The sequence below is a fragment of the Agelaius tricolor genome, unplaced genomic scaffold (assembly GCF_023055355.1).
Source record: "Agelaius tricolor isolate 1412-34295 unplaced genomic scaffold, bAgeTri1.0.p SCAF_53, whole genome shotgun sequence".
NCBI lineage: Eukaryota > Metazoa > Chordata > Aves > Passeriformes > Icteridae > Agelaius > Agelaius tricolor.
The window spans coordinates 1,253,192-1,324,975 of NW_027269313.1; the positions used below are offsets into that span (position 1 = coordinate 1,253,192).

The 71,784-nt window shown below is 42.0% G+C and overlaps 1 protein-coding gene and 2 long non-coding RNA genes across 3 annotated transcripts; all 3 read left to right on the forward strand.

Annotated features, from left to right (window-relative positions):
• The first annotated feature begins 28,633 nt into the window (after window positions 1-28,633).
• LOC139604591 (uncharacterized) lies at window positions 28,634-31,419 on the forward strand. Its single transcript, XR_011684017.1, has 3 exons — window positions 28,634-28,758; window positions 29,914-30,006; window positions 31,298-31,419. It is a non-coding gene; the product is annotated as an uncharacterized lncRNA (long non-coding RNA).
• Window positions 31,420-32,693: 1,274 nt separating this feature from the next.
• On the forward strand, window positions 32,694-37,570 carry LOC139604590 (uncharacterized). The gene is made up of 3 exons (XR_011684016.1): window positions 32,694-32,974; window positions 35,613-35,780; window positions 37,390-37,570. It is a non-coding gene; the product is annotated as an uncharacterized lncRNA (long non-coding RNA).
• A 1,231-nt stretch (window positions 37,571-38,801) lies between these two features.
• LOC139604597 (coiled-coil domain-containing protein 171-like) lies at window positions 38,802-44,026 on the forward strand. Its single transcript, XM_071455722.1, has 6 exons — window positions 38,802-39,282; window positions 40,022-40,138; window positions 40,976-41,202; window positions 41,840-42,019; window positions 43,241-43,405; window positions 43,877-44,026. The coding sequence occupies exons 1-6, from the start codon at window positions 38,802-38,804 to the stop codon at window positions 44,024-44,026; spliced, it is 1,320 nt and encodes a 439-aa protein (XP_071311823.1).
• The last annotated feature ends 27,758 nt before the right edge of the window (window positions 44,027-71,784 follow it).

Genomic DNA, 71,784 nt, shown 5'->3' on the forward strand with positions numbered 1-71,784 from the left:
TAAAGCTAAATTTCAGCTTGGATTTCCATCATAGTGGTATTAATAGTGAAGGTTATTTTGGAGTGGGACAGAAGAGGAAGGGAGATTTGCTTGTTTGGTTGTCCCTTTAGCAATTGGGGGTGAAGAATTTCCCAAAGAATTCAATGTCTTTGCAATTGATCTAACAGAAAAATTACTCTACTCTTATATTGCACAAGATAGCCATAAGTCTGCAGGGGGCTTTGAACAGTTTAGACAGCTAAACATAACTGGCTTTGTAACACAGCCAACAAGTGTGTATTGGGCACTGCAAACACAGGATATTGAGTCTCCAGCAAAAACAACTAGTCAAAATTCTTTCAAGACTTTGAGCATCGAATTTGAAGCTTTTCAGGAAGAAATATTCATAATACCTTGAATATTTATTTGTATTTACTTTAAAATTAATAGACATAGCCTCCTCTAGAGCATCTATAGGTTCCAGAGGTCATTCTGAGTCACACTATGGAGGAGACTGCCTGTCTCCAGATATATACAGCAATTGTGAATCACACTCTTCATTCAGGCACTGAATTTACGTGTCTACAGTTAGGCAGTATTAACATTGCCCTCATCTCTTCCCCCTCCTGGCTCCCAGGATGGTGCTGAGCCATGCTGAATCCACCTTTTCTAAAGCTGGGCTGAAGTTCTCCCCCTGTGTGTTCAGAAAATGGAGCACTCCAGTCCACTGATGGTTACAGAAAATTTGCAGGGATCTCCCACTGCTGTCCAATATTGTCTCTGCAATTGGATTGTTCTCCTTCCTCAGCCCCCCAGGCTTGAGAAAAATCAATTCAGAAAACAAAAGGCATTCTTGGCTTTAGAAAGTCGTAAAGCACAAGCTGTGTGTGATGCAAAACCATTAAGCCTGCACTTAATCCTATTTACTTGCTTAAATCAGTCTCCTGTCCTGTTTAAGTGCGTGTATGGGATCAAGTACCTCCCTGAACACTCAGCTGAATCAGAAAGGATTACTCTTGCATGGTACTTCTGCACAGAACAGGGGGGATATGATGCTGAAGTTCTGCTCAATTACTGCAAATACCCCCTTGCAATCCCATATTGAGTGAGTGAGTCATGCCTGGATTTCCATACACTGTGCCACCAAGTCTCAGGAGCTGCTTACATTGCAGTGTACCGGGTTTCAACCTGGCATGGTGAATCACCTTCCTTCTGGGAAATGCGTGCAAAACCTCCTTTGTTAGGGAAACAACACTTGCAGAGCCCCTGACAAGCATCATACATTTGGAGACCTTACTTCCACACAGTCCTTAATAAACACGTCAGATAATAACTTCACATCTTTAATAAACATGTCAGATATTCAGGCATTTCACACCTTACACTTCTTTGGAAGCTCAGGGGATGGTCTCCATTTATAAGATAGACCATGTGCAGTGTATTATAAAATTAATTTATTTTCATATTATAGGGCTGTACAGATGCATCAAGAACAGTCAGAAGACAGATGCTTTGTTATTAATTTTGAGTAAATCTGCAAGGCTCACTCTGAATGCACTCACATACCCGAGAAATGAAAACAGATGAAAATTATTTGACTTGGGTGTTATTCCACAGCAGCTGAAAAGAAAGGGATGGCAGTTTGAACACAAAGCCAGGCAAGAAGGAGTGCATTTTGTGCATTTTGTACTTTTCCATCCTCTTTATTCAAACAGCTCTGTTACAGTACCCTGGCTTCAAAGGACAAATTTTAGAGATCTTCCTGCTGCTTATGCTGATGAGTCAGATATTGTTTGTTTTTTGACAGAATTAATTGCTTTCTTGGTCTCTCATGTCTCTCTTTCCTATCAGAATCCTAATCATAAAATCCAAAGCCCAGCATTTCCAGCTATTCAAGGTTCATCAGCTCTGCAGTTTGTGTTAATGAGCTTGGTTCTTTGAATTCACCCCTGTAATTTTATACTAGCTGAGAGCCTAAGCCATTATCCATTTTTGGGAGCAATCATCAACATGTACTTACCTTTAGAGATGATGAGAGTTTACCTTTCTCAGAAAAGCTAATGGCAATTTCCTCAGCTGAGCTTGCTGCACTGCTCAAAAACACTACAGACACCTATCAGAAGCATGGCCACCACACACCATGCCTGCTGATGGAAGGGTCTGTCCTTACAGAAACTATTAAAAGAAGCAGAGGGAAGGAGGGCAACTTTCCTTATCTTTCAATGGAATCTGAGAAGCTAAACCCCTTCAGATATATTTTAAAACCCAGCATATATTGCACATCCCTGGCACAAAATATCTATGCATGGATTTCTGACTGTGATTATGCACTGAACTAGTTGAATGTTCTGTTAGCTTAAAGTCAAGGCTCAGCTTCCAAATGTCTTGTGTTTGCATCTGCACTGTGTGGAGTCATACAATTAGTTTCCCTTTGTGTGGGAGTAAGAGTGGAAGAGGAAGAGATTTGATTTACTGCAGTGCACATAGCATTGCACCTGATGTCTATATCACCCTGCCCCATCATCTCCTCTTTTCCTGAGTCACAAGTGGAGTTCATCAGCTCAGGCACTTTGTTTTCATCAGCAGTACTGCTGTCCCTCAGTAATAACCAAATTATGAAAAAGATTAACAGCCTCCTGGGATTTAGACATTGAAAAACAGCAAGGATTTTGCTTCATAGAGGCTGCCCTCAACCCTCCTAGCCTTCACCCTCAGTGGAGGATGGAGTGAAATTAATGACAAATTTGATGGAGTGGAATTAATCACAATTAATTCAGTATCTCATGCATTTAATTCTCATCACCATCACTTGGATCTACACATTGTTTGCAAGATTTGCAGACCCCATAACATGTGGGCATATGATGGTTCTCTTGTTGGTTCCAAAGCAGAATTCAGACAGTAAGTAATCTGGAAAAAAAAAAAAATCCTCAGGACCAGAAAGCTGTAAAACAACCAAAGCTGTTGGATTTGAAACAGAACTACCCAACCTGAAGGTAGTGTTGGGTAGTCCTCTAGAATTGCCAATAATATACACAAACACACATGGATATATCTCTACATAATTCAGGGGAAAATGTATAAAGGTAAGCATCACTAACTGCTCTCTTGAGTAGCATTAATTTTCCTTTGGTGACAATGCTTCACACTTTTTTTAGACAGCAAATGGAGACAAGAGTGTCAGAGCCCTCCTGTTCCAGCAGCTGTCATGGTTTTTAACTTTTTCCAGCCCACAGGTGGCCAGGAGAAAGACCACAGAATCATAGAATCATGCTGAGTTGGAAGGGGCCCATCAGGATCATGGAGTCCAAGCCCTGATCCCATGCAGGGCATCCCAAGAGTCACATCATGTTCCTGAGAGCATTGTCCAAATGCTTCCTGAATTCTGTCAGTCTTGGTGCCCTGCCACCTGTTCCAGGGCCCAGCCACAGCCTGGGGGAAAACCTTTCCTGGTATCCAACCTTGTTGGGAAGGATGAAAGTTTGACAAGAAAGTCTCACAAATATGTATGCTTAGCAGAAAGATTTTTGAATGTAGAGTCTGATAAAGGAATAGAGATGGAAGCAAGTTTTGATATAGAAGAAAAGAATTGCTGAGCCAGTCTTACTGGGTAAGCAAGAAGGCAAAGGGTGTGTTAGTTAGAAGGGGTTTTTATGACTTAGAGCAAAGGATAAACCCACCTCAAACAAGAAGATGTTTTTACCAAGCAGAAAGAGAGCACAGGCAAACAAGTCAGCAAAGCTGCAAGTAGAAAAAAGGTCTCAGAATTTTCCACTGCAAGAAAACAGAAAAACAACTTCTAGCTTAAACTGTAATGTACTGACTTTTAGTGATTGGAGAACAGTAACATGAATATGGCAATTATAGTAGTTATGATAGGCTATAGATAATAGTTAAGGTATAGATTGGTTTTACTGTATTAAGATGCTAAGCTAAAGAAAAGTCTATAATGCATTGTAACCAAAGCCAAAGGGTCTCCAGGCCTGCCTGCAGCTGGAGCTGACAGCTGTGAGCACAGGCTCTGTCACCCATGACCCTGGACTGCTGTAACATCTTGGATGGAATAAACTGCATTTTGGAGAGCCCCATGGAGTCCCACATCCCTCATTTAGGCTCTTACACAACCTAAACCTCCCCCAACTCAACTTCAGGCCATTTCTTGGAGGCCTGTCACTGGTGTCAGAGATTGAGCAGATTGGTACCTGCCCCTTGCAAGGATGTTGGAGCCCTAGCGGGGGTCTCCCCTCAGTCTCCTCCAGCTGAATACACTAATGTCCTCAGAAACTCCTCAGGCCCTTCACCATCCTCATGGCATCCTTTGGTCTCTGACAGTTTAATGCCTTTTTTTATGTTGCAATGCCAGAACTGCACCCAATATTCCAGGTGAGGCCTCCCTGGCCCAGCGCAGAGCAGGACAATCCTTGCCTGGCCCAGCCGGCCATGCTGGGCCTGGTGTCCCCAGGACAGGGATGTGCCTGCTGGCTCCAGGACACTGCTGGCTCGTGTCCTGCTGGCCACCAAACAGGATTTCCAGGACCATCCCAGGTGCAGAATCCAGCACTTTCCCTCATGGAATTTCACGCAGGTGGAGATTGTCCAGCCCTTTAATTTGTCAAGGTGGCCTCTGCGGGGCCTCTCTTCTTTTGAGGCAGTCAACAGCTCCTCCCAGCTTAATGCTGTTGTCGGACTTTGTGCTCCTTCCAGGTCTGCATTCAGGTCATTTGTGAAGATGTTGAGGAGAACCAGCCCTAAGATGGAGCCCTGAAAAACCCCGCTGATGACAGGTGACCATTCTGATGTTACCTGATTCTCTACAACTCTTTCCTCCTAACCCATGAGCCAGCTGCTCACTCACCACATGATGGGTTTATCCAGCTGTGGGATGGACATTTTGTCCAGAAGGATTCTGGGAAAGACAGTATGAAAAGCTTTGCTGAAATCCAAAAAGATTACATTAGCTGGTTTCCCTTGATCCACAAGGGGAGTTATCTTATTGTAAAAGGAAATCAGGTTTGGCAAGCAGGACTTTCCCCTCATAAGGTTATGCTGAAATTGTTCTTCAAGTGATTTTCAATACCTCCCAGATAGTCTTGTTCATGATTTTACCAGACAGTGAAATGAGACTGACAGGCCTGTTGTTTCTGAGGTTTTCTCTCTTGCCCTTCTTGAAAATCACAACAATGTTCACCCACTTCCAGACAGCTGGAACCTCTCCAGCTCCTGACTGCTCAAAAATCATTGAGGGAGGCTTTGGGATGATATCAGCAGCTGAGGATTCTCAGACAAACCCCATCAGGCTCCACAGACCTGTAGTGATCCTGTTGGAGCAGCAGATCCCACATAAAGGTCAGCTGAGAGTTAATTGTTCTTGCAGCTGTGGTCTTTCAGCTCAGGGCACTGAGACTCCTGTGGTCCAACATCCATGCTGAAGACAGAGGTAAAGAATGTGTTAAACACCTCTGCCTTGTCTGTGTCCCTGCTTGTGAGGTGACCATCCTCATCCTGGAATGGGGTAATGTTATTTTCTACATTGGCTTTTGTCATTAATGTATTGGAAAAAACTCTTGTTAGATGAGCACTAGCACTTCAGCTAATCAGAAAAAAAACACAGGTTGGGGCAGGATCACCTTTTGTTTGCCCTGAAGAGGGGAAGGCTGAGTCATCTTCCTATACATATCATGTTTAATAGCTTATTGTGTCATCTGTGTGACTGATGATCAAAAAGCTTCTGATCTGGGGTAGTGCTTGGCATATCCTCAGTAGTGCTGCTGACAAATAGGGTTGCTCAGAAGTCCCTCAGCCAGATTAAAATGTTATTTATAATTTTTTTTGGCTTTGGGTAATACATGAATTCCCAGCACTGCTTTCCTCTGCTAGAAAAAACTTTGGCTTTATCCTGATAAACACTCCTGGAACAAGATGAAGCTGGCTGCAGGAGACAGCTGGCAGACAGGATTTGTGTGGCAGTGCCTGCACTGAGCAGACCGGAGTTGGAGCAGAATGAAGCAAGAAGAAGAGTGAAAAGGGTTCAAGAGACCTGCATGGATGAACAAGGAACTCCTGCCACTATGCAGCAGAAGCAGGAAATACACAGGAGATGGAAGCAGGGTCAGGCCACTTGGAATGAACACAAAGAGGTTGTCAGAGTAAGTGGAAATGAGACAAGGAAAGCCAAGGCCCATCTGGAATTAAATCTAGCCAAGGATGTCAGGAACATGCCAAAATTCAACAAAGGAAATGCAGGGTCCTGCAGCTGGGCAGGAATAACCCCCAGCACCAGCACAACCAGCTCTGCAGGTCCTGGGGGACAAAGAGCTGTCCCTGAGCCAGCAGAGTGTCCTGGGGACAAGGAGGTCAAGGGGATCCTGGAGTGCCCTTGGGAGGGCATTGCCAGCAGGTCAGGGAGGGATCCTGCCCCTCTGCCCCTCTGGAGGCACCTCTGGAGGGCCTCCAGAGCTCTGGATCCTCAGGACAGGAGGGACACAGAGCTCCTGGAGAGGGGCCAGCCAAGGCTGTGGGGGTGAGGAAGGGCCTGGGGCATCTCCCTCACCAGGAAAGGCTGGGGGAGCTGGGGCTGCTCAGCCTGGAGAGGAGCCCCAGCTGAGAGGGGCCTCAGCCCTGGGTGTCCCTGTCTGCAGGGAGGGACAGAGCAGGGCCCAGGCTCTGCTCTGTAGGGACAATGGGACAAGAGGAGTGGGCAGGGACAGATCCCAGGAAGGTCCACCTGGACATGAGGCAGAACTCCTTCCCTGGGCAGTGACCCAGCCCTGAACAGACTGCAAGAGAGGCTGTGGAGTTTCTCTTCACTGGAAATATTCCAGAACCTGGACACAGCCCTGTGCCACGTGCTCTGGGGTCACCCTGCTGGAGCAGGGACATTAGGGGAGATGACCCACTGTGGTCCCTTCCAACCTGACCCATCCTGTAATTCTGGGATTCTGTGAATGACCTGCTTTCTTCTGCTCTTAACAGAAAGGCTCCAAGCTGGGAGCTGCCAGCTTCCAGAGCTCTTTCTCCCTGGATGCTGTTCAGCAGCTTCCTTGACATGTCTGCTTTCTGCTCAGGACAGGCAGAGAAACCCACATCCCACTGCTGCCCAGACACAGAGTAATCCTCACTGCCTTTGCTGCTCCTCTGCAACAACAATCTGCAGTTTTGAACAGACAGTTCCGTCCACTGAGAGGATTTCACAGGTTTTCTCTGTCATTACAATTTACTCAGATTGCTCTTATATCCTGAAATGTTGGAATTTTCATGTACACCATGGCCCAAATACTTTGGAAAGGGTCCCATCTTCCTTGCTCAGCAGACAAAGCTGTGGTTTTAGTGTTCTTCGTTGCCTTTTGCTTTCCTTTGCCTCTTTCCTATGCTTCCCCACCATCTTTTCAAGGCTGTGCCTTTCCCAATCTGTTCTACTGCAGTGAAGCTGCAGCACTTCCAGGCTTTTCCTGGAGACTGAGCTACCCAGCTCCTTTCCCACTACTCTCATCTGAATTCCAGCTGCAGCAGGGATGTGAAGGGCAGGGCAGCTGAGTATGATGGTGGGAATTAATTCCCATTATGGTGCCAGGAGCCAGAGGTGTTGGAGCTCCTCACTGGGCAGTGCAGATGTCACTGAAGCATCTTCACAGCACAGCCTGGTGTGCGATAACTTGTCAGCTCTCCTGCAGAAATAACTTCCCATGTTACCCTTTCCTAGGTTTCCTCTTGCTGGATTGATGTTTACTTTGCCTGCAATTCCCCCAGGTTTCTCTTTATTAAATTTTGCTTTCCACTCCTGTGCTTTGTGCCTTTTGCTTTTCTGTGCTTGTGATTCTGGTGTCTGTTGCTTTGCATTAATTTGCAGCTCTCACCAATTCTAACTAATCCTCCCAAGTATCAAATCTCATTACTCTCTGCTTGTTTCTTCTTCTGAATCATTGATGAGGGTGTTAAAATAGAGCAACTCCTGACACCTATCCCTGTGCCATTGTATTATACAATCACTCTCCAGTTTGCTATATTGTCACCTATCATTTTATTCTGGTCCTTCAGCCAACTTTGAAATGAGAATGTTCCTTCCAAGCCTGATTTACATTAATTTATCAGAGAGGAATTTCGTCAGTGTGTCAAGTGTTTCACTGCAGTCCAAATCTGGTTGGTTTTGCTCTCCTGCAACTGTGCCCTCTAGTGCTTTCTTCGGCTTGGATTCTTTCAGAATAAAAACATCAGTGATACTGCCAGGCAACACTTGTTGCTCACTGCTCAGGGGGTTTTGGCCTTCTGAATTCCTGGTGGTAAAAAACACTGTGTGAAATCTCTGTTTCACTTCTCTGCTAAGACCCAGACAGTCTTTTCATAGTGACAAAGTTCATCTGCTACAATTATCAGGTACAGGGTATTGTTTCTTAAGCATAACCTACCACAGGAGTAATATTTTCAAGGAAGCATGGGAGCAGAGGAAAACACAGATTTCAGACAGCTGTTTGGTTTTCATCTTGTTCAGCTGCAAACCCTTAGATGTGTTCCTTGCTGTTTCAGGTAACAGTGTGAGAAAAGCTGGGGTGGAAATGGAGAAAGGCAGGCTAGAAAGCAGCTTCTAAGTAAATTAAACTGGTAGATAGAGTTAAATTAAGAAAGGTTTCCTCTTTGCAGCTCACAGTTCAGTTTTGGTTGAAGGGTTTCCTGGTGCTGCTGGTGTTACTTGTCACTTTGTGCATTGCAGCTGGCTGTAGCAAGCCAGTCCCTTTCTCATTCTACTGCTGCTGAACTTGACAGCAGCTGATCTGCTGGGAGTGCCCATGCTGTCAGCACATTCTTCCTCCTGCCCTGGGGCAGCACCAGCCTCCCCAGGGGTTGCATCTTTATCAGGAGAGTCTTTATTTCTGGATAGACATGCAGTGCATCAGCGGTACAAGATTTAACACTGCGCCCAGAATCATCACATTTTTGGTGGCAGCTGTCCCCACTGAGTGACACAGAACTCTTTTAACTGGGCATCATTTTGTCCCCTGGTAGGGACTAATAAATAACATCATTTTTGAAGTGGAAGGGGAATTGGGTAATGTTTGTTTTGTGTTCTGGTGTGAGAAAATGTGATGTATTTTTCACAGTCAGCAATAAAAAACACCCTCAGGTCTTATTTTCCTAGTTAGCAAGAAGACTGTATATAATAAAAACACTGACAGGTGCCTTCATATTCAGCATGCTGACACACAATGCAGAGCACTCAAGCTGCCTTGAAACTCATGGAACATGTTAAAACATAAAAAAAATTATACCAAATAATTGGACAATTACGAATTACTGAGAACATCCTTCATTTTACCAGCAGAAAATTACACCCTTAACTGCGAAGGTAATTTTGATAAAATCAACACTCTGGGCTATGAATTTATCAAGCACATAAAGGTTGATTACCATTACTTGAAAAAAGCATCAAATTGTCAATAATAATGTATTATCAGCATGAAAACCTCTTGCTCTCTCTACTTAACAAATCATCTTATCTATTCATGCAACAATTGCAGCATACAAGTTAAAATAGTAGTCTTGATTTCACCATCAGTTAAATGGAGGGAAAAAAAAATATTACTGTGAAAAGCTGAAAAGCTGTTTTGTAATTTTTGTATTGCCGTGGGACCTTTGGAAGGAACTGCTCCCTTGCAGGAAAAGCACAGCACCTTTTTCTTCAGCTGGTCTAGGCCATATGTTTCATTTCTAATTAAAGCACGACCTTGAAATGAGGATGGCTGCCACCTCATGATTAGCTGCATGAAGTGTTCCCCCTGACTTCCCTAGGTTCATCAATGCCATGATTTATGCTATCCTTTCATACTTCTCTATGGCCAACAAGTCTCCCTCCAGCTGAAAACATTTATCCTTGGCCTCTGATTCCCCATTCCTAAAAGGAACTCCCTCCACAGTAAAATGGATATAATCCAGAGTGTTTTACTGGGCAATGCATAACCACAGACTCATAGGATCACTGAGGTTGGAAAAGCCCCCTAAAATCCTCAGTTCAAGCTGTTAAACCAGCAGTGCCAGGCCCACCAGTAAACCATGCCCCTGATCACCATGTTTACACCGTTTTTAAATCCCTGCAGGAAAGGTGACCCTGCCACTTGGCAGCCTGTCACAAGGTGAAAGGCAGGTAGTGAATGAAAAAAACACTTGTAGTAGAGCACAGGCCTGGTGATCAGAGACAATGTACCATTTTTATTTATGGTATGTTTTATGTGTTTTACTTCCCCCAGTTTTAGCTTTGTTTGAGATCAAGTACTTGCTTTGCATCACTCAAACACAAACAAAACAGATAAGAATCTTCCTCATCATTAGGGAATGTGAACTCAGTGAGAGAGGGCAGATGCTACTAAAGTACTGGTATTTAGAGTAGAGACCGCTGGAGCTGCTGCTTTCTGATCCCAAACCCAGCAGGGCCCAGATTCACTGTGCCAGCCAGAGGCACATCACCTCTCCAAACTCCCAGCCAAAGGGCTGAAGGGGTCAAAGCCCCTGGCTCCACCGGGGAATCCCTCAGAGCAAATCTGCTCGGAGCTGCCAGGACTGAGCCTTGCAGCTGAAACAGGGACTCAGAGCAGCTGGAGCACAGCCCAGGGAAACGCTGCAACTGCAATCTTCCTCTGCAGCCAGAAGGACGACTTCTGCCTCTCCTCGGCTGCCATCCCTCTGACATCAGCACTGCTGCCCTCTACCTGAGCAGAAAAATAATGAAAAACTTTCCTCAACAAACCATCCCCTGTAAAAGTGGGCAAGATCATTCTGATGACTCATTTGGTCTCCAGGCCACAAAATGTACTGGGAGCTGTCTGTGCCAGGGCTGCAGGAGGGACATTGACCTCCTGCCACAGTTACAGAAGCTGCTGAATGGTTACAGAACTACCCCAACATCTTCAGCAAACTCCCAGAAATTCTTGACCATGGCTCTGCCTGGGTCAATCCCCATTCAGTGTCACTACCAACCATCTGAGTCCACCAATATTACCTGCCTCCTGTGACTGTGGTCACAAGGGTTTTCAGGATGGAGACGAGAAAGTTGACTTCATGATCAGAAGGCTTGATTTATTATTTTATGATATATGTTACATTAAGACTATACTAAAAAGAAATAGAAAGGAAAAGGTTTCTTCAGAAGCTAGCTAAGCTAAGAATAGAAAAGAATGAATAACAAAGATCTCTGTCTCAGACAGAGAGCAAGAGCCAGCTCTGCCATGAGTGGTCAGCAAATCCAAACACCCACAGGAGACCAATCACGGGTCTACCTGTTGCATTCCACAGCAGCAGATAACCACTGTTTACTTTTGGTTGTTGAAACTGCAGCTTCTCACAAGGAAAACTCCTAAGAAAGGATTTTTCATGAAAGATGTCTGTGACAGCCTCCCACAGCTTTCAGCAGGAACATTGAGTGAAGCTGGCCTGATCTGTGCTCACAACTGGGCCCCACTCTCTGGTCACACTCCTGGCTTGAGTCCTCACCCAGCAGGGCCTATGCTGAACAAGAGAGCAAAGCAGAGAAGTCAGAGATGCAGATGGGGAAGAAAAGCCTCAAACTGACATTTGAAATAAGCACTCACTCAATAAGAAAATGGATTACATGCTCACAGCTCCACATTTCTGCAGGAGGGAAGAAGGGGAAAAACGAGTGCAAAGAGCAGGAGGGATTGTGCTCACCCAGCTCATCATCAGGCTCGGAGCTCCATCTCGTGGGTGCTAGCCACCAGCAGCACTGGCCACTGGCCAGGGGGCCTGGAGGCCACCAAATCTCTTGGGGATATGGGCTCTCAGAGCCATGGACACGCTTTCTGGTGGCCTTTGAGTTAGTACTTTTTAATGACGTCCACCTTGCATTTCTCAGCATTGAATCTCTCTTATATCCACATCAGAGTCACTGATGGACAAAGCTGCATGTCTGGCAGGGCTGTCTGTGAGCTCCTCCTGCTCTGCCATGGCTCAGGGCTGCTTTGTGTCAGCACAGTGGTGAATGGGAAAGTGGTGATCAGGCCAGCTTCACTCAATTTTCCGGCTGAAAGCTGTGGGAGGCAGGTAATATTGGTGGACTCAGATGGTTGGTAGTGACACTGAATGGGGATTGACCCAGGCAGAGCCATGGTCAAGAATTTCTGGGAGTTTGCTGAAGATGTTGGGGTAGTTCTGTAACCATTCAGCAGCTTCTGTAACTGTGGCAGGAGGTCAATGTCCCTCCTGCAGCCCTGGCACAGACAGCTCCCAGTACATTTTGTGGCCTGGAGACCAAATGAGTCATCAGAATGATCTTGCCCACTTTTACAGGGGATGGTTTGTTGAGGAAAGTTTTTCATTATTTTTCTGCTCAGGTAGAGGGCAGCAGTGCTGATGTCAGAGGGATGGCAGCCGAGGAGAGGCAGAAGTTGTCCTTCTGGCTGCAGAGGAAGATTGCAGTTGCAGCGTTTCCCTGGGCTGTGCTCCAGGTGCTCTGAGTCCCTGTGTCAGCTGCAAGGCTCAGTCCTGGCAGCTCCGAGCAGATTTGCTCTGAAGGATTCTCCAGTGGCCCCAGGGTGGTTGTCGTGGTTTAGGGCAAATTTGGAGGAGAATTTCCAAATTAGGGCTCCTCCAGTAAGCAAACCCACACAGCCCCTCCCCCCAACTGGTTCAGGAAGGATTCCTCAGAGAGAAGTGGAAAGAACCTGTTTATTTAACAAGCACAGCACCCCTCAGCACACAAAATGAACAATACTGGATGACACCACTCTGAAAAAGATGACAAATTCAGAAAGTCTCTCTTGGGGGGTGGTCACTCTGTTCTCAGTCCCTCTGGTGCTGGGGCTGCTGCTGCAGGCCAGAAGGTGCAGGATCTTGGTGTTTCACAGGTCCCAGTCCGGAGCAGGTTCGAAATGATCAGAAAAAGGAAAGGAGGAACTGTCCAGGAAGAAATTGGACAGTTTAGCTAAACTAGCTAATGAGCAAAAGCAAGCAGAAGTGAAGCAAGCAAGAGCGAGAGAGCAAAAGCAAAAAACAAAAGCAGCAAAAGCAAAAGCTGCAGTCTCTGTGTCCCGCCAGGCTGATAAGAAAACCAAAACAAAACTTTCCCTCTTCAGAGCTGGTCGTAAAGGCACAGGACATAATATCCAACATTAACAGAACACATGAATGGGGATACAAGCATCATAACGTCACCCTAGGACAGTGGTCTTTGAGGCCCTCATGCCAGCCCTTTGGAATCACTATAGCTGATCCTCAGGGACCTCATTCAGGCTCTGCTGGAGACTGGCTTTTGATGCACCAAGCATGGACCTGGATAGTTTTGGAGAGTTCTGGCATCACCCCAAAGCAGGCTCACTTTAGATGTGCAGCACCAAGTGGAACATTTTGGGGAACAAAGTGGAGCCTCTTATTCCCCAGAGATGTTCAACGCATAACTACAAGATTAAGGAGAGGGATGAGCATCTGGTTACACCCAAAATAAAATCAGCTGTGTCAGACTCTGGACAAGGAAAACAGGAAAGCAGAAGGTTATGTATTGGAAACACTCATGTTTTTTAAAGCTATCCTTTTATCCTACAGGAGACAGATATCTCAAGTCAGAGAGACATTCATTATTTTCTAACAAAAACTTATACCATTTTCTTACACTTTAAAATAACTGCATCTTGAATTTCAGCAGTGTTCAGTGATGTTTAAGCTGCTTTTTTGCAGCTGAAAATCTGGCTGATGAGATCAAACCTGAAGGCATCTTCTACCAGCACCTGTGACAGTGATGACAGCACCCAGGGCATGATTTATAGCAAGGAAAACAGCTCCTTTCCCCACATGCACCAGGGAAATTTAAGTCAGGGTTAAATGTCTCTAAAATCCTTGGCTGCAACAGAGGTTTAATTCCCAAAAGCAACAGAGAATAACAGGGTTATTAAGTAAGAGGTTTTGCTCTCAGCAGCAGGATTTAAGGCTAAAACCTCTCCAGCATTTTCTGCTTGGTGTAACAACACTGAAATCTCCAAACTGTCTGTTCCAATTCTCCCCCTGTGTCTCATTTTGCACTGTCTGTGCCTCAAGAGCTGATGGATGGAGAGTAAACTGCTGAATGCTTCAAAACTCAGCTTCCTAGGATCAGTCCTAATTTGTCCAATTTATAAATACCAGGCTTGCATGAGGATTTCTCTTCCCACCAGCTAATTGGCTCAGAACAAAACAAATCATCATTATTCCTGCAGAATTCAGAGTGGCCTCTGGAAGAGAATTCTTTTTTCTGGCATGTTTTCCTTCTAAAGGATATCCATGATAGTCAGGGCATGTGATTGCTGGGCTCCAGAGAAATGGTGAGCTGCCACAAACAGATCTGCTGCCTTCCAAATCCTCAGTAGCTGGGTCTTGCTGTGGAAACAAATTCTCATACATTTTGTATGCAACAGTGGCTGGGCAGTTGCTTTTTATTTTAGTTTTCCTTATTTGCACCTTTGCCTAATGGTGGCATTTTTTATTTCTCTCCATGCATAGAAAACTTCCCTAAGCTTCTAATTCTTCTTACTTATGAACTTCAGGCAACCTCCAGGACATTTGCAGGCAATTATAGAAAGGATTTAGAGACTGCAACAAGTAGGAGTGGGCAAAAAGGAGCATGGTATGGCTGTTCCCCCTCTACTGTGTGCTAATGTCTTCCCAAAGAGACTCCCTCCATGACCAGGTTAACATCCAGAAATCAGTGGAACAGAAAATCAGGAGCCTAATGAATGCTCTCCCTGCTGATGAGGAAAAGAAGACAAAACAAGGATGAGGAAAAGGGGAACCAAAGGCCTGGTTTATGTGTTCCTAGGAGCTGTGATTGCCATTTTGGCAGCTAAAAGGCTTAAAGTTTTAGCCCAGTTTTTTTGCTCCCTTTCCACCTGGACAAAAGGGCTTAAAATGAGGCTCTGGATTTCAAGTGTGTGTAGGAGTATCCAAACATAGGCATAATCTGCCAGTTTGTGAAAATGAAGAAATTGAGAGCTTTGAAGCACTCGGCTGGTTTCCTAGTTAATTTCCATGCTGCAATAATCACTTCCATGACTGGACAGCAGAATGTTGTTAACAAACCTAAGTCCTGGCTTTGTGGACATTTAAAACTAGGTGCAGCCAGAAACTCCTTTTCAGAAATTATGGACAAGCTGAATGTAGAAATGTTCCACTAGTTCAGTTCCACTAGCCCACAACAAGTGCACCACTGATCTGGAGAAAGAGTCCTTGTCTGGAGTGTGGGTTGTGTGACAGACTGTCCAGTATGAAAATCATACTTGCAGAAGGCAATATTTGAATTTGCAGGAAGACTTCATGCAGCACAGATGGAACACCACTCACTGCACCTACAACTTGCAGAATTCAAATGGAATTTCAGTAAGATGAAAAAAAGAAGCTGACCAAGCCCAGGGCCTGTGAGAGCAATTAAATATGCTTCAGCAAAGATTCATCACATTGTGAGAGGTTTGACAGTGTAGGAGAATTAAATAATGCATTCCATTGGAAGCGTCAGGTACAATCACTTTGGAATGGACAGGAGGAACGGCTACAGGAGTCAAACAAAAAACTAAAATTGCACCCCAGTGAAGAAGTAGATAAAAGCCAAGCCTTGTACGAAATTCTAAAGGAAAACACAGAGAGCATGGCCATGGACTGGACCTGACAGCTTCTCTTCACAAAAGGAAATAGAAGATAACTGTGATAAAGTCTGCATTTTATAACTCAATCTTTATTTCAGATCTCCAAACTTAAACCTTACTTTTGTGTGATTTCTCCATGGAGTTAGTTTGTTGTCTTACTCTCTACTTTTATTATTTGTTTGTTTTAAAATCACAACCTCGTGCACTAAAATCTCTTGGAAATAATTATGAAAAAATGAAACAACACAGAGGACACCCTCCATCCCCTCCTTATTTCGTTTGACACAATATCTTTAAAATAACTACATGACATAGAATGAAGAAAATCACAGCTGAAAGCCATTTACAAAGATCAGGTCACATATGAGAAATGAAGTTTTGAGACCTGTCCCAGAGAGTGTGTGGAATGTTGTGGAGTTTTTATCTCTTGCAATTGAAATCTTTAGTCTTAAAGGATATATCTTTAGTCTTAAAGGGTATCCTGATAGATGTGTGCCATAAGACAAAACCTGAAAAAAGCTCAGGATAGCATCGCTGGTGCCAGCAAATTGTTAAATCATCTGCACTCTGAGTGTGCAGACAGAGACAATTTAACAGGAACTTTAAAAACGGAGCTGCAGAAAGTACAGCAGTGCTTGGAGAGGGGGAAAGTGCTTTCCCAGGATACTGTGGAGTGAGCTTAATTCAGTTGTTGTTTGACACAGCTGGGGCTCGAAATCTCTCTGCTTGGGAGGTTTCACAAGAACCTTTCCCTACCCCTAAGTCCCTCCTCATGGAGGGAGATGTGCTCCTGTGGTCCAGAGAGGCCCTGCTTTGAATTGTGCCCACAGACATTCAAAACTTTCTGCCTGTTTGCTCTCCATAACCTGGGCGCTGGCCTGAGGACACGCACATCTCTGCCTGGCTGTGGTGTCAGTCGGTCCTTTTGATTGCCTGCATTATATTTTACCTTGGGGAACCCTTTCTAAGCCTTTAGACGTTTCTGGGCGGCGGCAGAGAGCGGCGGGAGCCCGGCGGAGCCCCGCGCTGGGTTCGGGGCACTGTGACATCAGCCCCCGTATCCAGGCAGCCGCGGAATTCCCGTCCAGGGCTCCGCCTTGGTCCCTGGACTTCCTGCGGCAGTTCCAGCTCGTCATGCTGGAGGGCGAGCAGCGTCGGGACAGCTCCAGAAATGCGCTGCAGACACTCCGGTGAGTTTCTGTAGGTTCGCTGCGGATTTGTTACTAGTCGGGGCTTTTGCCTGCTCTAAGTTAGTGCCCCTTAAGATCACGGTTGGGTTTATCCGTGAGTGGTCTCCATCACCTTCAAACGTCGTGGGACCTTCAAATGTCGTCCTGTTCCACCCTCTGCCGTGGGCAGGGATACATTCCACTATCCTAGGTTGCTGCTCCAAGCCCTGTCCAGCCTGATCTTGGAGACCCCCAGGGATGGGGCAGCCGCAGCTGCTCTGGGCACCCTGTGCCAGGGTCTCACCACCCTCACTGAGGAGAATTTATTCCTCACATCTAAATCAGTGGCCTATTGTGAAGTATTCAGCATATATTCAGAAGTTTGCAAGAAGAAGCTGACACAAGTTTTTAGTGACACATCAAATGTAATTCCCCAAGCAAAAACTTCCTCTGCTGTTTTGGTTAATTATGGAGCTCCCACAAGCTGCTCCATGGCACTGGATTTTTTTTTTTTCCCTAGGTGAAATAGCCCATTTTATGAATTTATCTCTTGGTGTGCTAGTAAGCTATTCATACGGATATTAACAGAGGAATATTGCAAATTCAAAATCTTTAGCATTCTCAGGGGACACTCTTCAGATGTAGTTTCTTCTTTTCCTCTATGTGACTTCAGACTAATTTAAAGAAGTTTTAAAACTTCAGAATGATGTGGATGTGACAGAAAACATTTTGAGTCTGTTATGAAACTACAATTTTTTTTCCCCTGTTCATTATGAGTTTTTGGTGTAAGTTGCAATACCAAAAAGAATGATGTTATGAAAAACTAATTTGTTAGTTTTCACGGCTACATCTTAAAGCAAAAATTCTGTGCAATTTGTGAAAGACTTAGCAGCCTTTAACATAGCAAGTGTTCTATTAGGCAGGCAACCTTGGATATCTGATCTACTTAAAAAATCACAGTACCTTTTATAGTACCATTTATCTCCCTAAGAACTGTGTAGAATTTTTTGAAGAGAAGCAGAGTTTGTAATCTGCTTAGGAGGAATGTAGCTCAATCTATGCAAACATAACATTTTTTTATTGGTGTTCTGAAAACTCTTGACAGTGGATATCCTGCTACATATATATATTTATTTCTCTACAATGTTCAGGCTTAGAAGACTAGCAGTACAATTCTATTTTCTAAAGCTGATGTCAAATTGCAGTTGTGGTAATTGTTCACGTGACATGGTAGTATGAGTGTTTAAAAAAACCAATATTTTAGTAGGCTGACAAATAAAGCAAAGCATGTGTCTGCTAGAGGCCTTGATAGTTTAATGATGCAGAAGAGACTAATCTTTGAAGCTCATCAAGTAGAAGTATGTATGGTTAACTGTGTTCTTCATCCTCCACAGTTTATAGACTTAAGAAAACCACAGTTTGGAAACCATGAGTTCAGCCCCTTCAGACAACATCGCTTCCAGGGAACCTATCCGGTGAGGTCCAGTTCTGGATTTTTAAGTGTAGCAGTTTAATTCCTGCTTTTGTGGCTTATTTATTTTCTAGATGCCTGAAATGATACAATTCAGGCTGAGGAAGAACCAGATATGGTGTGACACATGCAAACTGTCATAGAGTCATCAGGAGGTAGAGGTGGTTTCTGCCAGCAAGCAGGAGCACAGCCCAGGAGGCACAGAAGGGTTTTCCAAATTAATTGGGCTGGTAGATGTTGGCTTGAAGTTTTACCATGACCCCCGTGTTTTATAACTTGATAAGAGTTTGATCTTTGGCACAAACAATTTGTCTCTCTTTAGTCTGTACAAAACTGCCAGTTCTATGGGAACTGCAAAATTCCACAAATATGGAGTTTGGTTAGAAAATCAGACTGCAGGCTGCTCTCTTAGCTGCAGAAGTTTAGCAAAATTACACTCCTAGGTAGTAAGTGCAAGAACATTTCTCTCAATTGCAAAACTACTCTGCATTTTCTGCCAGCTGTGGAATTGAAGCTAGTGAAAAGTTGCTTTTCTGCAATGGCCAATGCTGACTGTAACCAGCGGACTTGTGAAGTGAAAACTGAGAATTTAGGTTTTGAGCTACAAAATACCTTCTACGATGTAGAAATCAGGAGCTATTTCACCTGCTCCTATGCTTTATTGAAACCTCTTAAATTCCTGTTAAAAATGGTGTCTTAATAAAAATGGTATCTTATTAAAAGCTGTAGTTGGTAAAAAACCATATTTTAGCTCAAAACCAAGGGTTGATGAACTCCTAATATGTGAAAATGGAAGTAGAAAACATTCTCTGAATTTTGATAGGTTGCAAACTGTGCATATTTTGAAACCTTCTAGGGACTTGGTGTGGTTTTGTCTTTGACTGAATCTTCTGACAGCTTTGTGGTTGTAACACTTCTAGCTGTTATACGAAGATGGGAGGAAAAATCTCCTAGAAGTGGTAGTAGGAAGCTTTCAGAAAGTATTGCATTTGCTGGCCATGCTGTGACAATTAAAGAAAGTATTACAGAAACAAAAATTCTTAAGGCTAGTTTCCATTTTATTTGAAAATGTATAAGTAGACAACCAAAATGAAGTGGGCAACATAAGTAATAGTTCAACAGTTCTGACACTGGGACTGGGGGATTTTTTGTTGGCTGGGGGATTTTTTTCTTCATTTGTTTGTTTTTGTTGGTTTGGGTTTTTTTTTGTTCTATACTAAGAAAAAAATTAGGGTTTTCTGATCTATATTTGTAAGTTTCCACCAATTGCATCGTGACTTCAGAAGCTGTGCGTAAAATGCTATTTCAAAAGGTGTCTAATGCTTTTTTTTGGCCAATACTTAATATTATGTTCTCTGTTTTAATGCTCTGATACATAGTTTTCATTTCCATGGCATCCTTAATTTGCTAATGCTTGTGGTATCACATAATTTGTGCATGGTATGGTTTTGTTTTTTTGATTCTCCCCCACAGATTCAGTTAAGCAGAATAGTTAATTGCAGTTAGTTTCTCCTCCGAGTAAGTTTTAATGTCTTTCCATTATGATTTTTTGTTGGTGGAGATTTCATAGGAGAGCTGAAAGAAACAGATTTCTTTAGCTCTGACTGCCACACAAACCAATGTAATTTAATGAAAGCCTTAAAGGTTTTTACCAAAAGTCATTATTCTCTTGCTTCCATTCTGTGTGGTCTCCATGAGAATAATAGTACATCTTACCAAGTTTAAATAAGGTCAATGACTCCCCTGCTGCCTACAGACCAAATAAATGGTTCCCCTTTCCATAACCTTTGTTTCTTGGACCAAGTCTTCCCCAGTTTTCAGTTTGGGTTTCATTTTTCCCCCTTGGTGCTGTCTGGCTTTTAGCTATTTTCAGCTGAGACTGGTACTTCATTCATCATCTCTGAATAACATTACTTGCCTTTATTTCTTCTGTGCTTGCCCCAGAAAGAGAGAAAAAAGGGTCACTCAAACCCATTACATAATGTCCACAAACAAGGTTTTATTCAGATTTTATTACAGATGCTCCAGCTGCTCAGGTTCTATTATTTCCCAATCTTTTTACTGCAGGAGCAGAGTTACATTAAAAATAGTGATTTTAATTGTTGCTGATCTCTTGCTCTTTGGTTCATGTTGCTTGCTTTGGGTATGGCTTTGGTAGTAAGTTCTGAAAACTAATCATGACCTTGTGGTTTTCTTGCAGGTTTTAATGATTATTATCTCCTACATTTATTAAATACATAAAATGGGTTAAGAACACAGCACCTTGTGGAACAATTTCTGATGACATCGAGCTGTTCTGATCTGACAGACGATGTCTGTCTTCTTTTTAAATGGGAATATACTTACTGTTTGTTCAATTATAAGATATTTATGGTCTGCAGCTAAAATACTGAAATGTCATCCTTTAAGAGAGATAATGTCTTCAAAGGCAAGATTTAATCTAAGTTACAGATCCCCTTCTTGATAGTATTTGTATCTTTTGGCCAGTCAAAAAAAAAAAAAAAGAGAAAAATATGTCATCAGGTAAATTTTTGGTCATGAAAAATGTTAACTGTACCTATACACAAATCTAGGGGTAAAGTGGTGACTTAAAGATCTATTAATTAAATGCCAGGACAGTGTTACTTCTGTAAAAAAAACTTCACGTAGCCAAAGATATGGTATTTTAGTATTTACATTTCTGCATTATATGATACCAGTTTAGTGCTTAATTTAATCATGTTTCTTTTATCAGTGTATTTCACATTTATTGCCCATAAACTCTTGCACTTTTGCAAGTCTGGATAAAATAATTGTTGCAGTCTTACGTACTTAAAATAATGTGAAAATGAACATATCAAATAATGTGAACACTGATATTCAAGAACTGAAATAACTGAAAAGTTTTCCAGTTTGAAGTTATAATAATTTCACTTTAAATTATTTACCTGGTTAATAAATATTTTTTAATGTAACTATTTATATGTATATGCATACATATATATATATATATGTAGCATATACATATATGTATCTATACATGTTTGTGTGTGTGTATATATAGAAATTTATATATTGTATGTATAAATTTTTCACTTTATTTATAGAAACTTGGTGTTGACTCTTTTGTAATTGTTTGAGGTGCTTGAGAGCTGATTCTGCTAATTGCCAAGTAGATTTTGCTTTAACTAAAATAGTAGTGGAAATTATGATAAAACAGGGTGGTTTGGAGGACTAAACCTTCAATTTCTGTTGTGTCTGTGATCAGTTGCATGTCTGTGGTTTGAATGTATGTATCTCAGAAGACAAAGTGTAAAAAGAGAGGTTTTTTTCCCACATCTGTGGATTTGTTTCATGACAGAGATGGTTTTGAGATGGTAACTAATGTTAAAAAATGAGACTTTTTGTGGAGACAAAAAGCTTGCAGTTGTTTTAACTCACATAATTGGAATTACGTTTCTAAGCCTCCTGGAAGTTAATTATCAAAAATTATGGAAGTTCATTATGGGAAACAAAGATACTAAAAAATAATAATAAATATGTTATGCTTAAATCAACTTTATTAATGGAAAGTGAATTTCTCTTTTACGTTCCTGGTGCCACATCTCTCATATCTTGCACAATAAGCAATTCTATATAATCCTTTCTTCAAAGAGCAATAGTAAGATGAAAACTGCACAAAATCATTTTACTTATGTGAAGGTTTAAAACTCTGGACCCATGATTGGGTAATTGAGGTAAAGAAGCATTAAAACTTCAAAGGAATGCTCATGTTTTTTCAAAACACACTTTTCAGCTCAGATAATCAGTTACAAGAGTTACCATTGCCTCAGAATTCAAATCGAATGGAAATGGACACTATTGAATATCTGAGAAGGAAACTCCATAGTCTGGAGAAAATAAATTTGGAATTAAACAATCAACACAATCAAGAGGTAAGGAGTTTTTTTCTTTGTTTGCTTTATTTTACCCTTAGAATAAATGTAATTTCTTTCCTTAAATGCAATTTGTTTCCTTGAAATAATCCTCTCATCAGGTGAGTCAAAATGACATTCAGTAGTTGGAAAATAACAAAGTAGCACTGTACAGACATCTCATGCCCGTCCCTAGAAACTGATATCACTTTTAGCATCATTGCTAATAGCTGAAGGTGTGTGTAAGAAACTTGAGCACTACACAACAGTAAAATCATGCAGAAGAATATTTTGCACCCTCAGCTTTGAAATTCTCAAGGTAAGATGTGGTTTGTTTGTCTGTTTGAGTCTTTTAATCCCAGGAATTCCAGGGGTCCATTTTACAGGATCACCCCACCATTGACAGAGCAACGGGATCATGACAAGGGCAAGTCACTCTGTAAGAAGCAGGAATCCTTAAATAAGTGGATAGGGAACAACAAACTGGGTTTATTGGCTGTGTTTAGCAGGAAACAGATGAACGAGCACCCACACCAGATGCCCCTAACAAACTGCTAAGAGCAGAATCGTTACTTTTAGCAGTAATAAAATTCAAAGTAAAGAAAATTTTAATAAAGTCTTTTCTCACTGCTACTTCATTTAGGTACTAGTTTGCCACAAGAGCATCAGGGAAAACCTTTGTAATGGGGTTAAATTATTTCCTATGAATGGAGCTTCTGTTAAATTATTTCCTATGAATGGGGCATCCATGAAGGATGCTGCTGCTTTGTAGATGTTCTGAAGAAATTCATGGTTTACTTTGACCTTCTTGAGTTCTAATGGCTTGAATGTGGTTTCCTGGCTCCAGTTTTTGGCAGCGGTGACTAGACTATCTTTCTTACACCAGATAAGAATCCTTTTTGAAGCCTTTTCTTTGTTTTGTTTGTTGTGTTTAATAGCATTCTGCTTGACTGCTGAACATCATTGGACTGAAGTTTGTGTTTACATAGTGAGTTCCTAGGTGTCTGATAATCTAGTATCCCAACACAACTGCTTTTCTAGCTGTAAATACAGTTACCATAAAATTGCCTGTGGAATAAATATAATTGTAGCTTTTATTTTCTTAAGGCAGAGCATGTTTGGAAAAACAGAGAGGTACACTTAAGGTACATGAAAATGATCTAGGAACAGTTTGCATAAAAAAAATAAAAGGATCTAAAATGTGTGGTTTCAAGACTGTATTTCAAAATCAGATGGGATAAGATGCCAGCTATGAATGCAATTTCTGAAATATTTATTTTCTAGATGTCTCGCTATGAAAAAGAAATAAAGAAATTAAGGTTGGAACTTGAGAAAGGAGAAGCTCTTCGTCAACATCTGGAGAGTGAAATGACATTTGCTAGTAAAGAAGCTGATTTACTGCTCTATGCTGCAGAGGAGGAACTGTGTGATGCAAGAGCCAAAGTTATGGAACTTCAAGGTAATTTTCAAAAAAACAAAAAAAATCATAGGCCAGAGGCTACATCAGTCCCAAGTCATTAAAAAAGCAGAGATTGCACAAGGTTTTACAGTTACAGTGTTTTTTGGAAAGTCTCTTATTTTCTTATTTTCTCATGTCTTACTCATCTGCTTCTATAAACTCATAAGAGTTTGCAAAACCCTTGCTGTCTCATACCAATTAAATATAACCTGCTAAACCTATCAATACCTTTTTTTTTCTCTTGCTCCTTATCTTCTGTTTTTCCTTCCTTCAGTGTGTACAGAATTGTAATTAAGGAGTCCCTCTCCACTTCCTGCTTATCACTATATCCAGCCGTTCTTCCTTTTTATTTTCAGGGGGGGAAAAAAAATAAAATCAAATCCTGTTTATTTGTTTACACTCTTTCCAAAAACTTTTTTTTTTTCCCCCAGGAGTTCTCATCGTGCTGCTTTTCTCTTCCACCTTTTCAGATATTTCTGGCTTTTTGTTGCTCATATCTGGCCTCTTCATGTCATCTTTGGTTTTGTTTTTATACAAATAACATGGGTTATGACAGTAGTATGTGGAAAGGAAGGGTTTTACCTACACATTTTCCCCCTACTAGTTTTGCATTCAGAAACTCAAATTTTCTTAATCCTTCTCAAACAGAGAGGGATTTCTCACTCTTAAAAGCTGGGGAGATTTTTTTTTTATTGTTACATAAGTAAATATAATACTGTTTAAATTCAGTACAGGAGATGTATTTGTGAATCTTTGGTGTTCACTGAAAAGATTGGAGGACTCCTGGAGTTTGTAACCTTACAAGGATGGAAGGAGACTCTGAAACTTGAAAGTGCATTTATACTGCCAGATTTTTTAAAAAGATAATAAGAATTCTGCACTTTCATTCATTTGGAGAACACACAGATTACAGAAATCTTGGTTTAAATTTCGCAAACAGTTTTTTTTTTGGTTGGGGTTCTTTGTTTTGTTTTGTTTTGTTCTTTGTTGGTTTTTTTTCCCCCCTGGTTTTGTTTTTATTGTGACAAATGTCAAAGAAGCCAAAGACTTGTAGTGTTCTTCTCATTTCTTTTTCAGTTTTTAACTTACTACTTCTTCTTCCTTATCCCTTGGAGCCTTGCTCACCTTGTGTGGTGTTTTGGATACAATCTCAACTTAACTTCTTGGACAGAGCACCTCACTTGTGCCCTTTCATTAGTATTTTCTCCAAGATGTTTTTCTGCTGTTCTTCTTGAGGTTTGACTTCCTGACATCTGACAGGTCTTTTCCATCATTGTGTCCACAAATTCTCTGTGTTTTCCCAACATGTCTCTTCTGGTTTTCTCACCCTTCTCCATCTAGGAAGAAATTTCAGAAGAATAGGATGAATTTGAAGTAAAAATCTCTTAGAAAGTGGTGATCACATAAATGCCAACATAGCTAGTTGTACTCAGTAACATAAACAAATACTACAAAATATTTTGACTGAGTTTGTGAAATGAAGCAAAGTTCCTAGTAAAACTGCTTTTAGAAAAGAACTCTTCCTTGGCATTTAAGCTTTCACAGAGAAGTAGATCCAGTATTTCCCTATCTTGGGGCAGCCATTGGGCTGAAGATTTAAATCTCTTGAGCAGCAGTAAATTTCCCCAGAAAAGCTAAGCCTTTGCTCATTAGCCCAACCTGCCTAAGGTTTTCCTCGAATCATTTTCATGTGGCAGGTGTCTGTCCTTATTGTTACTTAAACTGAGCTTGAAATTAATTGATACAGACTGAAGTGTGTCATAACTATTTGGCAATAAGCTAGCCAAGTGTTGCAGAAAAATGTAATTAAGTTATTAAGTTCCCTATGCTATAGAGGCCTCACTTGAAAGAGTTGAATTTTTATTCCTTTCCAAAGGGAGAAGAGCTTAAATTTGAAATCTAATTTTTTGAAATCTAATTTTCTCAATGCTTTTGAGAAATCTCCAAAGCATTTCTATGTCCTTGTGTGAAAGATGTGATTGTTTCTCTGTAGTGAAACTGGAAGTGTTACTGTTCCAGTGTTTCACAGGATACCACAATACACAGAGGAACTTATGTTCATTATACTCTTTTTTTTTTTTCTGAACATGCTTATTTTTTTTTCTTTTTCTTTTCCACTTCCTCTTTTTTTTGTTTGCTTTTTTTTTGTTGTTTTTTTTTTTTTGTAAACAACAGTGATGAATGACAAACACCAGCAGAAAGCAGCAGAGACTGAGAAAATAGTTCAAAGCTTTGCAGTGGAGATGGATAACATCCACAGAGTACACCTTGCTGAGCTAGAATTCCTTTTTAAAGAAAAAGCTGAAGCCAAAATGGCTTTTCAGGTATGATGTAGTAATAGATGGAAAGTTCCATGAGATGCTGGCTGAAAGCTTTTGATGCCAAGTGTGTGGTGGGTTGGAGTTTTTTGGGTTTAAGGGAGAAAAAAAATCCCCCAAATAGCTAAATACTGCAGAATAGTTCTGAAGATTACAGAAGTAATGAAGTTACCGAGTTATGAAGTTACACTTAATGTGTAATGCTGGTAGTGAAAAACAGAGGAGCTTGTGGACAGGACAGGAGCTGCGGACAGGACCTAATGTTCTTCTCAAAAGAAGCCAGTTTTTATTCAAAGCTGATTCTTGTAAAGGTAGGGCAGGACATAGGCTGTGAAGAAGCCTACTTTTAGATAGAGTTTTCTTTTTTAAGTTGCCAGGGCCAGCAGGGTAAGCTCTGAGTTCTGCCTAACAGTGAGTGGCTGAGTTAGTTTGAGGAGGCTCTGGGAGGGTATTGCCTTCTGTTGTGCACAGTGTTTTGTAGAAGCTACCTTCAGAGAGTTTAATGCTGCATCAAAAATCAGTGTTGAAAAAGTATTCCATACTCTGTCGAGTGATGTTTGTCCTTGAAAAAGGACAAAAGGAGCAGTGTATGGCTCAGGACATTGTCTTCTCTGTCAGTTCCCTGGCAGTGTTCTCTGACAGTGGTTGTAGAGGAAGGGGTTTTGTTGGTAAATGTATTAAAGCTACAAACTTGTAGGAAATGGAATTCACATGAGTAGACTAAGATTGCCATGAATACATGTAGCTCGTTAAACAGGCCAGAGTGAGCTGTAGGGTTTCAGAATGTTGATGTCACTGGACTCAGAAGTCTTTCAGGACTTTCAAAGCTCACTGAAAGGAAAATGTGATTCACTGCTAGGTGCCAAACCCTAACCTGCCTTCAGTAGTAAAAATGTTACATTTTTCCACTTTGCTTTTGTAGCTGCTCCCCTGCCCATCACCCTAGAGTTATGTTACGTATAATTATAAAATTCTGGGAAATAAAAAAATCTTACATCTTGATTGTCCTTGACTCAACCGCATGGAAAGCTTAATTCATTTAAGCTTGTCAGATGAACATCAGAAATATCTGGGTTTATAAATGATGACTTTGAATGCATTGCAGTCTTTTGTGTTGTGTATTTATAGGCCCAAATTTAAATCTCCTTGAGTTATTCTGAGTTATAAAATGAAATGAGTTCTAAAATGAAAGGAGATTTAATTGTGGTCTTAATATGTGCAGAGAAGTGGGATTCTGAGCATGTAGGCAAATCCTGACTGGAAAAACTACACTGCACAAACCGTAATTCTGAACTTGGTTGTGAAAATGCTGAGGTAGGCGTGGGAGTGGAGTCATGGAGTATTGAAATGTGCCTCTGGAACGAGCACGCAGGAAAAAAATCACCCTCCCTGCTGTGTGACAGGATCTATTGGGCGGATCCTGGCCCGGGATAGGAGGGGTCGGATTCGATAGGAAGGGCAATAGCATCACCTCGTGGATAGGCAGGAGTTCATATCCCTGCACGGTTTTTTCCTTCAAATACTTGGGAAAGTGTGTTGTTCACAAACGGTTTAAAAAAAAGAAAAAAAAAAGACCAGATGTGTTTTTCATGAGCAAATATTTGCAGGTGGCTACGGGGATAGTATTCAACAGTCATATCACCTCCAAAAAGTTTAGAAATTCTTCAAAATTCTGAAATCCTGCAGCTCATGCCGACCTTTTTAACGAGCTTGATATACTCACAACAGTTTTAGTTTTCTAATGTTAATTATATTTCCAGTAGAAAATGTTTTTAAATTTTTTGTTGTATTTCACAGCAAACTATCTGTTATTTATTTCACATTTCCCAGTTCATATTTGTTAATATTTGGAAGATAAACCTGAAGAAATAAATATTTCTGTATCTTTCCAGATATAGAGAAGAAATGTTAGAAAATGTAGAAAACAGTTTATTTTGGCTTCTTTATTTATTTATTTTGCATTCTGAAGGGTAGAAACCTGTCTTGCTGGCCATGCAAAGCTAGAGGATTAGCTTAAATTTAATCCAAATTCATATGGACAATGGGGATTCTGTAGCAGTGACTTCATGGAGCTGCAGTGTCCAGTAATGTCAATAACGCTTCCAGCCTGTAGCTGAGTTCAATTTCTGTATGCAGAAATTGAAGTGGGGACCAGATCATTTTATTCTACTGAGGACTTCTTATTTCATCAGTTTTTAAATTCCATTTCTAGAAAGGAGAAAATGCTTTTCAGAAAAGCAGAAATCAAAATTATTTAGTCTGTGGGACTAACTGTTTCTAAAAACATCTGAAGTTTCAGCAATCAAAATCATAATAAAAATGAACTTTTGTCCCCATGCATAATTTCCCCATATGCACTCTGTTTCTCTCATTGCCACTGAGCTGGGAGACAGAAGAGATTGGAAGGGCTGTACTCTTTTAGGGAAAGGTTTCCAGTGGAGATCTGGCTCTGATTTTAGTGTTACCACAGAAGATCATGTTCACAGTGATTTTTGGGCCAACACAGATTTCTTGGTGGTGAATCAAAAGCATGTCTGCTGTTGGGTAAACACTTCTGTTGACGTGTGCTGGCGTCATAGATTTTAAAATTCTAACATCATCTTCTGATGCAGTCTCCATTCCTCTCAAACTGCAGCTGAACTCTCAACCGCAATACTTTATCTTAGAAAAAGTGCCTCTTGATGTATTGATTTATTCCTTTACCTGTTTATCTTTAGAAAACTAATGCTGCCCTGCAAAGCACTGCCAAGCAGTTGAAGGATATGGAGGCAGAGCACAGTGTCTGCAGCAAAATGCTGAAGCTCCAGGCATCCTGTCTGGAAATCAAGAATAAACGGCAGGAGAGGCTCCTCCAAGAACTGGAGGTAAAGCTTTCTGCCTGCTGCTGGGAGCCTCAGCAAGCACTGGCACAACTGAGCAGTTTCATTTCTGAGGGGTGAAACCTCTGAGTTAGGCTATGAGTGCCCCGTGTTTGATTAACAAAATGCAGAGCATCACTTGGCAGGAAAGGTGGATTCACAGGTGAATGCTGCGAGCCTGACCTGAGAGTGGTGTTTGAACTGCAGATGGAAAGGGCTTTATGTCACTGGGAAAGTACTCTTAGCAATATGGGTACAGAGGGAGTATTTGCGCAGGATTTGTGACTTTTTTATTTTTTCTTGAAGCATCTTAAGCAGATAGATCTTGTGGGAGGAGGCAAAGCTTAAGCCTTTTGGCTGATGCTTTTGTGGAGTGGGTTTGGTAAGCTCTGTGCTGTGACTTTCTCTTTAATAGGCCTTCCACAGATCTCTGTTTCTCAATTATTTCCTTTTGTGAATGTGTGAGCTTATACAGATTTTAAATTTATTGTCAACAGCTCATATGTTCATTTTATGTATTAATTTATTTTTCAGTTAACGTTTCCCTAACTGAAGTGCTTAGAGTTAGGATTCAGTCTCACATGCTTGCTCCTTTGCTTTAGCTGTCCAAAATCAATGACTTGACTTGTATCTGTGTAACCTTGAGTGTCTTAAATTACTTTTAATATGAATGTCCTTTTCTTCATCTTTCTGGCATCACTTGAAGGCAGAAGTCATTTTGGGGTGTATTGTTCTTTTCAAATCAATCATCAGTCAAAGTGAGATGATGTTTTTGATAGGAAACAATGTAGTTAAAATTTCATGTGAATTTCTATTATAGCGGCTCTGTAGTTACTGCTTCTGCTAAAAACATTTTTTCAATTGAAATACCATGTCCAGGCTTTTAGATAGAGACAGGTATCTGTGACTATGAAAACTGTAGCAAGAACATAATCCTACATCAATTTCTTTAACTAAATAGAAAATATTACTTTAATATTCTGGATATGTAATTGTTTCCTTTCATTTATTTATTGACATGAGTTTTCACAGTTCCAAAGTGCAAGTAGTTCAGATACCACAGGTTGGTGTATGGAGACCTAATAAACTGAAGAAATTAAGTTGTCTTTGCATGATGTCATCATCTTTCCGGACTTAGATATTTTTAAAATGTACTTTTAGGCAGCTGCAGTGAAAATAAAGGAACTGGAGGATGATGCTGCAGCAGCAAGACGAGCACATGTAGAATGTAAATACACTACAGAAGTCATGCAGGTAAACTTTTGATTAAATATTTGGTAGAAGTTTGCAGTAAAATGGAAGATGAACTTGTAAAGGTGCAATCTTCCAAAAATGTTCAGACTTCCTTGCTCCAGTGAAAACACTGAGTAGATTTTTTGCAATGATTGATGATTGTCAAGACTGTAAAAGGTAATAGAAAAATATCTCCTTGATTTCCAGGAGATACGGAAACACATTCTTGTGTTTTAGAATTCAAAGTAGCATTGAAAGAGTGAGGGGAAAGGAAATGTTTCACAATAGTTAAACTGCTGAGATATTCTGTCCTATATCTTTGGAATGGGCACTTAGGTAATTTCAGAGATAGAGTGCATTCACCCAGCTTCTCTAGGTGTGAGATATTAATGCATCCTGAGACTGCAGTTCCAAATGTAATATTCAGAGTACATTTCAGCTATTACACCTGCTGTTACCAGAAAAGTTTGAATATATGAAAAAATGCAATATGTATACTTGAATATTAAGTTTTTGTATCACTAAACTGTGTCACAGAGGGTTTGATCCATTAAAGCAATTAGGGTTTATTAAAAAAAAAAAAGTGAAAATCCTGTAAGATGATTGTTGAGTGATCTTGTAGTGACTAAGGAAGCCTTCCTAGTGGATTTTTGAAGAACTAAATGAGAAAACAAAAGAGAATTTCATTATTTTTTTCTGGTTTTCTGAGGAACACAAACAAGCATTGCCAATTCTTCAGTCAGTTATTTTCTTATGACCTTCTCTAAGTACAGGCACGTGGATTTCTGAAGTGATGATTAAATAAATTGTGATGATTCAGGTTTTTTTATTCCCTCTCTACTTTTATAACATACAAAGGAGCTGGAAAAGTAACATTCCGTGAAGTTAGAGATTTATCTTTTATGGGTGAAGACCTCAGAAGGTTTTCTTCCTTGTTTCTGTACGTGAACAAGCTCCACATGAGCTTTGCTCTGAGTGCAAGTGTAGCTTTTACTGTTAATCCTACCCTTTTATGAGTCTACTTAATGAATAGAATTCCCCTGGAAAACTTCAGTAATATAAATAATTGAAAACAGGAAAATCCAAACACCATGCAAGGAGAACAAAAGGTGCTTTGGGTCAGCATATCTATTTCTTTCTGTTTTGAACTCTATGTATAAATCCATTTTTATGTGTGTTAAATGCTTTCTAATTCCATATAGAATTAATAGAAGATATTCACCTATAAAAAGCAGAACAGAACAGTGAAGAGCATTAAAGACCATGGCAGTCTTTCCTAACTTCCTTTAACTGCTTTCTTATCACTTGGTAGTTGAGAATTCAAGAACTGGAAGACATTTTGAATGAAGGGCATCGCGGCAGGAGAGAAGATTTTCCAGAAGGGATAGCAAGGGAAGAGTTCAGAGAGCCAGTAAATGCACTTGAGACAGGAAAAAAAGAGTAAGTTTCCTTTTAAAGCCATTGCAAAATGGCACTAGACAGCCTCAGTACAACTCGCAGTTTACATTCCCTGCATTTTTCAGTCAGCAGAAAATCTGGTGCATAGTGCCAAACCAAACTAAAGGTTCAGAACCTGGCAGTCCATTAATAATAGGCCCATATCAGTAACCAAAGGTATTGTGAATGGTACAGATAATAACTGGCCTGCTACAGATTTTTTGCCAAACCAACAATGTTGCAAATCATAGTTATGGTTAGGTCCAGGGTCCAGTAGTGGTTCGGCTGAGTGTAGGAAAAGATATCCAGCAGGTCTAGAAAAGATGGCTTTTCTATATACACTTAGATTATTATGAGGACATTGTTTTCCACTTCAGTGAGTCAGTTGGATCTCTAAAACTCCTGTCAAGAAGTTGTGTATCATTTATAGTGGATAATCTTTGTTTTCAACTTTTGAATGGCTGTAGAAAGCTTTAAATGGTTAAAAAATATTGAAAAGCGTGAGAGCAGAGGAAATCTCTTGGGATGTTTCCTGGCCAGCACAGTCTGCTGTGCCTGTGGTAGCAGAACTTGGGTGAGCTCTCTTTCAGCCTAGAGCTATATGACTCTGTATACACAGGTGTTTATGTTGACTTACTCACACAAGGAGCAGTGGAGAAGGAAAAAATTGTTTTCCCACAAGAAAGGAAGTTTGTGGCCTGAGCAACTCATTCAAGATTCATGATTATGGACATGTTTTTAGTAAAATATTTAAAACTTGAGCTGGAAAAGCCTTTGTCATCCTGTGCAAACATCAATTTGAAGCAAGCTTTTGGCTTTCCTGACACCATCTTTTAAAATTCTTTTAAAATTCTTCCTTGGATTCCCTCTCTGTGCTTCTGTGTCCTTTATGCTATTGCTTGGCCTTGGAGTTTCCTCATCAGCTGCCTGTTTAGTCATGCCAGGCTCTTGATAGATCTGTTTTCCTGAGTGACACAGTACAAGAACAGATTAAAATTCTGGATAGTTTGCTTTAAAAGCCAGACAGAGTAGAGTCAGGCATGTGGAAACCTGGAGAGCAAGAACTGTACTTGAAATCAGGGTTGATGATGCAAGATGTGACACGGTCACTCTGAAGACAGCTGTTGTGTTAATTAAAATACGAAAAATTCTGTTTGTTACATGTAACTTTGAGGCCACATCCAAATAATCTTATGAATTGCATGCCACAAGGCTTGGTAACTGAAAATATTACCTCTTGAAAAATCTTCCTTAGAAGGAATATAAATTTCTTCATTCAATTAGGAAAGGCAAGCAGCTTCAGAATCCATGTGTGGTGCTAAAGTAGTATCTGTAATATCCATTGATTATCCTTTAAAAGAACACAGTGCATTTGACAAAAGTCATTTTGGTTAAAGTATCTTTTTTGTGGAAACTTTCCAGTTCACAAGGACAGCGTTTATCCTCCGGTGTGCAACGGAAAGACCAGGCTGAGGAAGGGAAGAGAGCTCAAGATGCCAATGCAACATTAGTGGTTCCTCCAGACAGCTTCAGCCTGCAGGAAGGCTCAATAGTAAGGAAAAAAGCCTCAATAGTAAATAGTAAATAGAAAAAAAAGCTCAGTAGTAAGGAAAAAAATGTGGCACACATTGCTTAGGTTTTTTAAAGCATACTGTCAAAATATTTACTGTGGGGAGAATTTGCTGCATTTGCTGCGCTGAGCTGTGGCAGAATTCTGCCATTCTCTCACCCTTTTTGTTATTATCTTACCTTTAAAAAAATTTACTACATGAATAAATGTAAGCAATGCCTTGGAGACACTAATTTGAAAATTTTTTTTAAGTATGGGTAGGATGTACTGGCATTCCTAATTAAGGCATTTTGTAGATATTGATGATCATTTCATGTGAAGAATGTTCTTTCTACCTAACTTTTTTGTCAAGTTTCCTGAGCTATCATTGTAGAAATGTTTTGTTTTTTTTTTATTTCATACACCCTTTTAGTTTTAGTGCAAGTATTTGACTGTAAAAATTGCTTGAAAATTATTTCAAGCTTTCAGGTGGAAAAGCAGAGGGGATTTTTTGTTGTTGTTTTGTTTTTTACTTGTTTTGCTGTGGATTTGGCACATTGGATGTATTTTGCTGGATTATTTTCTGAACTTTGTCCTCTTATATGACCACTTTGGGCTTTTCTACTGTCTTTACCCAGCTACTCCTTGAATGACAATTTTGCCATCTCTTTGCACAGCAGCAGGGACAAAGGAAAGTTGTCAGCATGTTTAGAAAATCTCTCCTTTCATTGTGTGGTTACATTTGCTCTGTTTCTACTCTTAGCAATATTCAATTTTTTTGCTGGTGGCTTGGAAACTTCTCCTCTTTCTCTGTCAGAGCTCTGAGCATGGAGGGTACATGAGGTCTGTTCCCTGTGGAGAGGAGCAGAGATCTGCATCAGAGAGTCTTCAGATCTGTGGGTGTCTTTTGTTCAGCTGGTGGAGTTATTCCACACCTTGTCTTAGTGCTGTCCACTGCCCAGGCAGATCTGTCATTCATAAACTGGAGACAAATAAAATCAGGATCTTCTTTTTTCTTTCTGGGAGAATAACAGCTTCTTCCATGCAAGCATTAATGTATTAAAAGACATCTGCTGGCCTAGTTAGCCTGAAAAAGTCATTTCATCAGGCACAAAAGGAATACATACAGAGAAAAGCAACTGTCTGCCCTAACTACAGGCATTAATGATTGCTATTTCTAACTACAAAACACAATTGCAAGCTGAAAATATTCTACTGAAGTGCTTGCTTCCAAACCTGAAGTGCTTGCTAGCTGTTGCTGTGGTAGGAGTTTTCCTTTTTATTTGTATTCCTTAGTAAAATATATGACATGACAAGAACTATGGACAAGATTCCATTCATGATCAAGATTTCTGGTAATGGAAACAGTATTTAATGCTAGACTCAAAATTAATGTTATGGTATTGAAAGGTTAAAAAATAATAATAATTAGCTCACTGTCATATTCATAGAGCTGGTTGTTTTAATTATTTTACTCAAAGGCGTTCAAACCACAAGACTGTCCTGAGCGGGTGATAAAAATATTCATTTTTGGAAGAGTTGTATTAGTGGTTGCCTTATGAGATCAGGTATTTATGGCCTTGGATGGCTTTGCATTTTTCCCAAAGCTGTTTGTATTTGTTTGGGAAGCAGAAGTGCCTGTGTGTGATCCTGTTTACTCCACTGAGATAGCTCTGATTTTGCTGCACAAAATGAAAAAGCAGAAGACTGTAGCAGAAACTAAGTATAGATAACATTTAATATATTGCTGTTGGTCTTTGCTATACCCATAGTTAAATTGGGTAAAAATGTCAGTGTGTTCTCTTCCCCTCATTTTCCCTTCCTGCTTTCCTGACCTGTACAGTATTTTTTCATATTTTATACCATTTTTATGCTTCCTGAATACGTTTTTCCACTCTAGTCTGATAATCTTATCTTGATCTCTGACTGTACTAATACAGCATTTGAGAAACAGCTTTCTATTATCTTAACTTAAAAAAGTTTCTAAGGCACTTGTATGTACTAAAAGTATGAAGAATTGAATTTCTACTGCATGCTGCTGTTGCTAAAATGTATTTATAATCTGAATCAAGTTAATATACCACTGATTAAAATCACTGTAAATAAATGGGGCACAGCTTGTGGAGTTTGACTGATGGAGCTGTCAGCCCATTTTGGCCAGCTGTTTAATCATATATAATCCGTGCAAAACAAATTTTTAAAGGAATTTAGAGTGTGTTGTGCTGCCAGGCCAACTGGACAGTTTTCTGTGTGCTGTGCAAGTGTTGGGGCACAATTTGGAGGCACCTCAAGGTATTAACATGGGTGAATGAATTGCATCCACTAGAGCATGGAAATTTTTATCTGTGCCAGGTCATGGTTGTGGCCCCCACAGGACTGGGATTTACTCACATACTTTATTTACATACTGTGTCTAATTAGATAAATTTTGTGAAATCTGTTTTCTTACTCTGCTGTAATATCAGGCAATATTATGGCTGCAATTATTAGAAATGAACTGAGGAATTTTGTGAAGCCGTGAGAAGGAGCCTTGAGGGCTCCTTTTCAGCTGCAGGCAGCTCTGCTACCACACATAGGATGCATCTCTTTTGATTTGAACATTGCCCAGCTACAGCAATTAATTTTTTTCTTTGTGTTCCAGAGGGAGATGTCCATCCTCCTGAACACATACCAGACCCTGGCAAATGCCCAGGTGCTTTCCAGACAGACAAACGTCCCCCTGGAAGAGTTACCTTGGGCAGAGCTTTGTGCCCTCTTGCATGAGAATGTTGAAGCCCTGGTCTCGAACTTCAGCAAGGCTAACCAGAGGGTGAGTGTCCCCAGGCATCAGCTGCCTCTGCTGAGCTCAGTGACATTTGCTCACACTGCAGTCTCGTTAAAAAGGACTGATATTCATCCCCCCAAAAGGATCTGGACACTAACAAATGAGCACCATTAATTCTGGCTTGTCCACTGCTCACTTTGTTGCCGGGGCATTTAGATGTGACTGGAGTGTGCATCAAGTCTCTCAGCTCCACCTTCTGTGCAGGATATTCTGAAAGGACAATCTGATAGTAGCCACAGGAACCTAATTAAAAGATAATAAATTCATCTTACTGATGAAGAAATTCACTGAACCTAGTCATTTACAGTCATAAATCAAGTCTTTCTTTTACTATAATCCAGAGGCCAAATACACTTTCTCCAGGAATATCACCTTTTAATTATGTCTTTATGATTCAGCTGTACTACTTGAAAGAATGCCAGTGTGGGTTTTTTTTGTTGAATTGTAACTTTGGATTATGACATTTTTATTCAGAAACACAACAGAAATACCTATTATAAAACATGTCAGGATCTGTAGGGAGGAGGAGCTGTACTTTTCTGAATGGTTTTAAAGCAAGTGAGCTTACATGGCCTTTCTCCCCAGAAAGCCTTCTGGTTTTATGAAGGAAAAACCCCTTTTAAAATAACTCAGCTGGCTCCAGAGACTAAGCTGTGCCTAAAGAGCTCTTTAGGGTATCACTTTGTGTTCTGGTTTATTTCTCTTTTGAAGTAGATGAGGAAAGGGAAGGGAAGGTGGACACTGCTGGCAGCGTTTGTAGGGCTTGTGTCTTATTGTTGCTTGCTTTTTAAGTAAGCATTGTTATTGAGACTGATTATGAGGTCTCTAGGGCTCTTCTCATGTACTTAGCAGCTTTTCTGGGATTTTAGACTGGGCTGAAAAAACTTTTTTCCCTCACAGTTCAGTGTGGTCTATCTGGAAGTATCTTGATATTTTCTAGGAGCAGAAAGTTCAGGTGTGTGCATTTGAGGATCATTGTTGGCTTGGTTCATTCCTCCATTTAGCTTGCATGAGGTGCAGTGTTCAAGCACAAGAGTGAATCCCTTCATGTTTGTTGAAAATACATCCTAAACTTATGAGCTACTTGTAAGGAAAAAATTCTCTGTGCTAGAATTCCCTGAAATTGTTGTAAAACTTAGTAATAATCTGGAATGTCTTGGCTTTTCAACAAAAGAAAGAAACCAAAACCACAAACATACAAACAAAAAATAAAGGCTGTGTTTTAATTATTGTTTGCAATCATCACAAACTTCTAAAGGATATACTTGGATTACTAATTTACTAAAATTTAATACAATCATTAAAAAAAAAACGTATCAAGTGTCTGGCTCAGGTTTCCTGCAAAGAGGGTGACAAATATCTCTGCAAGCTGGTAGAAGGATAGCAAAACCAAAACCAAATAAAATACTTTGTTTCAAAATATTTTTCAGTTTTGTTTTGAGAACCAAGTAATTCATCTGCTGTGAAAGGGTTTTACTTAGTTTTAATAAAAATATTGAAAAAACTGCAGTTTAGATTTGATGCTGGAATAGTCTGTGCTTAACTTAAAGTGAAAAGGTAAATAATAATTTCTTCTTAAATGCTTGTCACACAGATAGCTCACCTAGAATATATTTGCAAGCACAAGACTGACACTATGAACGACCTTCAGCAGAACCAGGAGGAGGCTTTGGAGAAAATGTCTGAACAGTTAAAAGCACAGGAACACTGGTGGCAGAAAGAAAAGCAATATCTTCAACAGCAGTACTCAAACGTCCTTGCAGAATTTCATGCAAGATCACAGGTATGGTGCTGTGAACTTCTACTTGTTTTTTCTTTAAAAATTGAATGGATTATTTCAATGGTTGAAGCCTCTTAGCAGTTAAAGGTCATTTGGGAATTTTAGTGTACGTTTAAAGTTTGAAAAAATCCAAAACCAAACAACAAGCCAACCCATCCCTGTGCTAATATTAACATCACTTAAAATAAGAAATAAATTACTTTGATCAAGCATTTGTTGAAGAGAATTTAGTCTTCAGGCCCAGCTGAGAAGCCTGATTTCATCTACAGATGGCAGTATTCTTTTTCTGAGAATGTTAAAGCTGTAAGATCAAATTTGCTTGTTTTGAGAATTACTCAGCAGCAGCTACTTTTCAGCATCATCATTTGCAGGGATTGTATAGAATAACAATAATGTGGTATCACCTGGGGATAAATTTAGTTACATATGTACTGACCCTAAGAGCAGTGGTAGATTTCAACAGTGTTAAGCAACTCTGTTTTTCTGATACTACAGTGAGGAGTGGCCTAAAAGTGTGAAACTGTCACTCCTTGTTAGATGAGTTATTTGCAATCCAGAATGTTCCCTGTTATTCCACAACCACCATTTACTGTCTTTACCAGCACATTCCTTCGCACCTGTTTCAATTAAAAGTGTTGTGAATAAAGGAAATAGATGTCCCTTGTTATTTGTGAGTTACTGCAACTTACTTCACAGAATAATGCTGTATTTGATGCAGATTTCAGGGCTGGAAGTCTTTGCATGCTGAAAAATTTAATCTGTCTACTTTCATGTTCCAGACTTCCTTATGTTTTTCCTCTCACTTAGACTGGTTTTCTGCTTAGTACAGCAGTGTTCTCTCTGAAATTGGAGGATGTTATTACTATTGTTAAGTCAATTCATAAAACTGTCTTGTGGGCAGACAGGTGGTGTTGGACCTTCTGTGAGCTGTCACGGTGTTGGTGGATTGTTTTCAGAAATCAGGAGTCCATTTGCAGTTGATGATCGTGTAAATTTCCCTCCTACCACTTTTTTTGTTTCATACATCTAATTCTGTAATTCCTTACTAGAAGAGACACTTTCATCATGATTATTACTAACAACTTTTGCTCCTTTAATGCATCATTTGAATGGCAAAGGTAAATTTTCTTTTCATTCTTGTCTAGGTAAAAACCATGTAGTTAATGTTTCTTCCGTTGTTGTTTGGTTTGTTTCTGTCGCAGGAATATAAAGAAACGGCGCAGAAAATGAGGCAAAAACTCTATGGCCTCGAACAACTCTCTGACAAACTGGCCCAGGAAAACAATTCATTGAAAAATTCATTATTAGATGCTTTCAAGGCACGCTCATCCCTGCTGGCAGCCTGTGCGCTGCTGTCAGGGGCCCTGTGCTCTCTCTACGGCCGACTGTGCGCCACGTCTTGCCAAAGAGACATTCTCCAGGAACGGGTGAACCAGCACCAACTCCTGAACCACAAGATCGTCAGCCTCCTTTATGCTCTCCCTGCTGTGGTGGAAAGAAACCAGGATGAAGGCAGGCTGAGGCAGAGAAGAGCCAAGAACCTGGTTTATGTGTTCCGAAGAGCTGTGATCGCAGTTCTGGCTGCTAACAGGCTGAGGGCTCTGGCCCGATATTCTTGTACATTTTTCATCTGGACAGATGGATGCAGAGGAAGCTCTGGAATTCAAGTTTGTCTGGGAGAATCCAGAGGCAGGCATCCTGTGACACGTAAGTGAAATGTTCTTAAAGAGTTAAATCAAATTACATGCTTAGGGAATAACAAAGAGGAATATTATTATTGCTAGGGCATAAAGACATATTTAATGACATTTTGACAAATGCTATTTACAGATTTATGATTTTTATATTGCTTGACGAATTTATTTCACTCTAAGAGGAAATGCCTAGTCTTATGTTAAGCACTGCAGGTAAAATTGCAATTATGCACATGAACTCAACACTATCTCATATTTTTGATATTTGCATTCTGGATTTCAGAACTAGGTGCTACAGCATCTTCTCTGTGGTAAATATCTTGCAATGTTCCCATTTTTTTTTTTTTTTTGGAAAAGGTATTTCCTCTTTTTTTTAAAATAATTTTTAATATTTATTTCCTAAAAATCCACAAAAATTGCTTTCTGATTCAGATAAAATATTAGCATAGGATTTCAAAATTTTCTTTAGGGATTATGTCTAGATTGCCCCTTTCTGTTGCCAGACCAGTTTATATTTCCCTCTACAATGATAAATGGTATTAAAAATGTTTTCCAAATGAGAAGATTCATCTACTTTTTTTGTTGTTGTTGTTGTTTAGTCATTCTGGAAGCATGCTTAAAACAGTCTAAATTGTCCTGACTAATTTCTTGTTTAATGCTAATTTTTGATTAATTTCTGAAAGAGCCGGAGGCAGCAGTGTGCCATATTTTAGTGATTTACTTATCCTGCTAGCTGCAATTCTGTTTCACAGGTTTTGGAGAGGAAGGAGTTGACTGTATTGAAGCAGTGAACTGGTTGTCTAGCTCTAACCTCTATACCGCAATAATCAGTTCCATCTCAGAACTGGAGGGTGTTCTCAGCAACCAAGGTAATTTTAACCGTATATTGTTGTAGCAGAAATATATTTTAAAAATAAATAAGTCAGGGTGGTCATATCATTTCCATTTTTATGATTTTATCTAAACTCTTCTGGATCATAGCTCTGAAGAGATATTTCTGATATTTATGATCGACACCTTTGACTAGAGGTTATGTCCTGAGCTAGTCAATACAAATTGTAGTGGAGCTGTTTCCCTGAAAGAGTAATTTGATTACAGGGTAAAATAATAACTCTTTTCTACATCCTCTGAATGATCACATTTCTGTACTGTTGGAACAGATTAATTTTCTTAAGCAGCTGATAGGATATTTTATGCTTTCAGTATATAGAGTCATGGAAGCAGAAGGCTGGAGAGTGTTTCTGGAGTTTATTTACAGTGAGAACTGATACAGGTTCCCTTGGTTCATCTGCATTTCTGCCATCCCTGGTTCTTTATTAACCTCTAGTTTTAGAGTCCCCACATTTTTGTCACAGAAGAAAGGATATTAGAAGAGGGATAATTTATGTGAATAAAGGGAAATAGCAGGAGAAAGACAAGATGATGCATTTTCCAGAAGCCTAAACACTAAATTGGTATCAAAGTTGCCATTGAATCAAATGTCTTTAGATTCAGTTTCAGGCACTTTCTTCTTTGATCATGCTGTTTTCAAGAAATTAAATTCATATCCTTTAAAAGCAAAGTTGGAACAGTGGTTCAGATTCAGCATTCTGTGTTTCAGAATATTTACAGGTTCCATCCTGTAGAAGTGAAAAAGAACGTGATATTACAAGGAATGGGAACTAATAACCCGCTCGATGTTTCCTTTTTGTTGTTTTTTCTTCAAGATTCAGAGCTCTGGCTTTCTAGTAACTCGCTGATCGGCACAGCCAGGAACTGCTTTGCAAAACTGATGGACAACCTGAGCGTTCTGATGGAGACAGTTCAAGGGAACGCTCGTGGGTGCAGAGCCTACCTGGAGAGGGACTCGCTGATAGAGAGGCTGGCTCGTGGCCTCCAGAGAGTAAATGCCCAGGCCCTGGAAGCTGGATTCCATGACAGACTGCCCAGCACAGTAAGCAGATTGACAGTCCTCCTCCATGGAAACAGAAGGTTTACAGCAACAGTGAAGCTCCCTTGATAGCAGCATTTCTTTGGTTTCAGGCTGGTGATGAGTCCAGGACAGTCAAGTGCTACTATGTGGACACTCCACAAGTTGATTTGTCACACATTAGGGTGTGAATAGGTCTTCTCTTTTCTTGAAAGAATTTTTGGAGGAGGTTTAGTGTATCCAAGTAAAAGATTTTTTTTCAAGTTCTATCAGATCTGTATTAGCTTATAATAAGAAATTTGCTTTTGGCTTGATGTAAATGTTAAGGTTGCTTTTTATTATTGTTTTCTACTTTCTCATGTTTACCATCCTTTCTTTCAGTAAAGATAACCTTCTTCCCTTTAACCAAAATGAAAGGATAAACTCTTTCTCTAATAATCTTCATAGTAAACCTTAGGTGAAAATAGTACTTCCTTGTAAACAGAATTTGCAGTAACTCTTGGTAGGTGATAGGTTCAAACTTTTGTCCTTGTGTATGTCTTTTAGAGATGGAGGGAAAAATTATGTTTTGTCTTCTTTTTTTTCAGTCTTAAATATTATTCATTTTATTGCTAAAATAGCAGATTTTATAGCCCATCAACTTGTTTCTGTTTGCTGACAGAGAAACACAGCAACTTTGCAGCAAGAAATATTTGAATTTTCACGAAGGCTTCATGCAGCAGAGGTAGAGTCCCGCTCACTGCACCTGCAGCTTGCAGAATGCAGAGGGGCTTTCAATGAGATGCAAAAAGATGCTGAAAAAGCCCGCAGACTGCAGACCCAATTAAGTGAAGCTCAGCAAGTAAGTGCATTTGACTTGGAGGCTCTCTTGCTTAAAAGAGATTCTCCTTTCTACACATTTTTTGATTTGTGTTTTTTTGGAAAACAAGCATAAAATTGATTTACTTTCAACAGAATTTTCCAGAAATCTTGCCTTGTAAATGTCACGTAACCAGAAGACAGATTTATTTAGAAATATCCCTTTTCCACTGGAGTTATCTTTTGATTTGTAGAAGGGGGTATTCTGTATAAATTAGAGTTTGGTCTTCAGCAATCCAGGTTCTCCCATTTGTTGAAAATGTTGATCTGATTTATGTATCCTAAAAGAAGATTTCATTTCAACAGAATAAAGTCAGTGGGAATGAGGGTATTCAATAAGAATGTTAATGAAATATAAAGATAGCAGTTGAAACTCTGTATGGATGTTGATGAATGTTATAATAAAACAATACAAATTTTAGTGGGTCTGTTTCCCTGAAGAAGTAACTTTATGGCAGGGGGAGAAAAAGCTTTTGTCTATATTCTCAGTAGCACAACATTCCCCTGAGTCTTTTGCTGTTGCTGATTGACTTACCGAGACACTGTGGGTTCCCTAACCTGAAGCCTAGTTGGTAGAACCTGTCAGGGTGTCCCAATCCAAACACTTCTAAGCAAAGAATATCTGCTAGATGATGTCTCACCCATTGTCCTTCCTGTTCTTAGCTAGCAAAATGGATTTTTTTTGAAACTCCAAAATATCTAATCATCTTCAGTTTTGTTCTTAACAGGTTTTATGCCCTTAGTGGTTTTGGACTGTTAGATGAAAATTATCACATATTAGATTGTAGTTGAAATGCAGATGACAACTTTCTTTGAAGAATTATTTCTTTCTGGAACAGTTTTTGGACAAGAAGAACAGTCCACAAAGGTGTTTACAAGGGTTTAGAAGCTCTCCACTAAAATTCTGAACATTGATCTGCATATTTTTCCTTCTAAATACTGAAGTTTTGCATCCCACGATGCTAATTAGAATAGAATAATGAATGCCAAGACTTTACATGAATGTTCTTTATAAAAAACACAGCAATTAACTGGTCTGCCATCTTATTGTTCAGTGATGTCTTCATGGTAAAGAAACCTCAATACTAATCACAAGCATGAGTTTATTTTAGAATTTGATATGTTTGCAAGTGGAACTCACTCAGTGGTAGGGAAACCACTGAATATAGTTACAGAATCAGGCACAACTTGTTTCCCTTTCCAGAAAATCAACCAAGACAATGTACAGGAGGAGTTACAAAATGCTTTGCAGCGTGAGCATGAGGCACAATTGCTTTTACAAGAACAGCAGCAACGGATTCAGGAGCTGAGCAATAGACTGGAATCACACTCATTTACTGAGCTAAGTAAAAGCCACATATCTCCGACGGTAAGATTATTCTTCTGGAACAGTCACCAGAGTATTACCTTTCATGAAAGAAGCCAAATAGCGCAGTCCTTGTGTAAATAAAATAACAGGAGTAAATACACACGCACTACTCAGTCTGCTGGAACTTTAGGCTACTGAGAAAACACTTCAAAGACTCCTCTTTAAAAATTTTTTTAAGCTATCTGGTTTTTTTTAAGTTTAAGAAAAAGTCTTCAATGGGGGTTTGTTTTGGGTTTTTTTTTGCCTACAATCATTTTGCATTCTAAAGCACATTTATATATAGCAAATATACTAAAAGCTAGGGGGGTTCTGAGTCAGTAATGCTTTTGCTAGGAAATTCATAAAACCTTAGGATGCAGTGGTCCAAATGTACTTTACAATCAGTTTGTCTTACACGTTGGTCAGTAGCCAGTGGCATAAAGTAAAGTTTCTTTGGGCTACAGAGTAACTCTGCTCTCTGTCTGCTGGCAGGGCCTCCCTGACACAGCGGAGGAGCTGAGGAAAAGAGACCAAGTTCTGGATCAACAGGAGAAACTCCTGAAAGACATGGAGCAGGACCAGAAGCAGCTGTGTGAGACTCTCGGGGAGGCAGAACGTGCCCTTGAACAGGGAGTAAAGTGAGCCCTGGGGCCTGGGGGATGTCACTTTAAATGAACAAAAATTGAAATTCCTACTTCTATGGGCAGGGTTTTAGCCCTGGACAGTGTAAGGTTAGAAGAGAAAAGTACATCTGTCTCTTTTATTTTTAAATTCAGGGATAGTCTTCTAAAAACAAAAGTGTTAGTTCAAAATATTAGGTCATGCATTTTATGCAGTTATCCCATAATAGTGCTTCAAATTCTGGGTGCTGAAAGAACTGGCAAACAAAATACCTGTGCTATCTAACTGATCTGACAACAATTCTTTGGCACATCCTTAAAGTTCTGTTTATTTAAGAAATGATTGTTTGTTCTCTGTGTTTCCACGCCATCTTGTTATAGGCAGATATAATTTATTTATAGTAAATACAGAAGCATCAGCTAGGGGACAGGTCTTCACTGCCAAAGGCACTGAAACCCATTTTGGATCTCGCCTTTCCTGTGGTACAAGACAGATCTTCCTGCTGATTTCAGGGAGTTTTGGATTTAGACCTAATCCCCACACCACTTACACCACAACCTGGAGTGGCAGAAAAGGCTCAGGCACTGGTCTTGAAAAGATTGGTAGTCAAAAGGAGCCCCCTTGACTTGAAGGAGCTTATTACTAACCAATTCTTACGCCATATGAAAAGAATAAGTCTTTGCAGACTTTGTTGTCTGTTGTCTTTTCGTGGTATGAAGTATGTGTTATGAATATTGTTGTTCCACAGCTAGCATCTAAAAAAATTTTAGTTAATTAAATTTTCTCATCATACCTGGGATCATTCAACCTCTGAAGAGCAATATCTGAGAAGCTTTAAGGGTTTTATGCACCAGGGAAATAATGCAATTTGTATGGTCATCAATTAAATGTTTAACAAGCTAATTAAAATGACAAATGTTATTTGGTATGAGTTGATCAAAGCAGGTGTCACCTGCAGAAAGATTTGTTCCAGAAAGCTTGCCCTTTTCATCCTGCCCCAATCTATTTCGGGCATTTCAGTAAAGATCATTCCTTGTGGCCATATATATATATATATATATATATCCAGAAAAGGTGATTCTAATGTGAAGTAACTTTAAAACTGGCTTTATTTTTTTTCCTGTATATAGCAGCTGAATATCAACTAAGAAAGCTACTCTTCCCTCCATTATCACAGCAAATCTTCACAACTTATAGGTTTTATTTCTCCCTTTGGAATATAAACAAAAGAGATTAAATAAACAGAATCTGTCTGTGGTTTCCATACAAGAATATAATTCCACCCTGCTAGAGACTTTTTATGACTTCTATATTCAAGCCATGATGGTTGTTCATTGATAGGCCTATAATTATCTCAATTTTAATTGCTTATCCTCAACAGAAGCATCTTTCATATGGAAATGCACCAAATAGCGGTACATGAACTATGCTTAGGGTTTGCATTGGAAATATGAAAAAGAGAGAAAATCCTAATAGTTTGGGTTATCAACAATTATTTTACAAGACATGACAGCCATCAAGTAGCAGAAGATTAATTTCTACATTGGTAGAGTTTCAGTTCCATAAGCTTTCTTCATTGTTCTTGTTTTGTTTTGTTTTCTTTTATTTTCTTTTATAATAGAGACAAAGAGTTGATCATTAGTCAAACAACAGCTGTGGAAGCTGCCCTGAATGAGGTAAGAATTTGACGTGTTGCCTCTGATTTGTGTTTCTAAATCAGCTAAAGCCTTAGAACTGCTTATTCTCAGGGGACGAGAGAAGTTGTTGCAAAGCAACTTCCTTTCCTTAGTGTTGAAGTTTCCCCTCTCAACTTGTTCCATCTTAAAAAACCACAGTGAAATAAAATGCAAGTTTGTAGCACATACACAACTTTTTCTGAATGTAGAAGTGATGACAAAATTCATTTGCCTTCCCTCACTGAGCACTGTTTCTGGTTGACAAGTGAAGACTAATGGAACACACCAAAAACTGGCAAATGTTGTGGAGTTACCCCTCTACTGAATAATAAAATGTCACATACTTGGTGGCCGTAAAACATTTGGCCTTGGGTCTGCTACTTTAACCTATGAAACATCATCAATAGGAAAAGAAAAGGCAGGAAGTAGTAATCTATGGTGGGAAACTTCCATAGTATTTTTTAAAATCATATTTTAAACTTAATAGTAGTCTCAAGTTTTCCCTCTGACTTGTGCAATTGTGCCCTGATATAGGACTATTTGAAGGTCCAACAAAGCTATACATATGAATTATTTAGGAGAAAGGACTATTTTCAACTATAGCTCTCATGGCAGATGGTTTCATAACTGTTTTTAATCTAGAGCAGCACAGAGCAAAAGTGATTTTGTTACCTGGGAGTGTCAATTTCCCTTACTATATCTTTAATTCCCAGCAATGTGGGAATCTCTATTTTAGTTTCAGAGGTCACCAAAACTGTTGCTATTTATTTAATTTATTTATTTTCAGATATCTTTTTCTAGTCTCTTTCCTTTAATGTTCACGGAAAGTGACAGAATCTGAACTGCATCTTTCTCCTACAGCAAACTGTGCCGATAGAAAATTTCCTTTGTGCCACCACCATCTCCATACTGGCTTCTTTCAAACTTTGGAGGTGAATGTCATGCAGCAAGTGCTGTGTTTTTACAGTAATACATATGTGCCATATCCTTGGCCTTTCTCTTTTCAGGGCAGGGCAAGGTGCTTTGTTTTGGTAGCATTCTCTCCCAGCCCTTTGAATTAGAGATTTATTTGCAACGAAAATTCAATCAGCCGTACTTTATTCATGGATGTTAGGTCCAATGATCAAAGCAAGTCCACTCAATGGGCTCAAGGGGCCACCGTTCATCCCCGCTGGTGTGTCTGAAGGAGAATTACCACTGATGCTGGGGTATTTTCCTTCAGGCCAAAGAGCAGGCAGCGGCATCAGGTGCTGAAGCAGCCGCGCCACTCCCCAGCCTGCAGCTGCAGACCCTTCCAGAGGAAGCAACGGCGGGCAGGCCAGAGGCTGCATCCTTCCAGGTTAGAGTCTAAAACCAATCCTGTTTAATTCTTTTTTTAAATTTTCTTTCATTTCTTGCATCTGAGATACAGCTGCTCTGAGCATGTGGAGAGCAAAAAGCTTCAAAACTATTGCAGTCAACAGCTGAAAGACAATTTCCAATTCTACTCTTGCACATGGTATTTCAGAGATGATGGTAACTTTTAATTTTGCAGTTACAGCGTTAAATAACTGACAGCAATACAAACATGGACAGAAGTATATAAACCTGAAAATTAATATCCCTCTATCCCCCTCCCCTTCTTCCCATTAATATACAAAAGACTAATTAAAAGAAACCAAAGAAACACAAACAAAACCAAAACCAAGATCCCCACAAACAAACAAAACCAACCAAAACAAAAAAAGACAAAATTTTCATATTCCTTCTTGGTCACTATCAGATTTTTTCAACCCACAGTTTTAGCATCCACTGTGGGGTTTTGAGCATTCCTTATTTAAAAGAAACTGCTATTTAGAATGTTTAAACATAGAAGCTATGTTGCCCATGTAGGTTTAAAAACTTGCACATTTCAAACTACTAATTTTGTTAGGATAAAACAATGAGTGGGAAAAAAAAGAGAAATTAACAGAAGATGTGCCATATTTTCAGCTCTGAACATAGATTCAGTGCAATGCCTCCTCATTGTTTGTAAGTTTGATGTCTACAACAGAAACAATATTAGTCTTTAGAGCTGTGCAGAATACATTAGTGCCAAGACAGAATCTTTTTTCCCAATGAGAGAACAAAAGGCAAAGTGAGTACATATTTCTTTCATTGTGCTTCTCTGTCTGAATTAGAGAGAGGGCAGGTAATCAAGTATAGTGCAAGGAACTTAGGCAAAGTAAGTCTTGCATACAGTGTGTAAGCTTCTGCAGTAATTCCTTCCAATTGATTGTAGATTTTCTTTTCTAATGCAGTATATAATTACAGGATCAGGGTCACAAAATCAAACATTCAAGAAAGGCAGATTCTAAACTGGAAATTTTTCACTGTTGCCCTCTTGCATGCAAAGATACATTTCAATGTGATAAAGATATAAATTATGTGTGCATTATCGTGTTTCCACTCTAAAATATGGAAATATGGAATATGGAATGCCTTCAGATTCCCATGAAGCTTAATTAGCACAGGTGAACTTTTCTGTCAAAAGGCAGAATTTCAAATTTTTCCTCAGTACAGTGAGGATCCATTTTAGAGCTGCACAAAAGGTCCCATGGGTGGCATCTTTCCACAGGAGGCATTGTGGCAATCACCAGCTTTAAAATCCTGCTTTTCTAATTTGGTAGTGGATGCTGCTTTTTTTTTTTTTTTATTTTTAAGTCCCATCTCAACTCCCATTCTTTTTTGACCTCACAGTGATTGCAGAAGCACCTGCAGCCTGTTCCCTCTTTCTCTCCAGAAGAGAATCATAAACAGAAAAGTTGCATTTCATATTTGCACAAAGTGCTTGTGGTATAAATAACATAGTACAGTATGTGCTGGGGAGCTCGCTGGTGGGGCAGAACTGTGAAGTTCTTGTTCACCTGGCAGCCTCAGGTGCACTTGGTAACTCAATACATATACAAACAGCAGCAATGGCTCACAGTCTGTGTCACTGTGAACTTCCTTTTCTCCACACCTTTTCCTCTTTCTCCCTTTTCCCTCTCTCTCTCATCTGCCCTCATCTCTAGTTCCTGTTTGATTTCTTTCCAAGCACATTATTGAGGTTTTATTACAAAATTTGCCTTTTATGGACAGAGGTCACCTAATGGATTTTAGTTTTACTCTATGCCAAACTGTATTAAGGGCAGTCCTGCAATCTTGAGTGAGGTAAGCAGTAGGAATCGTTTTAGGGACACTTGTCATTGAAAGCAATGGAGTTGTTTGCAGGAACATCCTCTAGAACTGCCTTAGTTAGTCTGTGATGAGCATATTTCAATTAAAGGCCTTATAATCTTCAAGAATCCTCTTTTAGGACTAGAACCACAGAACCAAGACATTTTGGAGATTTTTTCTGATGAGAAAAGATGTGATATGGGTTAATTTGCCACTGCTGTTTCCTAGACACCACAATGAAACAACCCGATTGATTTTAGCTGGGTTAACATCTATTCTGAAAATCATCAATGTGAAACCAAGGAAAGGAAAACTGCAATAATCTTTGCAAATCCCTGTTTGTGATACTAAGCTGATTTTTGTCTGTATCACAGGTTTACATTCAAAAGACCAATGTAATACTGTCTGAAGGGGAAAATCATAACGAAAAAAATGTGATTAACCATTGTAAAGAAGACCAATAATTTCAACAGTTAGTTGAGACTACTTGGGGTAGATATAAAGTGACCAGTACTGCCAAATCATCTGTGCTCTCTTGTCCTGCTGACTTTATCATCAATCTAAACCAATATAACAAAATTGGGACATTCTTCCGCTACATACATGGAAACAGTTACATTTTTCCAGTTCTAGTGCAATCAGATTATTTGTTTTCAGAGGTCTGTAGCTTTACAATGTTTCTTTTGTTACTGCAAGTTAATTGTTTTGCTGTGGAGTGGAAGGATTAGTAAATTGACTCATCCTGGAAATGTGAACATTAGCTTGAAACTATGTGGTAATTTTTTGTGAACAAAAATTGAACCTGCAGTGAGTCTTGTATTGAAATAAAATGAAAAATTTGTATCAAGAGCTCAGCGCTGTACTGCATGCTTGAAAACATCCCAGCATCTTCTAACTAGGGTGTGGACTCATTCCCTGCTCCTCAATTACATTAGTATTCAACATTCTAGAAGAAATACAAAATCCAGTGTTAGACCTTTTTGATGTTCAAGTCCTGGGACTAAGAATCTGCCTGGCTTACAAACTGTATTTGATTTCTCTGCTAAGAAAAAAATCTGTCTTTTGTAACAAATGTGGATGTGTGCTATTTGGCATTTAAGTGTAGCTTGCCTGGCACTAATGATTCCTTTTACTTTTATTTAAAGAACGTGCTTAGACGTCTTAGGGAACTCCACTCACTGGCAGCTGCCAGAATTGAAGCATTAAGTGCAGGAAGACAATCTTCACAGGCTCACTTTGAATCCGAAGCAGGTTTGGTGCCTCTTACTCCTGCTACTGATGGTAAGTGTGCTTTGCAAGCAATTACAGTCACTTGGATGTGGGTTCCCAGCCAGCATCTCCCTTCATGCTACACAGCTTCTGTAGGCAAATACAACAACAATTAATTGTAAACATATTGAAGCAATAAAATTAGTGCAAACAGAAATGTTCAGAGACATTTTTCAGAAGAGAAAGAAGGTGATGAAAGTTAACACAGGACTTAAAATTAGTACTGTATTTTTTTTCTATTGGTCATTATTTGATTTGGGGTTTTTTTCTTGCAGTTCGAATGTTGCTTGGTTGGTTGGATTTGTTTTGGTTTTGGGGACTGGTGGTGGTGGGTGGGTACGTGTTTGGTTTTTGAGTTGTTTTGGTTTTAATATTACTATCCTTCCTCCTTTCCTGGAACTTTCCTTTCCTGGAACTTTGCTTCCCTTCCTTTTCCTTTCCTTGCCTTGAAATTTCCTTTCCTTGCCTTGAAATTTCCTTTCCTTGAAACTTCCTTGAAATATCTTTCCCTTTCCCTGAAATTTTCTGTCCTTTCTTTGAAATTTCCTTTCATTTCCTTGAAATTTCGTTGCCTTGCCTTGAAATTTCCTTGCAATTTCCTTTCCTTACCTTGAAATTTCTCTGCCTTGACATTTCCTTGCAATTTCCTTGAAATGTCCTTTCCTTGAAATTTATTTTCCTTGAAATTCCCTTTCCCTTCCTTGAAATTTTCCTTTCCTTTCCTTTCCTTTCCTTTCCTTTCCTTTCCTTTCCTTTCCTTTCCCTTCCCTTCCCTTGAAATTTCCTTGAAATTTTCTTTCCTTGAAATTCCCTTTCCTTGAAACTCCCTTACCCTTTCCTTTCCTTTCCTTGAAATTTCCTGTCCTGGAACTTCCCTTTTCTTGAAATTTTCTTTCCTTGCAATTTCCTTTCCTTTCTTTGAAATTTCCTTGAAATTTCCTTTCCTTTCCTTCATAGACTTTTCCCTGTCTTTTTGTTAGAAGCCATTAACATTTTGTAACAGCCTTTCCTTTCAAACACAACCATTCCAGTATTGTGCATTTCACTGCTTATTACAATTTACTTTCTCCAAACAGAATCTTCACACTCCCACATTGACTCTGAAGCAGAGGGGTCACCACCTCCTCCTCCTCCTCCACCACCACCACCTCCACCTCAACCTCCTGCTCCTGCTCCTGCTCCTGCTTCTGCTTCTGCTTCTGCTTCTGCTTCTGCTTCTGCTTCTGCTTCTGCTCCTCCTCCTCCTCCTCCTCCTCCACCTCCACCACCTCCACCTCCTGCTCCTGCTCCTGCTCCTCCTCCTCCTCCTCCACCTCCTCCTCCTGTTGCTGTTCCTGCTGCTGCTCCTGTTCCTGTGGGTAAGTGTGCTTTGTGCTTTTCAAGCAATTAAAGTCACTTGAATGTGGGTTCCCAGACAGCATCTCCCTTCATGCTGCACAGCTTCTCTGGGCAAGCAATACTTAAATATAAACGCAAGGGAGTAGTAAAACTAGTGCTAAGAGAAATGTTCTGAGACTTTTTTCAGAAGAGATAGGGGATGGTGGAAGCTAACACATGGATTAAAATTATTACTCTAATGTTTTCTATTATTGGCTCCTATTTCCTTGTGGGGTTTTTTGGTTTCAGTTTGGGTTTGGATGCTTGGTTGATTAGAATTTTTTGGTTTTGGGGAGTGGTTGAGGTGTGTGGGTGGGTGTTTGATTTTTGATTTTTTTCTTTTTTTACTTCTTTTAATTGCTTGCTTGCTTTCTTTTTAACCAAAGGCTTTTCCCTGTCTTTCTGTTTAAAACCACTGACATTTTGTAATCACCTTTCCTTGTAACCATAACTATTTCCATTCTGTGCATTTCCTTGCTTATTAAAACTTACTTTTACTAAACAGATCTTCTTCAGCCTCACATTTCACCCCAAGCAGCTGGTAGAGCTCCTGCTCCTATTCCTGCTCCTGCTGATAAGTGTGCTTTTCAAGCAATTACAGGATGTGGGTTCCCAGCCAGCATCTCCCTTCATGCTGCACAGCTTCTGTAGGCAAACGCAACAACACTTAATTGTAAATGCACAAAACACTGAATTGTAAATGTAGCATTCCATAATGTAGCATTAAAACTAGCTCAAACAGAAATGTTCAGAGACGTTTTTCAGAAGAGGAAGGGGATGGTGAAAGCTAAGACAGGGATTAAAATTTTTGTAATTTTTAGTAGGTTTTTTTTTTCCTAGTGGTCCCCATTTGCTTGGTTATTTTTATTTTTGTTTGTGTTTGGTTGCTTGGTTGTTTGGATTTTTTTGGTTTGGGGGAGTGTTGGTGGCAGGTGGATGGGTATTTGGTTTTTGATTTTTTTTCTTTCATTACTATTTTTAATTTTTTAAAAGGCTTTTTCCTTTCTTTCTGTTTTAAACCATTACTGTTTTTGCAATAGCCTTTCCTTGCAACCACAACCATTGCAGTTCTTTGCATTTCCTTGCCTTTTAAACTTTGCTTTCTCTAAGTTGTAGAAATTTGTCAGACTGGGCTTTTTTCTTTTCACCCTCTGTCTTGCATTTTTTTTCTTGGAAAAAGTGTAGAACAGAATTCAGTAAATGTGGACCTCAAATAATTGTAACTTTTTCTTAGTACTGTTAATAGTGAATAGTTTATTTACTTTGAAACATGTGAATGTTCTTACATTCACATAGTAGTGATAGTAAGTAAAGTAAAATCTGATAGTGTCGTGGGTTTGACATTGGCTAAAAGCCAATGCACCTACAAAAAATCCTTTTCCTTTTCTCCTCTGCCACAGTTGAGCAGAGGAGGGGGAAAGAACAATTAAAAAGCTCATCGGCTGAGATAAGGATTAGAAGTAAAAGACTTTAAAGGCAAAACAGGCTCAAAACTTTAAAATATATAAAGAAAAATCTATTAATGAAATTTAAAAAGAATCATGAGATTTAAAACCCTTCCATAGCCCTTCTTTCCTTCTGACCAACAACAGAGGGAGACAAAACATGGGGCTTTTAGTCAGTTTGTCACTTCTAAAAGTCTTTCTTCAGTCTGCTTAGGGAGAGGTGGTTTTTTGCTATGCCATGGAGTCTCTTCCACAGGAGACAGTTTTCTATGAATTTTTCCAATGTGATTCTAATTTTCATGAGCAGCAGCCCCGCCCAAATTTGCTGCAACATGAGTCACTCCCAAGGGCAAAGAAGTCTTCCCACAACTGTTTTTTCATGGGCCATTTGGTTCATGGGGTTTTGTTTTAAGGATAAGCTGTTCTAGTATAAAAGCAAAGGTATTTTTCTTCTATCTCTGGAAGCAAGGCGTCTCTCTCTCTTTCAAGTCTTTCATTTGATCACAGCTTCTCAGCATCCACACATTGCAGGATGAGCACCTTTTTCTCACAGGCTGCAGGTGATTTCTGTATTCTCCCACACACTTAATGAATTACAAGGAAATAGATTGTTGTGTTATAGTCCTCACCACAGCTTGCAGGAGAATTTCAGCTCTGAGGCCCAGAGCACCTCCTCCTCCCCCTCCTTCTTCTGCACCAACCTTAGTGTCGCCATGTTGTTCTCCTCGCATGTCTTCCCCTTTTCCTTTTCTCTGACTCAGGAGAGAATTAGTGTTCGTAAGTTCATTTGTTCTCAAGTTCTATCAATTGAAAAGTTTTATAGACCTCTGCAGCGTTGAAAGGTTGATCCCATGCAGGCTTCACCCTGGGCAATTGCTCGCCATGCCCCTCACACTGATCACACGGCTCCCGCCGGCGCCATGCGGGACGCGCCAGCTGCCAGCTCCACTCAGTGCCTCTCCTCATGTGGCGCACCAAAAAGGGGAAAAAAAATCCACTGCCACTACTTCTGGTCCTTCTGTTGGCAGCATGGCTGGCTAAAAGCGGCTAAGCAAATAAAGTTCATTGTGAGCCACACTGAGACAGCCGCACCACATGGCGCCAGCCTGGCTGTGCCCATCTTGGCTGCGCTGTCCTGGCCACATGGCCAGCCCTGGACCAGGAAGACCCTGGCACCCACCTCTCCGAGGAAGAAAAAGAGAGTTCCCAAGGTTTTGTCTTTCATAAATAAATTATCATAGAGGCATTACAAGCTTTTGTAATTGACTTAGCAGTGTGCCTATTCCCAAAGGGAGACAGCGATTGGTTTTGCCTGGCATGGAGGAAGCTTTTAGCCCCTCCTCACAGAAATATCACTTTCATGGCTGGCTTCTTTCCTCCTGAACAAAAATAAACCCATGCAAAACCAACATATGCCACAAAAGAGAATTTTCCAGCTACTGAGATGATGGCAGACATGAAAGAATGGAGATATCAGTACAGGCAAAACAGAAAATTATACTGACAGTGTTTACTTATCTGGAAGTGTCTATAATACACCAAGCAGTGATGTCTCCCAGAAACTAATTTTTTACAGGAGTATTAGCAATTCTTACCTGATTTTAATCAACTGAGCATCACTTGCCAACATTACTACATAGCCAAGGAATGCACATATCCCAGCACAAATGCTCTCCTTGTCATGTGTCTTTGCTTACACAAGTAATACTTGTAACCAAATATTATAAATCATGCAGTTTAAAATAATAACAATATGAAACTTATATTATAAATCACATTATGTAACTTAGGACAAAGTTTTCAAAAACACATTAGTTCAACCCCACACGTGCTATTTGGTAAAGAAAATGCCTTTTCTATGCAAAAATTGTTTGATACTCAGTATTCTAGTTATGTGAACTTTTAACTTGTCATGCTGTTGTAACATACTTGACTATTACAGTAATTTAATTAAAATGTTGCCTGCAACAATATGCCTGACTAATATTTGAAGAACATTAAGTGTTGATTTCAATTAATAGTGAAATATATCCAAAAACAAATAAATCCCTTCTGTGGCCAACAGGGCAAGTGTTCCCCAATAACAGTGACAGGGAGACTGTAGAAGAAGTGTGTTTACTTGATTAAAAAACACAGCCTTGGAATTATAATGATGAGGGATAAAAGATCTCTGTAAGTATTGTGTAGCACATCAAATAAAGTGCCATTGTTTTACAGCCCTTCTGAGGGCAGGATACTTGTGCTAATGTCCTTTGTCTGTTAAAGATTAGTATCTATAATCAGGTGCCGTGTGTTTCAAATAAGCACTTAAGAAGCGAATAGTTATAAGTACTTCACATACATACCCTTGTGAGAGGTATTTAACAGGAAACGTAGATTTGCTCTTGATTTGTTTTTCTATTTTTATTATTCCAGCACACAGGGGAGAGCTTAGACTCAGAACCTATACTGTTTCTGGAACTGACACAACATCCACTGTGGCACCAGACAGAGCTGTGCCTGTACCCAGCGTGTCCTCCAGTGTGGTACCATGCAGAACGCGCACTCTGTCTACAACTGACAGACTCTCCAGTGTGGCACCAGACAGAGCTGTGCCTGTACCCAGCATGTCCTCCAGTGTGGTACCACGCAGAACGCGCACTCTGTCTACAACTGACAGACTCTCCAGTGTGGCACGAGACAGAGCTGTGCCTGTACCCAGCGTGTCCTCCAGTGTGGTACCACGCAGAACGCGCACTCTGTATACAACTGACAGACTCTCCAGTGTGGCACGAGACAGAGCTGTGCCTGTACCCAGCGTGTCCTCCAGTGTGGTACCACGCAGAACGCGCACTCTGTATACAACCAACACATCATCCAGTGTGACACCAGACAGAACAGGTTTTGGATCATCAATGGACATATCCTCCCACAAGCTATCCGACAGAAGTTACTGTTTGTCTGCAAGCAGCATACCCTCCAGTGTGACACCAGACTGTCCAATATGTCCACCGATGACCCAAAACCTAAGTACGAGTTTTGGATCATCAATGGACATATCCTCCCATGCGATATCCAACAGAAGTTACCGTTTGTCTCCAAGCAACATATCCTCCAGCGGGACACCAAGCAGAGCAAACATTGGGTCATCAAGGGACACATTCACCAACCTGACACCAACCAGAAACAGTACTGGGTCATCAATGGGTGCACCCTCCCATATGACAGGGAGCAGAACTGGTACTGGGTCTTCAGTCAACAAAACCACACAGAACTAGTTCTTTGCCTTCAATCAAGTCTTTCAGCCTGAAGGTCTTACCCAGCACCAGAAGAAATCAGGGAATTTAATTATTGGATGTGACAGTTTTCTTGAGCAATATCCTAGCTTCTCTTCAGAAGAAAAAAAAATCCAGCAGTGTAAAAAGACCTAATTAAAGCATAATTTAAAAAGGAGTAATTAAAGTACCAACCTTTGTGTAGTAGTTCAATGTATGTAGTTTTTGGTTGTGACAGCTGTAGGTGGCCCAAAGCTGCACAGATAATGTGGCATAACAAGACAGCAACTCAACCAGCCTAATCCATTGGATAGTAGAAGCAAACAAGTCCCCGGGTGTGTTACTGATAGGCTGGATTCAAGTTCAAACAGGGGACTTTAGCCAATCCATTTGAACCATGAATGCACCCATATCATTGGCCAGTGAGCTGGCAGAGCTAAGACCCTTGTCCAATCAGCTATGTAAGAGTGGGAAATTTGAAGCCCCTATAAAAGAGGGTGCCTTTTGTTGTTTTCCCAGCTTTTACAGAGACGGCGCAACTGAGAGGCATTTAAAAAGATTTGATTCCATTATCAGTCTAGATGAATAGTGAGACACAAGAGATGTAAAACTCAACGCCATTCCATCAGAAGCCAACCTATTTCCTGGTTACAATACCTTATAAATGTTTTTCAACCTATTAGCTTTTGCCACAAAATGCTGCTATTACCTCTAACACCAATCACCTCTATTTTTCCCCACATGGTCCTGCTACAATGCATCTTTCACAGTTCTAATTCTCTAAAATATCTAGTCTTTTTGCAGGGCCATATTTTGAAACTTGTTGAAACTTTTTTCTAGTACAGTCTCTCTCTCTCTCTCAGCAACGTCATTTCTATTCCATGGCCTTCCTAAGTCAGCACACCTTATCTCAGTGTTTGCATACAGGTGTACAAGACTGTGAGCTTTCTGTCAGGTTTTGAGAATTCTTCACAAATCCATTTCCCACAGCCATTCAATAAGCATTGGCTGTTGCTGCATGAGCTCAGTGTGTGTGTATGTCACATTCCTGTCTCTGCCATCAGTGACTTTTGTCTGTAATTTCATATTTTTATGAAAATATGCATTCATATCTTCACATTTCTGTGTTTCTAATTATTTGTATACCTAAGCACTTGTTTTTCTTAATTCTTACTTATTGCAGTGGTTATTTAAAATGTTATAAAAAACCACCTTTTGGGTCATTTTCCTCATTCTTAAAAAAAAATATCCACCAGCCATTTTAGTCTCTGTCTCTCAAAGTTGTTTCATACCTGTCTATTTTAAACCAGGACTAAAGTACTTTAATAGGATTGAGAGAGGTCCATGAAATGCACACCAGTGATTCCTCTTGTGGAATGTCATAGCCCTGCCATGAGGCTCTTTTTTTATTGGTGTTTTTTGTTTGTTTGTTTGGTTTGTTTTTCTTTCCTCCTCATCAGTGTAACTGCAGCCACACATTGAGTTGCAAACTTGAGCCAGATGAGCGGAATAAAAACAATGTGATGGGCCTTTGGGAGCACCCTTGCTGATCTTTCTGGTTTTTTCCATTGAGCAAGACTCTGATCCAGGCAAAGAGATTGTACTTGGTGCTACACAACCATTTGGCAGGAATTCTGCTGATTTCTAGGAACAGCTGGAGGCCTCTATCTCCCCAGGATGTTTTGGCTGTCCCAGGCTTTGTTGGGTTTTGGCTGCAAATACCATTGCCTTTGCTTTCTGATCTAGAAGTACCATGGCTGGGCAAAAACTACCGTTTTTATATGTGGGCTATATATTTCAAAGGCAGTTTGGTCTGGAGTTTGTGAATGAAGGAGACCTTTATCCAATTCCAAACCACATGAAAAAAAATCATAGAAGAGAAGTTCTCATCCTTAGCAAACAACTGACAATTCAGAAGGGAATGTAGAGCTTATTTACGGAATGAAAAGGAAGGGAATCTTCCAATGGAGTTGTGGTTTACAGAGTTTTTATTCCGACTCCCACTCACAGCTGGCACTGGAGAAAGCCATGTCCCTGGAAGTGTCAGTGTCTTCTGTCTGCCATGAATTGTTTTGCTGCAGCAATCAGAGGCATCATGGTGGAGAGAGGCTCAGCTGATGTTAGGAACAGGAGCTGCCCCAAGGAGAAAAAAAGAAATGAATTTTTACTTCCCAAATTCATCTCCGCACAGGCTCAAGCAGGATTCCTCTGGTTCCCAGAAATACAAAGAAATAGGGCTGAGAAGGCCGTCTGGACATAAGTGTTCATGCCCAAGATCTTGCTGATGCCATTTGGGTTTTGCCTTTTTTTCTATGTTTTCTATATTCTTTGCATATATGTTTGTAGCTCTGTATCCTACTGTATTAGTGACCAGTTCTCCTAATACTTTTCCAAGTCCTTTCCCTAAGCAGAAAGACAAAACAAATTCCAGAGCTCCAAGCGCTGGGGGATCCAAGGCCCTGGTGCCATCTTGGTTCTTCCTGGCACACAAGAACAACTCTTTGAGATGCATTTTAATGGACAAAGTACAGCCAGTGCCAAGAGGGGGGACTCTAGAGAAGGAACTTGACCTGGGGGGGAATTGCATCACCACTTGTTGTCCTAATTAGTGCTTTTTATCAATGATGCTAATTTCCTAAAACCTACAAATATGTACTCATCTCTGGAGGGATTGGGCTTTTGTGGACATCTTTCCATAACTGCCCCTGAAAACCTCCAAGTGAAGATCCATTTTTTTATTATCTCCCTACTAAAATTATCTCTACTTTCATTTCCAGGCTGAAAAAAAGGCAACATTGCCATCACAGGCAAATGTGGCTCATAATCTCACTAATCCATTCATCAAGGTATCTTCAGTTTGCTGCCAGGTCTTTGGGAATGCTGCTTTGCTGTCCAAGAATTTTGTTCCTTTCAGGAATCTCAAGATACTTGCTTAAGTTCCCCTTTTCTACAGACTTGGGCTATTGTTGAAAAAAATGAGGGGCACAAACCATTGCTTAGGCAACTCCAAGAAGTCTAAGAAACGTTGATCCCAGTAGGTCTTAGGCCCTCGTTCTGTCAATTGACAGGAGTGTTTTAAAGGACATAGACACCAATGGAAAGAAAGATCGTATTTTACTAGGAATATTAAGGCAAGAGAAAAGTGAAACAATACATTCAAAAAGACTGTGTGCTTGGCTTTAGTGACAAGCGAAAACAGGCAAGGTAATCTCATTACTGTATGAGAGACAGGACAGTGATTGAGAAAGATCCATCACCAATGGCCTGAACGCTTTACCATTGTCCAGAGTCCACAGTTGCCATGGAGCCCCATTTCATAGAGAGGACCTGGAGAAATCTTCCCAGCAGCTGGTAAAATCCTCACCTGTAGCTGAGTGTCCAAATTCACCCTGAAAGTGGGTCCAGCTTTTATAGGCCCAAATCACCAAGTCAAAGTGACTTGATTACATCTTTAGCATAGAAACACGTGGATCTGATGGCACACTTCCTGACCAGCAGAGGCAGGGGCTTGGCCAAAGCCCAGGCCTTGTCTGGAGGTTTCCCTTAAATAACCTATGAACAAGCCTCTATTCATATCAGTTGGGAAGATTTCTTAAAATTATACATTTCTTGCAGATATTTACACAAGGTTATGTGTAGGTTTCTGAAGCACTTGTTTGGTGTTAAACGGCTACCATAAATAATAATGATGGTGTTAGTCCCATAACGCCCAGGGTTCATCTTATAAGTCAGCTTTGGCTGAGGCCTGCTGCTCAGACCTAACTACCTCAGCCCTCTTACTGTGTTCACTTTCCCCAGCAAAAGTCGTATTTGTTTAAAGTTAAATTGTAATAAGCAGTATTTAATGATACTCAGTTTGTGCTACAGTAATTTCAGTTTTATTAATTTTTTTTTTAAATCAAAATGTATTAAATTTAAAATGCTAAGCAACAAACTCAGGCCTAGATTTTCTATACTGTGAATATTTGAAAGGGTTAAAAGATTAATGTGAGGCACATACTCAGGCAAGAATCAGATACATTGTACCCAACACAGAAGCTAGCAATAATTAGCCACAAGCTAAAGACACAGGATGAAATGTGGCAAGAAATACAGAACAGAACTTGCAAAAATGAAGGACAGAGCTTGCTAAAAACAGTGAGAAAATCACTGAAACAGCCAAGAAGAGACTGCACATGCTTAGAGGAGAAATGTGAAAAGGGCACGGTGATGAAGACCTCCAGCCTTCATCAGGAGACCACCGAGGAAGATGGGGAGCCTTCCTCAGAGGGTCCACAGCAGTGCACTGCACGTGTGCCTCGTGCATGCTAATGAAAATAGTGAGTTTTAAGAAATAGTTTGCATAACCACACCTTTTCTAAGGAAAACTATGAATATGCATAAGCCTTTCTGTGTTTGCCTTTATTTTAAAAAAGGGCCAAGTCTCTGATATCTGGGTTAGAAAACAATTAAATTGAGAGCACAGAAGCAGTTTAAACTGATTTTCTCTTTTTTTCTATAAGACTAGCATAAATTATGTTCAGATTGAAGCAGTGATGAAGAGAGATCATTCGTTTGTGAGCAATTGTCCAAACTTTGCAGCAGAACTGCAACTTATACTGTTCCATCTTGTCCTGGTTTTAGGGAAAATTTGGGAGAAAACCTCCAAAACTGGCCCCCCTAGAAAGACAACCCACACAGCCCCTCTCCCCAACTGGTTCAGGAAGGATTTCCTCAGAGAGAAGTGGAAAGAACCTGTTTATTTAACCGGCAAAGCACTCCCCAGCACACAAAATGAACAATACCAGATGATAAAACTGATTCGCTGCTCTGAAGAGATGACAAATTCAGAAAGTCTCCCCGGTGGCTGGTCGCTCTGTTATCAGTCCCTCCGGCGCTGGAAAGGCTGCAGAGTAGCCCCGGCAAGCTGCAGAGTACGATGTTTCCTCGGTGTTTCCCAGGGTCCCGGTCTGGAGCAGGTTCAAACGGTTCCAAGAAAAGGGAAAGAAAAACAGTCCAGGGAAAACTCGGACTGCCTCAGCCAGCTAAACTAACTAACTAACTAACTAACTAAAAAGCAAAAGGAGCACGGTGTTCTGCCCCGTCCATGCCCAGACAACAACAGTGGAGTTCTGTGTTCCAGCAGACTGTGGAGGAGTGAGTGAGGCTGATAGCAAAACTCTGCGTTTCTTTTCCCACTTTGCTCCCAGAGCCAGTCTTGAAGGCACAGAATGTAATATCTAGCATAAACAGAACAGACAGCTGGGGATACAAGCATCATAACATCACCCTAGGACAGTGATACAGTTACAGAAAGTGGTGGAGGTCCTCTGGCACTGTGCATTTATAGAGCAGGTCCCTTCCCACACAGGTCAGTCAGGAAGAAGCTTCTCCTGCTTTGTGCAAGGGAAACTGATAACCAAACACTGTGTCATCAGTCTCTTTTGGAAAGAAGGAAAACTGGATGATTTACAAACAAGCTGCTGAGCCTGAATGGAGCCTGAGCAGTGGAGGACAGAATGGACACAATAGATAAAGTCCTCACTGAAGAAATAATTGCTCCTGTTTCTCTGGTGCCAGCTGTAACAGTGCTCCACTGTCAGAAATTCTTGGGAGGAAAGTATCATTAGGGATAATTTTCTTCCTCTCTCTTTTTCATTTCAGTTTTCTTTTATTATTTTATTATTTGTATTTTTATTTAATTTTTTTATTACCCCTTTTCCATTTCCATTCTTGCTTCCTCCAAACTTGTTCCGAAAGTTGGAGGAAGCAAGAACATCTCCCGACTTGTTCCAGCAACAGCCAAGGTCACATCCACTGAGTCTAAGTTTGTGCATCCACTGAATTTGGATGGTTCTCCCTTCAGTGCTTTGTTCTCCCCTGTGAGACAGAGTGGAAATTTTCCAGAGTAGAAATCCATTTTGATTTAGGTGAAATGTACATCTTTGAGTTAAGTCTGTAGCTTGAAAACATAGCTGTTTAGTCTGACTGTCTGTTCTCGTAAAAAACCTATGCTCAGAGGAACTTCTGCAGCCGAAAGACAGAGATAAGGGGGGCAGACAGAGAGACTGTTACGAGAGAGGGCAGCCTGACCCAGGAGTTCTTTCTGATAAAGAAGAATTAGCACCAAATGCCACATGAAAACAGTAGAATGGATATGTATGAACCTCTTGTGAAATTGCGTGCATATGTATTTGAGAGGGGGATAAAAAAGGATCTGGAGTTCCCAGAGGTACAGCATGTATTTTGAGGGGAGTGGTCCCCACATGCGTCCAGCACTGTTATAAACACACCGGCTTTACAACTTCCATAAAAGTTGTGAAGTTTGTTTGCTTCCGCAAATCTTTTTGGCGAGCCAGGCAGGAGACCATCTCTGTTCTCGCAGGGGCAGAGGGAAGACAGACCTCCTGAGGCATGCCCCGGGATTTTCCTGGATGACCTCTGCCTGTCTCAGCTTGCCTCCTGCAGAGACAGACAAGAACCTGCTGGTGTGCAGAGGTAAACATGGTATGTATTGAGGAGCCCTGGGGGAGAGAAAGATAGGACGGCTGAATGAGTCACTCAAAGACGTCTGAGTGCTCAGCCTCATTCCTGTGCCAGCAGGCAGACCAGTCAATGGGCGGCTGGACTAGAAACAGGGGTTCACTGTTGAATAGAGCGACCACTGGCAACTCTGGGGGTGAGTCAAGTGAACCTGTGTGTGTGTTTGTGGTGTCCGGACATTGTATGGTAAATGCATTTTGTGGTTAATGTTAGTAATCTTTGTAATCTGTGGTTTGTTCTGTTGGTTTGTTCTGTTGCCCCTCACTTATCTTCTGTTATGGCTCTGCCCAAGTTCTCCTCCCCTCACCAGTTATATGTCTATCACCCAGCTCCTCCCCGGCTACCCTGGTTACAAATGTATCCTCTTCATTCTCCACCCCCGGCTGCCTGCCAGTCGCTTGGCACTCCTGCCCCTTTCTCTAGAAACTTCTAGCTAGGGTGTCGAGTGATTGGCTAAGGGGCCAGGGTCCCTCCCTAAGTTCTCCACTAGTGGTTCTTCCTTCATGTCAATCACTTATGTATCACGCCTCCCTGGACTCCCATTCGTTCCTAAGTTGTTCCTACCCCTACCTCCCACTCCCTTTAAAGCATGATGTTTCCCTGCCCTTGGGGCTCTTCTGTTCTTGGCCTCCTTGGGGATCCAATAAACCTGAACTTGCCACCAACTGAAGAGTCCCCTCTTATTCTCAGGGGTTGGAGCTTCTGCACGGCCACGTCCTCGAAAGGCAGCGCTGTCACCGTAGTGTGAACTGCTAGCCTTAGGCGCTGTGCCCAACACAAGAGTTGGGAGAGTGCCCCCATTGGCTGCAAGCAGGCTGGCCAGCTAGCCGGGACGTTCTCCATCGGCCAACCAGCTTCATCTTTGTAATTGTGTGAGTGCGTGGTGTATGAAAGAGAGCAAGTAAGTGAATAAACCTACAGTGCAGGGGGGTTTCCACCCGCCACTGAAGCAGCTGAGTGAGACCTGAGGCGCCAGCTGGGGCAGGCTGGGGGGGCAGGGAGCACCGGGCAAAGAAGTGGAGCAAGTGGAGTAGCGTGGGTGAGGACATTTATTGTGTTCAAAGGCGGCAATTTGTGTAAATTGTGCACACTTTAACCGTGGCTAGATGAACTCAAGGAGTTCCTCTGCCCCAGTGGTTTGGACTTGACACCTGGGAGTTTGTGAATCCTGTGAAGTATTGGATAGATAGAGGAGATGAACGAGTTCATTTAGAGGGGTTTATTGGACTTCAGCTGGTAATATAGTAAGTCTGGACTGGAAACAACTTGCCATAGAAGATTTAGAATTCCCTCAACTGATAAATGGAATAGCCTGCCGCTATGGCTGCCTCCTGCCTCTGCTCTGGCCTCTGCTCCTGCCCTGTGCGCACAGACACAGCCGAGGGCTGCCCGGCAGCTCCCTGCCGCTCCACAGCGGGCCCAGCCGAGCTGCTGCTCCCTGCGGCCTCTGCCCGCCGCTGCCGGCCCCGCCGCGCTCCCGCCTGCCTCTGCTGTGAAATACAAAGCTGTGTTTCATGTCAGGTACAAACAGGCGATGCATGTATTTGTGAATGTGAATGTGTGGACCCCGACAATGGGAGAGCTGTGAATTCTAAGAATAACTGAGGAAAATAAAGCATGGAAAAAGGCCTTTGAACCTATCTTTTGTTTGCAATTAACCCTGGTTGATTTAGGAGCATTGGAATTAAAGCGTTAAGGATGTAGCTTTTTGCTTGTAGTTAATCCCTAAAGAGCTCTGCAATAATAACCTTTTAAAGTATAATTTTAGAGTATTACTTGTATCCTATACTTGAAACTATAGCTTTGGAATTTATATAAAGAAATGCCTATCTCATGCCTTATTGAAGCAGAGAAAAACAGCTTGAGAAAAGAAGATGATCATCACCTCAAGGATTTATAGTTTTGACCAAGGGAAGCTGGACATCACTGTTATGAGATTTATAGCCTCTGCAATTAAAAGGTGGACCCACATCTGGGGAGCTGGACTCCACCAGATGGGATTTGTCTTTCTTCTTTTGGAAACCGGACCGCCACCATCTGGGATACTCCTTTTGAGACAGATCCTGAGAAACTAAGATCACAATAGTGTATAGAATTGTGATGTAATAATTTGGAATAAAAATTGCTGATGAGTAAAAAATTGGCAATAGAAACTGCTGAAAAACTACTGATGAGTACCCCTATAAATACCTGAAGGGGGCTGGGGGCTCACCGAGAGCATGGTGGGGCTGAGGGGATGGAGGGGGCCAGCAGGGAGCACAGAGGGCTCCGGGACTGCAGCTGTGCCAGGCCTTGGAAGCAATTCCAGAGCCTCCACTTTTGCCACAGCTGCAAGGAAGACCTTGAGGACAGCCGGAGACTGACGGGAGCCAGCAGGGAGGAGCTGAAGGCCAGCAGCAAGAGCAGTGAACGGGGACCGGCCGCTGCCAGCCTGGAGAGAGCCCGGCTGAGGCCACAGGCCCGGGGAGGCAGGCTGGGGCTGAGGCTGGCGTGGGCTGTGGCCGTGGGCACTGCCCGGCGGGGCAGGAGCGGGCCCTGCCCGTGCTGGGGCTGCTCAGCGCAGCTGCCCCGGCTGGCACAGGGGCTGTCCTTGGGCCAGGCAGCTGTGCCGGCAGGGCCCGGGAGCTGTGCCAGCTCTGCCGGGCTGCGGGACAGTCCCGCCGCAGCTGCGCTCACCACAGCCTGGCCCGCTCGGCTGCTTTCTCTTTCCGACCCTCCTGGGGAGGCTCTGACATTTCCTCTTCCCTGATGGAAGTGCAGCTGCTGCCAAAGGAAACGTCCCCATACTCACTCCGTGTCCCCTTTGCTTGCCAGATGTCCCGTCTGCTGTCGCCATCCAGGAGAGCTGCTCTGCATCGGAGGAGGAGACCAAGGGAGAGGCTTTGAAGATGGGGCAACTGGGATCCCTCTGCTTGGAGCTCTGTTTAAAGATACATATGGACTTGCATGTGAACAGGTATTTTTATATGGATATGTACATATGTAGCCTGCTATTTGTACTGGCATATTTCTATATATATGGTATTATATTTATGAAAGTAGTATGTATATATGTACATATATACATACATACAGGTTTGCAGTTACATATTTTTGTGTATATGTATCTAGTTCTTTATGTATGTTGTAATATCTGTGTTTAGATTTCCATAAGTATACAGTTGTGTAGGTATCTATTTGTAGTGATGTAGTTTTCGGTATATGTTTTTTTAAATAGCTATACTGGTATTTGTATTGGCATATATGTCTGGTTTTATATTTTTAGCTATATATTGATCTATTTCTATAGATGTTATATTTACATATATCCAGATGTATAGCTGTATAGCTGTATAGCTATACAATATAGATGTATATTGTATCTATGCAGTAGTACAGTTATTTAGATTGGCAGTGCTCTTTGTCTCTTTATAAATAGGTTTTTTTATGTATCTGATTCTTAAATGTAATATGTAACATTTAATCTATATTAAATTTTACATATTACATTCTATATGTATAATCTATAACATCTGCATCTTGTGGTGGTTATATATCTATTCAGTTCTATTTAAATATGTATGGAGTTGTATAGTGGTGGAATTCTATTCATCGAGTTCTTGGTATTACATAGAGATACTGGTATTTTTGTATTTCTATATGGGCTGTACACTTGTTATAATATGCAATAAATTCAGTTGGTAATTTTCCATTGATCTTTGTGTATAATGAATGTTTTGGTTTTCAATAGATTAGTTTTTGTTCAAGGAAGTTGATATTTGTATGTTTCTAAATAGTTCCAAGATTCAGAACCTATACTCTGTCTGAAATCTGTTGTGATGTGTTAAGTTGGCATGTTCCGTGCCCTGGTTCTCCTCCCCTCCCAGTTGCTGTCAGTTTTCCTAAGTTCCTCCCTAGTTACCCTGACAATGAATGTATCTTCTTCAAACCCTGCCCCGGCTGCTTGCCAGTCACTCTGCACACCTACCCTTTTCTCTAGAACTTTCTAAGAAGGATGCTGAGTGATTGGCTTAGGGGCCGGGGCCCCTCCCTTGGTTCGCTACTATTGGTGTTCCCTTTAAGTCAATCTCCTGTATCCCACTCCTCCCTTTATTCCCATTCCTTCCTGGATGGTTCCAGCTGTTGTATTGTGTTCAGTTAAAGTTGGATTGTTCTGTTCCCCCTGTTGTTTGACAATGGTTCTGCCCCGGTTCTCCCTCCCATTTCTGTAATGTCTATCACCCTGTCTCCACCCCAGTTAGTAATGTATCCCTTTCTCAACCCCTCCCCGGCACCCTGCCAGTCACCCTCCATCCCCACTTTTATTGGTAGAAGTTTCTAGCTGGGGAGTTAGATGATTGGTCCAGGGACCGGGGCCCCTCCTCCGTATTGCCCCCATTGGTATTCTCCCTGTGTCAGTCCTTCGGATCCCACTCCCTACTCTGTTCCTATTGGTCCTAGGTCTGGCACCTCCCTTACATTCTCCACCCTTTAAAAACCGATGTAATCCCTCCTCCCTTGTCTTCTCCTGCTGGTTCCCCTGGAGTCATTAAAGCCTGGATAAAACCTCAGTTGGAGTCCGCCCTCTCATTCCACTGGCCACAGCTTCTACTGGATCTTGTCCTGCACAAGGCAACGCTTACAGCTGCAAGCTGGGCATTGGCCTTAGGCGCTGTCCCAAAGCCTGCTATCGGCACAATGCCCCTTGTGCTGCTAGCGGTGCTGGTGGGCTAGCTGGACGTCTCACTTTCAACAGCACAGCTGCATCCAGCCTCTGCCATCCATACCCTTTATAACCTGATGTAATCCCACCCCCGTCCTCTTCGGTTCCTGGCCCCCTCTGGATCTACAATAAACCCAGACTAGCCACCACTGAAGAGCGCTCTCTTTCTTCCTGCGGGTAGAGGTGCTATCGCAGCCACGTCCTTATCAAAGGCAGCACTGCTGCTTTAACGCAGAGTGCTGACCTTAGGCACTGTGCCCGACATTTAAGCTGGGATAGTGCCCCACGTTGGCTCCAAGAGGTGCTGGCCTGCTTGCCAGGGCGTGTCCCGCTGAAGGCACTTAAGAAACTGACTCGGGCTACGGCAGTACAACGCCCAACAGAACCTACGACCTGTCTGAAAGTGACTCAGTCCTCACTTCGTTGCCCAGCAGATCTTGGGCTTTATCAGGTGCTGCGCCCGACATTGAAGTTGGGATAGTGCTCCCCACTGGCTTCAAGCGGTGCTGGCCTGCTTGCCAGGGCGTGTCCCGCCGACAGCGCTTGCGGAACCGACGTGGGCTACGGCGGAACGAGGCCGCTTGGGCGAACCCCGCACGCCCAGTATGGAAGGGACTCAGTCTTCACCTCATCGTCCGGCGGATCCTGGGCCTTGTCAGGTGCTGTCGCCCGACATCCATGTTGGGATAGTGCCCCCTATTGGCTTCCACTGGGTTCTGGCCAGCTCACGAGGGCGTGTCCTGCTGATGGTGCCTGAGGAACCAACGCGGGCTACGGCTGAACGAGGAGTCAAGAGTGAACCCCACGCACCTGGTCATGAAGGGACTCAGTCTTCACCCCGCCGCCTGGCGGATCCTGGGCCTTGTCAGGCGCCCGACATCCAAGTTGGGATAGTGCCCCCCGTTGGCTTCAAGTGGGTTCTGGCCCGATCATGAGGCCGTGTCCCGCCGACGGTGCTTACGGAACCGACGCAGTCCACGGTGGAACGAGGCCGCTCGAGTGAACCCCGCGCGCCTGGTCATGAAGGGACTCAGTCTTCACCTCGCCGCCTGGCGGATCCTGGGCCTTGTCAGGCACTGTCGCCCAACATTGAAGTTGGATAGTGCCCCCCGTTGGCTTCCAGTCGTTTCTGGCCCGCTTGCCAGGGCGTGTCCCGCCGACGGCGCTCGCGGAACCGATGTGGGCTACAGCGGAACAAGGCCGCTCAAGCGAACCCCGCACGCCCAGTATGGAAGGGACTCAGTCTTTACCTCATCGCCCGGCGGATCCTGGGCCTTGTCAGGTGCTATCGCCCGACATCCATGTTGGGATAGTGCCCCCTGTTGGCTTCAAGTGGGTTCTGGCCAGCTCGCGAGGGCATGTCCCGCTGATGGCGCCTGAGGAACCAACGCGGGCTACGGCGGAATGAGGCCGCCTGAGCGAACCCCGCGCACACAGTCTGAAAGAGACTCAGTCTTCACCCCGCCGCCCAGCGGATCCTGGGCCTTGTCAGGCGCTGTCGCCCGACATCCAAGTTGGGATAGTGCCCCCTGTTGGCTTCAAGTGGTTTCCGACCCATTTGCCAGGGCTTGTCCTGCCGATGGCACTCGCGGAATCGACGCGGGCTAGAGCGAAACGCCGCCACCCAAGCGGACCCCACGCACCCTGTCTGGAAAGGACTCAGTCTTCACCTCGCCGCCCGGCAGATCCTGAACCTTGTCAGGCGCTGTTCTCAGACATTGAAGATGGGATAGTGCCCCCCATTGGCTTCAAGTGGTTTCTGGCCCACTTGCCAGGGCGTGTCCGGCCAACAGTGCTTACGGAACCAACTCGGGCAACGGCACAACGACACCGCCTGAGTGAACCACGCGCCCCCGGTTTGGAAGGGACTCAGTCTTCACATTGCCGCACAGTAGTCTTCACATTGCCACCCGGTGGATCCTGGGCCTTGCCAGGCACTGTTGCCCGACATCGAAGTTGGGATAGTACCCCCGTTGGCTTCAAATGATTTCTGGCCCGCCCACCAGGGCGTGTCCCGCCGATGGCTCCCGCGGAACCGACGCGGTCTACGGCTGAATGAGGCCACCCAAGTGACCCCACGTGCCCTGTCATGAACAGACTCGGTCTTCACCTTGCCGCCCGGCAGATCCTGGGCCTTGTCAGGCGCTGTTGCCCGACATCCTAGTTGGGATAGTGCCCCCCGTTGGCTTCAAGCGGTTTCTGACCCGCTTGCCAGGGTGTGTACCGCTGACGGAGCTCGCGGAACTGACACCGGCTACGGAGGAACGACGCCGCCAGAGCGAAACCAGCGCGCCCGGTCTGCAAGGGACTCAGTCTTCACCTCGCTGCACAGCGGGTCCTGAGCCTTATCAGGCGCTGTTGCCCAACATTGAAGTTGGCGTAGTGCCCTCGGGTGCTTCAAGTGGTTTCTGGCTGATTGCCAGGGCGTGTCCCACCGATGGCGCTCACGGAACTGACGCGGTCCATAGCGGAACAATGCCGCCCAAGCGAACCGTGCCCTCCCGGACTGGAAGGGACTCAGTCTTCACCTCATCGCCCGGCAGATCCTGGGCCTTGTCAGGCGCTGTCGCCCGACATCCAGGTTGGGATAATGCCCACGGGTGCTTCAAGTGGTTTCTGGCTTGATTGCCAGGGCGTGTCCCGCCAATGGTGCTCGCAGAACCGACGCGGTCCATAGCGGAATGAGGCCGCTCGAGCGAACCCCACACGCCTGGTCATGAAGGGACTCAGTCTTCACCTCACCGCCCGGCAGATCCTGGGCCTTGTCAGACGCTGTCGCGTGACATCCAAGTTGAGATAGTGCCCCCCGTTGGCTTCAAGTGGTTTCTGGCCTGCTTGCCAGGGCCTGTCCCACTGATGGTGCTCGCGGAACCGACGCGGTTTATGGCTGAACGTGGAGTCAAGAGTGAACCCTGCGCACCTGGTCATGAAGGGACTCAGTCTTCACCTCGCCGCCTGGCGGATCCTGGGCCTTGTCAGGCGCTGTTGCCCGACATCCTAGTTGGGATAGTGCCCCTCGTTGGCTTCAAGTGGTTTCTGGCTCGATGGCTAGGGCATGTCCCGCCGACGGCGCTTGCAGAACCGACTCGCGCTACGGCGGGATGACGCCGCATGAGTGAACCCCGCACCCTGTCTGGAAGGGACTCAGTCTTCACCCCACAGCCTTAGCGGATCCTGGGCCTTGTCAGGCGCTGTCGCCTGACATCCAGGTTGGGATAATGCCCACGGGTGCTTCAAGTGGTTTCTGGCTTGATTGCCAGGGCGTGTCCCGCTGATGGCGATTGCGGAACCGACGCGGGCTATGGCAGAACGATGCCGCCCGTGCGAACCGCGCCCTCCCGGACTGGAAGGGACTCAGTCTTCACCTCATCGCCCGGCGGATCCTGGGCCGTGTCAGGCACTGTCGCCCGACATCCATGTTGGGATAGTGCCCCCCGTTGCCTTCAAGCGGGTTCTGGCCCGCTTGCCAGGGCCTGTCGCACTGATGGTGCTCGCGGAACCGACGTGGTCTATGACTGAACGAGGAGTCAAGAGTTACCCTGTGCGCCTGGTCATAAAGGGACTCAGTCTTCCCCTTGCCGCCTGGCAGATCCTGGGCCTTGTCAGACGCTGTCGCCTGACATCCAAGTTGGGATAGTGCCCCCCATTGGCTTCAAGTGGTTTCTGGCCTGCTTGCCAGGGCGTGTTTCGTCGACAGCATTTGCGGAACCGACGCGCGCTACGGCGGGTTGACACCGCATGAGCGAACCCCGCGCCCTTTCTGGAAGGGACTCAGTCTTCACCCCACAGCCCGGCGGATCCTGGGCCTTGTCAGGCGCTGTCGCCTGACATCCATGTTGGGATAGTGCCCCCCGTTGGCTTCAAGTGGGTTCTGGCCCGCTTGCCAGGGCCTGTCCCACTGATGGCGCTCGCGGACCTGATGCGGGGTACCGTGGATCATTGCCGCCTGAGCGAACCCTGCGCACCTGGTCATGAAGGGACTCAGTCTTCACCTCGCCGCCGGGCGGATCCTGGGCCTTGTCAGGCGCTGTCGCCGATCCTGGGCCTTGTCAGGCGCTGTCGCCTGACATCGAAGTTGGGATAGTGCCCCCTGTTGGCTTCAAGTGTTTCTGCCCGCTTGCCAGGGCGTGTCCCGCCGACGGCGCTCACGGAACCGACGCTGGCTAGGGCGGAACGAGGCCGCCCGAGTGAACCCCGCGTGCCCTGTCTGGAAGGGACTCAGTCTTCACCTCGCCGCCTGGTGGATCCTGGGCTTTGGCAGGCACTGTCGCCCGACATCGAAGTTGGGATAGTGCCCCCCGCTGGCTTCAAGCTGTGGAATCAACTGGGAATTTCTTCACCTTTAGAACATAAAATT

Bases quoted from the DNA above. Each gene is read 5' to 3' on its own strand.
- LOC139604597 (XM_071455722.1), top strand. From the start codon at position 38,802: ATGAGGCAAAAACTCTATGGCCTCGAACAACTCTCTGACAAACTGGCC. The intron at 39,283-40,021 runs GTAAGTGAAATG...TCTGTTTCACAG, and splicing joins AGGCAGGCATCCTGTGACAC to GTTTTGGAGAGGAAGGAGTT. The intron at 43,406-43,876 runs GTAAGATTATTC...GTCTGCTGGCAG, and splicing joins AAAGCCACATATCTCCGACG to GGCCTCCCTGACACAGCGGA.